A 67,765-nucleotide genomic window follows, 5' to 3' on the forward strand; every position below is an offset into this window, starting at 1 on the left:
TTCTTTGCATTGTCATCCGATTTATGTGTTTAACTGCGTCTGTAGCGTAGCAAATCGGATTACATTTTGATTTGGTGGATACTGATTATTTTAGCAACTGGGGGACGAGACAATCTACTACAAGTGATACAAACGCAAACTGTAAAGCACACAGAGACGGTGAGATTGAAACTCTAACTCATTGGGTGGGACTTTGTAGGACATTCTTCTGCAACTGCCTAACCCAACAACACCATATTGTTACCCTTGGAAACAGCCATCCTAACAAAGTCTAACCCCATGTCATTATTTCATGGAATGATTCAAGAGGGAAAAATCTCAAACAAGAAAAAAAAAATGAACAAGAAAATCTTTGAAAATTGAAAACTCTCAAGAATACAATAAAATCTATAATAAGATGAAACTATAAATTGAATAAATCTATCCGGAAAAAGCTACACTCACACAAGGAGATATAGCAACGCTCCTGTCAAACTTCAGTTGGGTACTGAAGACAAATTGAAAATTGAAATAGTGAAAAAAGAATTGATCGGGTCAAACGATCATGCATAACTTTTGTCTGCTCTTGCTTGTACTACAGGTAAATAAGTTGGTAAAATGTGCAATTTGATCAGCACATTTTGAGAACATGGACAAGAAAATCTACCATGTACATTGTTGGATAGTTGGCACATGGTTTAACTGTAAATTGGGAGAATAATAATGATAGGTCTAGATCAGCAACAAGACTAGAAGATTTGCCAGTGCAGTTCTGGCCACACTATAGTTATCAAAAAACACACGTAACAAATTCCACTGACCACTGTTATTTTCGATAGTCTCCAACACTTAAAATGGGTAAAAGGGATTGCATATATAATTGGGCCTCAGTTTGGAAGTCTATGTAAAAGAATATTTGCTGTTTGTCCATAAAATAGAACAATTATACGTCTTAAACAGTTTCCAACAAGACTGCCAAAACGTTCGCTCCTTCAAAAAAGAGCAATAAATGACCCAAACATATATTCAATGGATTCTCTTAAAGGTATAAAAACTTTTATAAACTTGGAATTAGAATCAATCATCACATTTGTGCACTGCTCCTTTTAGACAGATTGTTCCCTTCTCAGTTCATAAATATTACAGCATGAAGGCTGCTCAATATATACACAAGTATCTATCCTGCATCTCCACCATATGTCGCGTTGTGGGACCTGTCTTCTACTACAATTATATTTTGGTTGGTTGGTTTGTTGTTTAACACCGCACTCAGCAATATTCCAGCTATATGGCGGCGGTCTGTAAATAATAGAGTCTGGACCAGACAATCCAGTGATTGACATAATGAGCATCGATCCACGCAATTGGGATTGATGACATGCATCAACCAAGTCAGCGAGCCTGACCACCCGATCCCGTTAGTCGCCTAATCTTCATGGGTCTACTACAAGTTTATACTTCTTTGGGGTGTTAAATACACTACATAATAAGACTGTTATACTCAACATTTTATATCCTCGTAAGTATGAATTCAAGCCTCTGTGTATCGAGTCGAGACTCTCACAGAATAAAAGATCTATTAAACAAATTTTACTCTATACTACCCATAGACTTGGGGTAAGTGCGTAGGTTTCCTAATCCCAAATAGAGATCAACTCAGTCAGAGGTTTAAATAAACGTGACTTCGGCCTTGCGGTTAAAGAGTCATGTCCAGTCTTCGTGGGGGTCTGAATCAATAATTACGGAATGCACTGCATAACAATACGAATGTCATGCTCAACACTTCATATGCCGTGACAATGGATTCAAACCACTGTGTATCGAGCCGAGTCTCTCACAGGGCCAGTAGGCGGTTATTGAGTAATGGCACCTTTCTTCCATGGAGATCTCCAATTGTAAAACCATCAAGCAGATTTCACTTACTTACTTACTTACTTACTTACTTACTTTGGAGATTTAACGTGCGCTTTCCGACTGATGCGTATTTCGCACATGGGGATAATACATGCTTATATATCATATAATGCCTACCTTGAGTATGCACAACAATATAATGCAGTTTGCTTAACTGTTATGTCGGCACTCCTAGATAAATAAATTGGATAAAGCCGACCTTATTGATCTCAATTTCATCGCACCGCCTTCAGTTATTTCATTTTAACATAAACAATTTTTACTAAATCTTGATTGTTAACACAGAGGTGGAACAAACAATAAGGCATATGCACATTAGGCTGATTGATTTGTTGATTGAAATGCATGTCAAACGACGCGAGTGAGTTAGGATAAATCTGCTTTGTACACAAGTTCACCATTGCAGAGCTGCGAAATCTTAGCCATGTACTGATACTATTAACTATTTGGCATGCACTAGTGTGCATTAGCGGCCACAGGCGACCCGTTCAAGTGATCTTAGCGCTACAATTGCCATATGTCTATCATGCATATGCTAAAGTAACGGAATCACGATCGTCTTAGCACTAAGATGGCTTTGTGGGACGGGCCCTTGTGGACGTCAGATAGTAAAAGCCCGAAGTGATGCAGGTCTCGGACGTTTACCACTTTGGTGAAACCCACGAGCACCAATATGGTGCTGACAAACCTATAAACATAATCGGGGTGAACCTGGATTCGAACCCACAATCATAGGTTTCTGGCCTGCCCAAGGGACGCAACTCTGCACAGCAAATCGCAGCGCCTTAGACGACTAGGTCACCTGTGACCCCTGAGACTTAAAGGATTGCATGTCATTGTACTCACATGGTGTCATTGTATTCAGACTGGATTATTTACAGGCCACTGTGACATTGCTGGGATATTGCTGAATTCATGTTAACATCACTTACTCAAAATGTCAAAACTTGTAAACCTTGAGTTTTATAACAAAGTAACAATTGTGAAATGATGAAAAAGAGATGAAGGCAGGTTTTCCTAGACCAAAATTAAGTCACCACCACCATAGTATGACCAAAGATGTTTTTAGACCTGTAAATGTCTTTGGTATGACAATTGTTGACATGAAGACTAATTTAGGTTTTTGCCACACTTTTTGTAACATTAACTAATTACATGTATTCTAAATTGCAATTTTGAAAATAATTGACCATTACTGTATTATCGTGTCTTAGATTTAATAAGTACTTATATCTATATAGCACTCTTATTTCACTTTCCATATATTGATGCAGTAAACAGTCCATGGGCGGATACAGAGGGGGGGTGCGGGGGTACGGGTACGGGTAACCCCCCCCCCCACCTTTATTTCGAAAATAATCTTTATTTCTGCACAAATTACCACCAAAGACAATAAATAGATTTTAATTGTGCACCCCCCTTTTCAAAAAAGCTGTATCCGCCCATGAACACTATTTCATAATTACTATACATTGGGCTTTTAAATGAACGAAAAGTATCAACAAATTGCAAAGTAATTGCAAATATTTAAATACTTGAATCTGATACAAAGAATCATGACATTCAAAGTTATCTCCCTTTCCATACAAAAAGTTATCATCTACTGCTGCCAGAATTGCACATTAGTTATAGGTTTTGGAGAAAAAGTGAATTCAGCTTAATACTGTTATGAAGAGTATTACAGTTATACAGTAAACTACGGTTATAACAAACCCAAAGGGGCCACTAATTTCAGTTCGTTATAGCCGTAGTTCATTATAACCATGTTTACAGCATATATACAGCAGTGGCCAGGACAAAAAAAATAAGTTCATCATATCTGTCAGTTCGTTATAAGCGTGTTCGTTATAAACATAGTTTACTGTATCATGTCACATCAGCTTAGTGCGTGATATCTAAGATTGACGTTCACAAGGGAATCCTGGCCACGCAAATGGACACAAATAGTATGAACATAGAGAACAACAGAAAGGGGGGCCAAATTGATATTTTAGGCAATTCACAGTGAGTTGCAGTGCCTAAAATATCAATTTGGCATCCGTTTCTGTTGTTCACAAAATACAGATAAACAAAACACAGAACAATTTGTGATAACATTATTTATTTAGATGCTGTTTGTATAATGTAAATGTTGTTTAGCATTGTAAACTACTAAAATTTGTCAGAGTAAGATATATAAAGGGGATGGTCTCCTGATGATTTAATAAACAAGAGACAGGTTTTAGACAACAAATGTAAAGTTAAGTCAGCAAAACATTAAGCAGCAAACAGGTTTTCCTTCTAAACACGAACACATCAGAGTTTACAGACTATCAGTTTAATAGACAAAAGAAATCATAAACAACCATCAGTATTTTCAGAATTGTTTTCTACCCATTTACATTACCCATTAAACATTTACTAATTTTTGTTTAGATTTTCATTAACCGACTTATTTCTCAAATATTCAGTGGAAATAACTGAGAATCATGCAAATTCCCTCCACCCATAATTCTCCCTCTAATGTCAATGTACAAATACCATACATGTGTACAAGTATATTGTATTTGACATATCTTTGTATACAATCTACAATTATAGGATCATTATGCAGTAATTGGCTCTCCATACATATACATTGATCATCAATCACATTTGTCAATGTGTCACTACTGTATGGACCAAAAAAAACTAATTGCTACAACAATACCACAGTAGCAACAAAACATATGTTTCAAAAACATGCAAACAGTAACATGATAATAGACCAAAAGAAATGTCATAAATATTGATAATGGCAAGTGTATACATGGTATACGCATGATATATATATATAAAGTAGTTGACAGTATAACACTATACATAGAACTGGTCAACATGGCAAAGACTGGGACTGGTCATTTCAGTAATAAGAATGATTGGCTGGAACGTTTGAGACTGGTTACAGAGTTTACCGATACCATTTATTAACTGTGATAAAAGAGAAACAATTACATCATGTACCTGTACCAATCCATTTAGACCTGATAAACACTACACAGGAACAATCTCATTAAAATCAGATCTTAGTTCTCGCTGCCGCGAAACAAAGATCTGAGGACATACCATTACAGGTCACGTCAGACCGACCATGCGCGAACTTTGTCCAACCAATGAAATGACTGACAAGATGTCGACATTAGCCAATCAGAAGGCAGCTTTCTCGTGCTTTACGGCACTAATTCCAAATTGGCTACTATGCTTCGAAACATATTTTGACAAATTCTCAATAACAAATTTGAAACCTGAACAAAAGAACATTCTGGAATGGGTAATGGAGGGTCTAGATTGTATGGAGTGAGTGAGTTAATATTTAACATCACCTAGATTGTATGGATTCAGTCATTAAGCCGGTAACTATCGTCGGAATACCCCGTGTTAAAGTTTTCGAGGTTGCATGATTAGAAATCACATTCAGACTGTCACTTTCATGATCTGGTAAGCGACGCTCTGATTGGTCTGATGAAAGGTCGTTCTGACATGACCCCTAATGGTATGTCTTCAGATCTTTGTTTAGCGGTAGCGAGAACTAAGATCTGATTTTAATGAGATTGTACACAGGAACTTTGACCACACAATCTAAATGAGAGATGTGTAGACTCTAGAGCGAATCAGGTGCCACAAATATTCCCTGCATTGTATACCCTCTATGTCCACAACAATATATTAGCATGGCCTTTATTCTTTTAAATTCTGAACTGCCCATTTACATTTGTTATCAGGAAATCAGACTTGCTTCTCTGAATGCTTTTTTCGCTCGTACCATGATTTTAGAAACCTTAGAGTTTCTCTGACATGAATCTCAATGGAGGGATTGTCAGATTGTCATGCAGAGAGGTGACATATCTGCGTGACAGATCAGATTTTAATAATACTGAACATGCCCACAAATTCAACAGGTAAGCTTCAGTTTAAATAATCCAGAAGTTTGTTTGTTTTCTATTTAACGTCGCACTCAGCAATATTCCAGCTATATGACAGCGGTTTGTAAATAAATAATCGAGTCTGGACAAGACAATCCAGTGATTGACTCCATGAGCATCTTTCCACGCAATTTGGATACAATGACATGCATCAACCAAGTCAGGGAGCATGACCACCCGATCACGTTAGTCGCCTCTTACGACAAGCATAGTCGCCTTTTACGGAAAGCATGGGTTGCTGAAGACCTATTCTACCCCGGATCTTCATGGGTCTAATCCAGAAGTAATGTAGTAAGGACGCAAGCAAATTGGAAACACAATTATTTCACCTAATCTACATTCATCACAGACAATGTGTAGCAGTTGATTGGAAAATAGATCATTGTATACTTGTGTAACAAGACACAATGTGTATGATACCATTTTATAACATGATAATTCTGCCACAATGACCACTGCATGCCATGATTATTCTGCCACAATGACCACTGCATGCCATGATTATTCTGTGACATTGTGCACTGCATATAGTTATTCTGCCACAATGACCACTGCATGCCATGGTTATTCTGCCACAGTGACCACTGCAAGCCATAAATATTCTGTGACAATATGCACTGCATATGGCTATTCTGCCACAATGACCTCTGCAAGCCATAATTATTCTGTGACAATGTGCACTGCATATAGTTATTCTGCCACATGACCTCTGCAAGCCATGGTTATTCTGCCACAATGACCTCTGCAAGCCATAATTATTCTGTGACAATGTGCACTGCATATTGTTATTCTGCCACAATGACCTCTGCAAGCCATAATTATTCTGTGACAATGTGCACTGCATATAGTTATTCTGCCACAATGACCACTGCAAGCCATGATTATACTGCCACAATGACCACTGCAAACAATAATTATTCTGTGACAATGTGCACTGCATGATATGGTTATTCTGCCACAATGACCTCTGCAAGCCATGATTATACTGCCACAATGACCACTGCATGATATGAATATTCTGTGACATCGTGGAGTGACATGACAAAAAACTAAGCTACTATAAGCTGTACTGATATCAAGATATCATGGCGCATCCAAGTCATGAAGAACTGTGAACATCTTCCGGTGTGACTTCAGATCCTCAAATCAGGCTGCAACTCTCCTCACTCATCTGTATGAACACCCATTTGCCCAATGTCCAGATCTCCCTACAAATATACATTGTAGATATGATCATTTGTAAGATACAATTAGAAAACTCCTGATATCCATGTTTGCGATAGCCATTGGCAAAGTAAAAGTGATTCACATCAATAAATAAGAATCAAATTGCATCATTTTTGGCTCTTGGAAGAAATATGCACCTAGCTTTGTGTGGGTGAAGCAAATCCTTGGAATAGTGATGAGCATGATTAGAGCTAGGGGAAACAAAGACATGATGGAGTCCCCCAAAAATAAATTTGATAATATGATGGTAACTACATTCCAGTACTTCCAAAGTGTTGTATCTGAAAGGAGACTTGTATTATTGGTGTAAATGTATTGACGGCTCCCATCATGCTATCATTTGACCATCTTCCCGAGGCAAGGTTGTTAACTGTCTGCCAAAGTATATTTTCCACCGTTGCTGAACTATGCTGGAATATCGTGGCTAGAAAGTGGTGCCACCAGTGTCTATTACAAATTATGTCCCTTCTATATCCCTCCTATTGACAAATCAGATTCCATCTCCCACATCACTTGCATTTGCTTCATAAAATTTGGGGCAGCACCCAGTCAAAAAGATCTGATTAATAATCAAGATCTATATTGTAAAAAAACGGATCTTGCCCATCGATGAGCATAAAATCATTGGAGCAACTTTATTAAAAACATGAAAAGATTTGGAAAATATCTGCGCAGGCTCAGTTGACAGTACACATGCTTTGCAAATCCTGCAGTCGAACAAAATCCGCACATTGAAATCCATGTTGTTTGCGAACAGGATATCTAGTTCATAGACTCGGAATTCCAGCCAAGTTTCGGGAAGGTTAGAAATTGGACTATTACATGTAACGTCCTTGCCTCGGAAAATGACATTAGACTGGCTCGTTATATTACAATGCAGATCATATTGGTCCTCATATTTACCTACTTTAGGATTGTGAAACATTCAGGGAATATTATCACAGATTTTAGGGATCAACATCAATTCATGAAACACTTACCGCATTTATAGCACTTTCCATACCCTCCATAAAAAGAACGTCTTGATTCTGGCCGCGGGTTAATCAGTTGAGTTCTCCTGGGCTGTCCACCTCTACCATAGCTGGTTGAAGCTCTGGTTGGCCTCACCCTGCTAGTCCCTGGAACTGACGTTGTAGATGATGTAGAGCCCTGACTAGAGGCTGTAGTGGTGGACTGATAACTGCCATCATGGTCAGTGTGTTGATGGGGTCCTCTCCCACCTCTGCCACCATTGTCCACATCCTCATCATCTGACCTTATGATTCTCCTCTGGGCATGGCCTTGTCTTCTGTTATTGCTCCTTTCTCTACTTCTGCTCCTTTCTCTGTCATGACTATTCCTTCTTCTAGTATGTCTAACTGTAGCATGTCTATCATTCTCCCAATCACTGTCGTCACTGCTACTTTCTATTCTAGCTCTTCTTCTTCGTCCTCCTCGTCTTCTGTCTCTCCCATGTAAAGATTCTTCATCATGTGAGTCACCACTGTCCTCATCACTACGCTCATCTGTCTGTTGTCTCCTCTCCTCTTCCCTCCTCCGCCTTCTCCTCCAATCCTCCCTTCTCCCAGTACTCATTGAGCTGTCACTATTGCTGTGTCTGCCTCGTCGATGCTGACGCGTCCTCCTCCTTTCTCGATGCCTCATATCCCTACGTCGTTGTCTTGAGCGAGGACTATGGTCACTGAAATCAGTGGCTGAACTGTCTGTGGAGTACCATGAATCACTGTCTCTCCTGTCTCTCTCAAAATTTCTATTATTTAACGACCAATATTCTTCAGAATAATCTGAGTCCGTAAAAGATGATATTGATGATGTATCATCATGGTGTTGCCAGGGCCGATCATATCGAGTCTGAGGTGGACTTGCAGTTCTAGTTTGTCCTCGTGAAGGCTGGTGGTGTGGAGGATTAGCATCGTCAAATTTTGCTTGTTCATCTGAAAATAACATACATCTTTACGATTAAAATCATTGAGATAATTATGACATGCTGGACAATACTTCCACATCAATGCTTCCAACTACCACACATTATGCTCTATAGCCCAAAGGCTGACACATCAATGCTTCCAACTACCACACATTATGCTCTACAGCCCAAAGGCTGACACATAAATGCTTCCATCCATCACACATTATACTTTATAGCCCAAAGGCTGACACATCAATGCTTCCAACTACCACACATTATGCTCTACAGTCCAAAGGCTGACACATCAATGCTTCCATCCATCACACATTATACCCTATAGCCCAAAGGCTGACTCATCAATGCTTCCATTCATCACACATTACACTCTATAGCCCAAAGGCTAACACATCAATGCTTCCATCAATCACACATTACACTCTATAGCCCAAAGGCTGACTCATCAATGTTTCCATCAATCACACATTACACTCTATAGCCCAAAGGCTGACACATCAATGCTTCCATCCATCACACATTATTCTCTATAGCTCAAAGGCTGACACATCAATGCTTCCATCCATCACATATTATGCTCTATAGCTCAAAGGCTGACACATCAATGCTTCCAACCAATACACATTATACTCTATAGCCCAAAGGCTGACACATCAATGCTTCCATCCATCACCCATTACACTCTATAGCCCATGGGCTGACAACCCAATAGTTACCAAACATCACACATTACACGCCATAGTCCATGGGCTGACAACCCAAAAGTTACCAAACATCACACATTACACTCTATAGTCCATGGGCTGACAACCCAATAGTTACCAAACATCACACATTACACTATAGTCCATGGGCTGACAACCCAATAGTTACCAAACATCATACATTACACTATAGTCCATGGGCTGACAACCCAATAGTTACCAAACATCACACATTACACTCTATAGCCCAAGGGCTGACAACCCAATAGTTACCAAACATCATAATTTAAACAGTGTAGCCTAAGGGCTAACAAGCCAATACTTACCAAGCATCACGCATTATGCTCTATTGTCCAGGGAGTTGACAAGCCAATACTTAACAAACAGCATATATTAAGGATTTCCGATGGAGTATGTAACTGTTTCTAAGAAAGGTCCTTCAAGAATCTATCAGATTTCCAATTGGAGAAAGAAGGCGGTTAGTGCGCATTCAACTGTGCTAGAAGCGCTTATACAAGCCATTTCTACCAAACATCACGTGGTATGCCTTATAGTCCATGGAATGACAAGCCAATACTTACCAAACATCACATATTATGCTCTATAGTCCATGGAGTGACAAGCCATTTCTTACCAAACACCACATATTAAGCTCTTTAGCGCCAGGGCTGACAAGCCAATACTGGCCAAGTATCAATTATTATAATTCTCCTTACTTTTGCGCTCTACTAAAAGAGCTTTCCTGTCTTCCCTCATCTCCTCCCCCAGCTGCTCACACATCTTATCAATGAAGCTATCCAGAACTAAGCTTCTGTTCTTGGATGTGATGTTGGTCCTACACATTGGGCAATTTTTGCTTGTCTTCATCCACTGACTGATACACAGGGCACAGAAGGCATGGGCACAGTTTAAAGATGTTGCCTACACAGAGAAACAATGACTTTGGTTTCAAAACTCCTTGTAGCATTCTGTCTGTACAAAAAACATGTGGGTGGAAAAGGAGAAGTCCAAATGGAAAACATGCCTTGTAGACTTACCATAATTGCTGTAGTAAGTGCCCAATGCATAAAAAATTGACAAAGGAGGTATATTAAAACCGTACTTGAAAAGTTAATTTTGTTGTCAGAGATCAAGTGGTAGAAAACAAATTTAGTTTAAATGAATGCGATGACACTAAAACTGTGGCAATAATGTATTCTTATACACAGCCTATCACTAACAACTGGACATCAGATCAGCAATATAATGTCAGAAGCAAAAAAGCAAGAACAAATCGGGATTCATTGTAATCTTTACATTTGCAATGCTATACAGTCCTAGTTACCTGTACAAACAGCTCATTACAGATACTGCACTGCAGTTCACTGTCCAAAGTATTCTTCACCCTCTCCAGAGACTGCTTTTGCTTCTGCAGCTCCTCCTCCATATCCTTGCCGGAGTTCCTGTTCCCAGATGTCCCGGACCGAGGCCCTAAACCTTCTGCAACACCCACGGAACATTCTGCACCACCCCCTGACTCTGAACACGAGTCTGGTTCTTTGGTAAAACCTGCAGCTACATCATGTACACCACATTTCTGGTCAAAAATGTTTTTCTCAAAATGCTGTTGACTTCTTTTGGGAAATGTCTCTGATACTGATGTCTTTTGAGTTTTATGCATCTTTTTCTGTTGTTGGCCCTTACTGTCTGATGTAGTACTATGGGATGAACTAGGTTTAGTTTGCATTTTACTTGAATTGCTCGCACTTTTTTTCATCCCTGATGTTGATGGTGTAGATGGTTGTTTTGAATTTGGTGTACTAGTTTTATACATTGAAGTAATAGTGCTCGAAGGTAGATGATGGGATGATCTTTGTTGACTGTTTGTTAAATGCAAAGCTCCTTTCTCATACTCTGGATTGAGATAATAAGTGTCCTTTGAGAAATGACTCTCTGACCTTGCTGATATTGCTGAGTTCGTTTGTGGCACCTGGAACAAATCCATGATCTCAATCAGACATGTAACTCTTTTTAATGCCAAATTGAACAAATGTATCCTGATTCACATCTTGGCCATTCAGTACCTGGGAGCATATGGATCTAGGAAGGCCAAAGCATGGTTACTGATGCTAGGCTGACATCACAGGGCATTGTTTCACTGGTGTATCTGACATTAAAATTCAGAAATTACATTATAGAGTATTGTGACGTGTTTGAAAAATTTGTGGTACTGCATTCTGAACGTTGGACAGTACCTGGATTACCAGGACTACAACTGCATGACTCTTTCACTATGATAGTCAAATTTTTTTCACAACATATAACCTATGTCATTGATGAGGTTTCCGCACACTGTTATTTTAGAGTAATATTTCAATGTTGATGTCAAATTTTCGATGTTTATGAATTGCATTAATTGATATTAAGTTTTAAGCAATGACAAAAATGAGGTGCATCATGTTGATTGATTTCTATTTTCCCGTGAATTAGTCACATGACACAGCCCACGTGTCTTTCCTAAAGTTGTATTTGAGCAAGGTGATCATATGGTGTGTTGTTTTAGTATTTCCTCAGAAGAGTCCGTTTTGTTCATCAGTTTCGAATATATATTTCTCTTTTCTGGTGAAAATGAGCAACAGTAAAATGAGATGCAATCATGTGCTCGCTTATAACGGTGAGTTGGGGATAATTGGTCCTTGGTGATAACCGGTCCCAAGCCAGTATGCGTAATTTTGTTTGTTGTTGGGTTTGTTATCATTTTGGTGTGTATTTGTTCACAGCTTCATCTTGTAAGCATAAAGTTGTGAGTCCATATAAAATCAAGTTTATTTGACTATGCCGACCTTACAAAAGGTCCGTTCTGACTACAAATAGATCATGATGTTTCATTTATAGATACAACAACATGGGACTAGTGTGATGAAAGTTGTTTAATACTGCGTATGATATTGGTGCATAGCCGAAAATATCAAGCGTAGGTGAATTCTTGATGCTCCCTACTCTCAAACAGCACAAATGTCATACCCTGTTGCTACGCTGGTGATCTGTCTGGGAGCTGTGCGAATGTGACGTATCGAGCTGAAGCTGTTCCTCCACCTCAGCGAGACTTTGTGACAAGAGCCAGTCATCGTCGTCATCTTCAGCAAAGAAAACTTCCTCCACTTTATCTACTGCTTGTGCCAGTATGCCATCGTCGTCATCATCGCCCCACGGGTCATCCATAGTCTTGAATATAACTTTACTTATGAGTATTCAGAATGAACATCTGTGTCAAATGACGAAACGAACGCAGGACGTAAACAAATGGATTACCTCCCATGAAGTAAAAACAGAGTTACCTTTTCTTAGATCACTCGGGTTCATCGGCTAAGTCCGCTTTCTACACTGAATTGAGACATTCCGATTGTAAACGAAGCGTACTTTGCATTAGAGTTTTCAGAGAGAGCTGTCTTTTATTATAGTGGGAAGTGATAACGAATCAAATACACTGACCTTTGTAAAGTGTCTCAATGATATATGGAAACGAATTCATGCTAAATATTATTAAAATGTACCATGGTAGTATGTCAAGATTGACTTCAATAGGTTTTGTTTTTTATGCATTGCAGATTTACGCAAAGCTGAACACACCGGTTTTCTACAAGTGTTTTAACATTTGTAACTCCATAAATGGAAAAATAACTTCACAGACTGCTTATTTAATCATAAAACACACACAATTGTCGATCATTTTGTATTGTTGTTTACACCGTTGTTTTTTATGGATTAAGAGGTGCTTTATTTTCTCATCATCTATTAAAGTCAAAATAGATTTTCTCATTTGCAGGCATGTGATTGAAGAATGACAAAAAATACTGAAAGAACTTGTCTAATTTGCTGATATTGCAGAATAACTGCACACAGAGCTCAAGATAACTTTTTGAGCTATTGAGTTTCTATTTTAGGGTTTTAGGGTTTCTCAGCAAAACGATTTCTCTGGTGAAAAAGGCACCGCATTTGGCGAAAACGGCTACTATGTGACGGGCGAAAACGGCACCTGTTTTTAATAACGATAAGAACGATTTATGTCGTAGTATATCTGATTTATGTTATTTGTTACATATTATTTCATGTATTTACATGTTATTTCCTGTTTTCCAGTTGTTCACAGATAACTACATACATTCACATATATACAGTTCTTCACAGTTTTCATCTTCATCTCACGTTTACAATATCGGCCCATGTACCACCGAGCATTGTGATAGTAGCTGACTCAGGGGGCTAATTTCTAATGTAAACTTGTTTGAACTTTTCACAATTATTGGTGTTTGCAAACGACCATGTAAGTTTAATTTCATTTATTTTACCAAGGGAAAAAATAGGGTGCCGTTTTCGCCAGGCAATAGTAGCCGTTTTCGCTTGGGGTTATTACATTTTTCATTGGGTAACTGGTATTTTTTCACTCATCTATTCATCACTCTATTGGGTTTTTCCCCAAATTAGCGAACATTTTAAGATTTAAAAAAAAATGAAATAACGTTTTAGATGTATACAGAGACCATATACCGATTGGTATATGGTCTCTGGATGTATATAACTGTTCTAAATATATACGTTTGACTCGGAAAGTAAATTAGTAATTGTGTTTCGGAAATTAGCTCCTTTGTACGCATGCTGAAAAAGCTTCATTGGGTATTTACACGGTTTTTATATATATATATATATTTGAGTTTTTCATTTAATGCATCCGTTTATGTACACATGTAAATTGAAAGTAATGGAGTTTTGAATATTTTTGGGGGGTATTTTACGCAAATACGCTGTAGCTCTGCTAGGGCTGGGATGGGTAACTCGGGTACCCACAGGACTACCCGGACCCGTGGTTAATCACATGATATATTGTTTATTGACAAAAATGATCTAGAACTCTATGGTTACACTACAAGTCACTAATGTTTGCATTTCTTTCTGACTATGCACCCATTCCTTCTGATTTTTCATATGGTTGAATAAAGATATAACTTAATTCAACTTCAGTGTATGAATGACCAGGTTGTTTAATACATGTATCTAAATACGTTTTGCCAGGGCTATTCTTAAAATGTTCCCAATCGGACATTTTTAGACATCTCCTGATACCTACTGTGGGTACCCAGGTAGGGTCGGGTAATAGGGGGGTGGGTACCCGGGTAGTAAATTTGGACTCGTCCCAGCCCTATGCGCTGTGTGCTCTGTGCAACCAGAACCAGGCAAACAAATGACTGAAAGCATGAGGAAAAATCCCGGAGTATGACATGCAATCAGCCAAGTCACTGAGTGATCCATGTCTGTTGACTTGGTTACAAGGCACCGATTCTGCCCAACAACTGTCAAGGGGACATTGTTTTTGCTGACCAGAGGTGAGGTGAAATTGGATTTAACCTTGCATTGAAGATTGTCGCACTTATATAGGAAAGTACATGCACATGTGTGTGCATGTGTGTGTGTGACTGCTTGTAGTAGTGCGACCTAATTCCGGTTTTATAGTGCTAGCTCACCGAGATACCATGCCTCAGTTTAACATGGATACCCCACACAGACACAGCATACTGACTCCAAGCCTACCAGTCCGTTTTATTCCCTAAATGCCAAGTGTCTGGCAGGGTATCAACAAGTACCATCTATTTTGTAAGAGGCGACTAACAGGATCACTGACTTGGTTAATGCATGTCATCGATCACAATTGCGTGGATCGATGCTCATGATGTTAATCACTGGATTGTCTGGTCCAGACTCGATTATTTACAGACCCCCGTCATATAGCTGGAATATTGCTGAGTGTTGCGTTAAACAACAAACCATCTATGACCTGGCTGACGATCGAAACCCCAACCTTTCGCTCTCCAGGCAGATCCTTTATGCTACTAGACTACTGAGGTGTTTTTTCTGACCAAAACTTTACTTTCATACAACAAAAAGTCTCTAAGTTTTTTATGTTATTTTAATCAATGAAACTTTGTGGGAATCAGAAACAAACACATCTGTACATCTCTACATATGTACTCAAGTATGAGGGGATAGTCATAACAATAATGTATTCACAAATGGCAACTGATCTAATCCTTAATGAAGAAAATACAAACAATAAATTACTTTAAGAAAAAACCAAATTTGTGCGCTACAATTGCCTGGCTTATATGGGATTCACAAAATGGTACTTTTCTTGCTAAATATTCTTTTTTTCTCAATCATAAAACTTCGGGGGTGAGGTGAAATGGGGTTTAATGTTGCATTCAAGATTATTGCACTTATATAACAACATGCATGTATATGTGCATGTGTGTGGCTACTTGTACTGGTCCAGACTAATGCCAGTTATGAAAGTGCAAGCCCACTGGGATACCCCAGTCACACATGGTATACTGTCCTTAAGCCGACCAGTCCTTGTTTTATTCCCCAAATACCGAACGCCTGGCAGGGTAACAAAAAGCAGTCTGCGACCTTACCAACTAGTCCGAAGCCCTAGTCTAGCAAAATTCTGTTTCGGTCTAGTAATATCAGCTAATAACACGATAACACTAAAATCTACTGAAAATGATGTCAAGAGATGTCTGTGGGCAAGTCAACTAAAAAGCACAGACTTAAGAAGTACTATCATTTTACATCTTTTGGTACGACATGGACGGGGATCGAACCAGTAAACTTCCGCTCTCCAGGCAGATGCTCTATCCACTAAACAGCGGAGACTGGTTGACCAAACTTGGGATTTCAGTACATCATATATTAAAAATAATACTCTGAAAAGCCTCCACTACACATACTATTACACAGACATTTACAGAGAACCTTCTCTTTAGTTGATTCTCATCTGCATTCTATTAACCAGGCAGTGGATGATGTTGCTGAATCCTTAAGTGACACCATTTCTGTCTCACAATTCTCAATACAGGATTACAACAGAAACTAATGCCAACAATTACAACTTTACAAAAATTATAATAAGCATTGTGTTCTCAGATTCTCAGAAATCCAACTCTACATAACACCTACAAATCTGAAAACAAAAACTGTTTCTTCTCTATACTGTAAACTGATGTGAGTAGGAGTCTCATTTTTAAATGTGTATAACAGTATTTTGTCTTAAGAGAGAAGAAACGAAATACTGTCTTGCCTGACAGCAACTGTTTTCTACTTTTACAATTATAAAGCACAAATATGATTATCATAAAAAACTACAAAATGGGTGTTCACTAATCAAGTCTAATCTTTTCCAACCATTTTCAGATCAACATAGATCTAACCATCATAATAAAAAAATAAACATCAGTAAAAGAACTGAAGCCAAGTATCTGTTAATAATTTCCCTGAAAATAATTGTTACCTAACAAAGACAATCAATGAATGGTACAACCTATTATATGTAGATAATAATATGTAGATATAAATATTCTTATTATGCCATCAAACGGTAGTAAAACTTCCCCATCATTGCTGTGTCATACACCTCCTAGCTCATTCTAAACTTCTCTCAAAATCACAGTGTTTGGAATCGAGACAATAATGGCTTTGCACTGACTTCAGACCAAATCTTGGATTATACCCCAGATCCTGACATGACTTAGGGACACCACTCTGCACATCAAATTGCAGCACAATCAGTGAACAAGACATAAGAGTCTTACAAGTAACAACTTGTAATGTGTGTGAAAAGTCGTACGAAAATATGCTATTTGAAGGGGGCGTGGCCTAAATCCAAATGTCTGATTGGTATTTTAAATTTTCCGGACCCCTGCATAAGACACCACACTCTTGACATGAATCAGTCCACAAACACAATAAACAAGGAAAGACCCTCTAAATATGTCTTTAACCTTCATTTTTTTACAATGATACTATTGCTAATGAGAACAGTAATGCCTTTCAATTCAAGAAATTGATTCAAGCTTGTGAACCTTATCATATCAGAGATACCTGCTAAAGCTACAATGAACCTGAACGCAAACAATGAATGCAACAGGAATCTATTGTAGTCCTGACTGAACATGTTTCACATGAAGGATGTATGTCTCGCGGCATCATATTCCAACTTCCCTGTATCTTTTGGACATACCTATGACACTGACCTCATGCTGATAGATGCTTAGGATACCAGGAACACCTGACACATGATAAAGAGTTGGTATACAAACTGTATGTTTGTCCAGATAATCACAAGGACAGGGTCATAAATAGGATGCAAAGTAGTAGAGCATTCAATTGACTGAATGTAAATTATATATATTTGTTTTGCAGCTAATAACAGTTATCTTATCCATCCATACACTCTTATTCTTATCATTTATAATTATCACAATCCTGTTTTCCAGTACCCCCTTTTTCCACTTTTAGTAGTTACAGCTTATTTACCTACCTACACAGTATTACGCATGCGCATGCTCATCGGTCTGATTTGCTATTTAAAGAATTGATCACATGACCTCTGCCTTGTTCAACTTTGTCCTGTCGCCATTGTTTTTAACTCCCGCCCACCCTCCCATATGAGGAGGCAGATTTGGCAGCATTTATACATCACCTCAGCATTTATACACCACCTCAGCATTTATACACCACCTCAGCATTTATACTTCACCCCATGGCAACACTCACATGGAGTGAACTAAGTATCCCCCAAGTAGTACATGGCACATAGCTTGGATGGTCCGGGTCCACGACCCCAGGGCACACATTCCAGGGATAGTCCGGGTCCACGACCCCAGGGCACACATTCCAGGGATAGTCCGGGTCCACGACCCCAGGGCATCATATCCCACGAGATAGTCCGGGTCTTCGACCCCATGACAACGCATCTCGGGCTATGGTCCTATACTACCCTACCTTTAAATGCAACCGAGTCTGCCTCCAAATTTTTGCCAAATATCATATTAATGAATAAATTTATTCCCTTTACTCCTTCTTGTGTTGTTACTGCACAAAGTAGTCAAACAACTACTGCCATGAGATACAAACTGTCTAACAATGTAATCCATTTCAATTTTGTCAGAAAATAAATACAGCATACAATTTGTATTAAATGGCTGTTTTATATGGAAATATAGTTAGCAGTGCTTGATTATTTTCCAGGTGTATACATCTCACAAACCAGTAACCTTCACTGTTCTAGATTTCATAAACTTGGGGATGAAGCAATTCAGAATGTATTGACACCTATTCAATAAAGCAGTTTTGTAATTTGTGTACAATTCATCCTGTAATCATAGTACAGAGCTTTTATACATGAGGGCAGGGAGGGCTGAACCTTAATATTTGCCTCCATAAGTAGTAGCTGTGCCTTGGGACACTTACCTGGAAGTGTTTAGAAGTTCTTTGATGTTATCAATTATTGGTAACATTCGCCAGAAATCCTCTTTCTTGAAGCATCAATATTTATACACATGCAAATGTTACAGGTAATCGGATATGATAAAAGTCAATTTATAACACCACGACTAACTCTTTTATGCTGAATTATACTACTCCACTTTTAACAGGGATATATCTATCGTTCAACGATAGACAAAACCAATTTTCATAATATGTCAAGTATTGAATGACAAATCTGATTATCCCTATCAAGGCTGAGGAGTATATTTACAGCACCATAACACAATTACTGAACAAGATTTTTGAAATCACAAAATGCAAACCTTTTTCTCTGAAACGTTATCTGTGTGATCAGATAGAACAGTGTCCCAATACCTATACCATCTGCTGTTTGTACATGCCTTGTACATGTAGATTCTTTTAATGCTTGAACGCAAAGCTTTGCAGATGTATATGCAAAATAATAGGTGAACACAGCAACAATCTCACAAAGAGCACTGTCAAAGTAAATCCATTAACTGTCTATGTGCAAAGACAATCAAACTGTAACCTGAATGCCAGGCCATTTCAGCGATGGATGGACAATCCTGTTAATGCCACAAGTTACACTGGATTTGTACTCCTGTCATCTCAACTGAACGCCTGTCTTGAAGTGAATATCAGTGAGATCAGCTAGGTTAATAGATATTCATCCCAAAGATACTGTCATCTCAACTGGATCAACTAAGAAGACAGTATTTTTATCATCACGACCATACATGTCCATCTTGAAGCAACCATTTGTCATTATCATAGGTCAATGTCTTCAAGGTTTGAACTGTTGAAGCCATGACAAATCAACAAGAATGTTCTGGTGTAGGCAGTAGTCCACTCATCTCGGAGTTGTCATGTTCCTGGCTTTGGGGTACCAGTACCTGGAGTACTCAAGCAGATCTTTAGTTTGGACATCCATTGGCCCAGTGACCTCGTCTTCCTGTGAATGAAGCACAAGTCTGTGAACTCCGCAATTGGGCAATAAAGAACCCTTGATAGATACTCACTGCCAAAGGAAACAGAACCATAAAAACATATAGAGAAGTATGTATATAAGAACAGGTGTGTGCCACTTAATGACAAAACTAACAATCAGTCATGTGTTACCACAGAATGTCTTTATTCTTAACACAATATGCTGCACATGATTTCCAAACTTTACATGCTAATCCTACATGAGACAAATGAAATGGTGCATCTCGAGTCATGAATCTATGACGTGAGATGTTATGCTTTCATGAGCGCCAGTTCGTGCAACATCACAGAATGTTCGTTTGTGTATTGAACCCATCAAATATCTTTTGAATATGTGTAATTCTTCATTTATTTACCAAAATGTGTGGTGTTTATGTTTCTTTTGGTGGTTCGTATACTAACAACATAAGATTTCTGTGACTATACCCAATTTTTGTATTTATCATTCAGGTATTTATGTCAAGCACATGACTCTCATCGTCTAATTTCTGCTTCAAAGACTTCAACAGTTTGGTATCAAGTTTGAATGAAATGACCTTATACGTAACCCAAAGTCTGATTCATTATTGTCTAAACTCATGTTTCCACACTCGAAGTTCCTTCCCAGCGAGTGACACTTTGTTTACCTTCCCAGTATCATCGCTGCAACCACTCAAAGTTCCTTCCAGCGAGTGACACTTTGGTTACCTTCCCAGTATCATCGCTACAACCACTCGAAGTTCCTTCCCAGAGAGTGACACTTTGGTTACCTTCCCAGTATCATCGCTGCAACCACTCGAAGTTCCTTCCCAGAGAGTGACACTTTGGTTACCTTCCCAGTATCATCGCTGCAACCACTCGAAGTTCCTTCCCAGCGAGTGACACTTTGGTTACCTTCCCAGTATCATCGCTGCCACCAGTGGGCAAGCGACCAGTAGCAGAATCTTGAAAAATGTCCCTCAAACCCCAAATGCAGTGACATTTATATTTTTGTGTATGTTCTATGGGGATGCTATATAGTGAACTGGGAAAGATTTACGACTGATTTACAGTTTCCCAGATTAATTTACATTTACTTTGTCAAAATAGATTTTTCAGATTTGGACATTAATGGAAAAGCACCCAACTTCCCCCTTACATTCTCACACTACCAATTACCTCGCAGTTGAAATGAAATAGAAATTCAAATTGACAAAGACAGAAAAACGTTGAGAGAAATGAGTAATATGCAGCAGGACAGTCATGACTTCTTTCTTACGGTCAGTCGGTAGCAACTCATGCATGGTTGTAGGCTGCCAAGCAAAATGGAGAGCTCTGCAACCTGACTGTCACAGTGAGGAGCTTGCCAGTGCTCAGAGTCTGACTTACCACAGGAGTAACATCTTCCGTATCCCCCATAGTAGGCGCTGCCGGCACCTTCCTCTGAGTCACTTGTCTCAAGAGATGGAGAACTGTCACTGTCACTGTCACTGTAGCTGTCACTCTCTATAACTATTGGTCTTGCTTTCTTCCGACCTCGTGAAGGTCCTGCTGCGTCTGTCTGGTGGTCAGCATCCCATTTCGCTTGTTCAGCTGAAACAGGTAGAAAGGATTCTGATCCCTCATCTAATGAAAGTGCAGAAACACTTTACAAAACTCCCATTGTCTTAGACATAGGGGAGCCTGATTGTGCGGCCTTTAGCGTAGTCCTCTTTCTCTTAAAAACAGACCCATGTTCCTTTAAGATGATTAGGAACACCTGTCATTTTCATGTCTTTCACACTTGCATCTGAAGGTAGTAATTATAGCTTCTGATAGTTTTTTTGATTAACTTCATTTGTCCAACTCCGTACAATGTCCTCGACAATCGCAACAACTAGAGTGTTGGTCCTGTGCACTTGCACTTATCACACACTTTCTCTTTCTTAGTATCCATGCTGAACCAAAAAATACAAGATATTATTCTCCTAAAAAAAACCCCGTCTCCATACAAGATTGACAAGAGAGAGCATGAGTGAGCTGGGTACATCACGTGACTACGGCTGGGATGTGTTTGGGTAAGGCAGTTTTTTTAAGCTAGAAACTTGTTTTAGGATTGTTTCCACACAAGGATTGGAGAAGAAGAAAAAAGTGTGTGAAAGAAAGATAGTACGAGATGGCATAAAAATAACCAATACTGAATCTGAGATTCTCACAGGTGATTTGAATCAATGTTTTGTTTCAAGTATAGATTTGTGAGTTAGAAACACTTGAAACAGTAGTTGGAAAAAAAGTGCATCTCTGGTTTGGCAACACCTTGTCTGAACCCCAGAAATAAACAAGATATAACAGTATGAGTACCCTAAGAACTGGACTATGTGATACAAGCAGATGGACCTGATGTGCAGTCACTGATGACAGAGTTGACGTAGGGATTTCTTTATTCTTTCAATGCAATATTGTTACAGAAGCTAGTACCCCAACCAACAAGTCCATAGCACTGCATTTAATAAATAAAGAAGTTGAAATATGCAAGTCAACTCTTCTATCTTCATTGACGCATCTAATACGCCACTTAAAGATGTTATCTGTAGCCATTGCTCACCCACCTTTCCGCGTCTCCACAAGCTCCTTCCTCCTCTCCTTCAGCTCGTCCGTGAGATGTTCCACCATCTTATCAATGTAGCTGTCCAGGACGATGGATCGATGGTGGGCTGTGACAGGGGCTCGACACACAGGACAGTCCTTCTTCCTCTCCATCCACTGGTTGATGCACAGCGCACAGAATCCATGGGCACAGTTCAGTGAGGTCGCCTAGAGGCATAATTCAGATGTACAACAGAATCTGTTGATAAGATATTTATTTCAATTTTATGAATTTACTAGAAATGGTATTACAGATTGGTACTTACACCAAATAAAATCTTGTGTGAGTGAGTGAGTGAGTGAGTGAGTGAGTGAGTGAGTGAGTGAGTGAGTGAGTGAGTGAGGTTGAAAGCCGCTTGTAGCAATATTCCAGCAATAACACGGCGGGCACCAGAAATGGGCTATACACATTGTAACCATGTCGGGAATTAAACCCAGGTCTTCGGCGTGATGAGCGAATGCTTCAACCACTAGGCTACCTGACCCCCCCACCACAGGGATAGGCAGAAACTACCACATTCAGATGATAACCTTAATGATTTTGAAGACAACAATTCTATAAATGACAACATTCTTCATCAGACTAGTCTTGTGTAAGACATGATCCGTGCATATCCAGGGATTACCTGCACAAAGAGCTCGTTACAGATGCTGCACTGCAGCTCGGACTCCATGACGTCAGTGAGGTTGGCTAGAATATCCTCCCTGGTTTGGTACGTCGACTCTTTCTGCTTTTCATTCTCTGCCACTGTATCCTTCAGCTGACTCTCCAGCATCTTCTGCTTCAACTCCTTTTCTGTGATGACTTTCTCCAGCTGCTCCTGGGGACATGCAACACTACACATCAAACAGGAGCCATGGCTGCATTCAGTCGCCATCTAGTCACTGCATTCAGTCATCATCTAGTCACTGCATTCAGTCACCATCTAGTCACTGCATTCAGTCACCATCTAGTCACTGCATTCAGTCACCATCAAGTCACTGCATTTAGTTACCATCTAGTCACTGCATTCAGTCACCATCTAGTCACTGCATTTAGTTACTATCTAGTCACTGCATTCAGTCACAATCTAGTCACTGCATTCAGTTACCATCTAGTCACTGCATTCAGTCATAATCTAGTCACTGCATTCAGTCACCATCTAGTCACTGCATTCAGTCATCATCTAGTCACTGCATTCAGTCACCATCTAGTCACTGCATTCAGTCACCCTCTTTCGTTCAGTTACGCCAGACGCAGGATGCTGAACAAAGGCCATGACTTAACCTCACTTGACTGTCAGTCAGATCAGCGAAAACATTATGGACCGTATATAAGTATCCAGCTCATCATCATTAAAGGGGACACAAGTATACAAGCACCTAGCTCATCATTTGTCTAGGGGACAGGTACACAAGTATCCAGCTCATCATCATTAAAGGGGACACAAGTATACAAGCACCTAGCTCATCATTTGTCTAGGGGACAGGTACACAAGTATCCAGCTCATCATCATTAAAGGGGACACAAGTATACAAGCACCTAGCTCATCATTTGTCTAGGGGACAGGTACACAAGTATCCAGCTCATCATCATTAAAGGGGACACAAGTATACAAGCACCTAGCTCATCATTTGTCAAGGGACACACGTACCCAAGTATCTGATGCATCAAGAGTCAAGGGGACACATGTACACAACTATCAAACTCATCACCGGTCTAATGGACACATGCACATGAGTATGCAGCTCCTCACAAATCTAGCTGACATACAGACACGAGTATCCAGCTCATTATGAGGGCCAATCTTCCTACCTTCTGTTTAATGAGTTCCTCCTCGAGCAGTTTGTCCTTCTCCTCCAGGGCCTTATCCATCTCCTGCTGCAGTCTTTCCTGAACCCGCCCCTTCTCCTCCAGGAGGTAGTTGCGCTGGTTCGTCAGGTACTCCGTCAAGCGAGCCTCTCGCTCCTTCAACTGGGTCTCCAGCTCAGCTTTCATCTTACCCTCCATGACCTGCTTCTCCTTCTCCAGTGCTTCCTAAACCAACAACCACTATTCTCATTGAGGGTAATTCATATCATGTGCTGGACCAATTTACCCAACATGCTTTTTAGATCCCCTGTCTCCTGGTCCACTCCAACACATGGGTTCCCTGTTTACTGAGTAGTTCACAGTCCACTCCAACACAAGGTGTTCCTTGTTTACTGAGTAGTTCCCTACTACACTCCAAAACAATGTGTTTCCTGTTTACTGAGTTCATATTCCACTCCAACACAATGTGTTCCCCTGTTTACGGTTGGTTGGTTGGTTTGTTGTTTAACGCCGCACTCAGCAATATTCCAGCTATATGACGGTGGTCTGTAAATAATTGAGTCTGGACCAGACAATCCAGTGATTAATACCATGAGCATAGATCCACGCAATAGGGATCGATGACATGTATCAACAAAGTCAGTGAGCCTGACCACCTGATCCCATTAGTCGCCTTTAAAGACAAGCATAGTCGCCTTTTACGGCAAGTACAGGTTGCTGAAGACCTATTCTCCCCCGGAATCTTCACGGGTCCCTGTTTGCGGAGTATACACTGATACAATGTGTTCCCCTACCTGTTTACTGAGTAGTTCTTCCTTCATCTTTGACTCCTTCTGCTTGAGCTGGTCCAGGGCCGCGGCCTGACAGACACGTTCCTGCTTCTCCTGCTCCAGCTGTTCTCGCATGTGTTCCTGTTCTTGTTCCTTGGCCTTCAGCTTCTGCTGCATCTCCTCCAGCTGAGCCTTAAACATGTCCACAGTAGCATCCTTCTCTTTCTGGTGGGCCTCGAGCTTCAGCTTGTAGGACTTATAGGGAGAATCTGACAACCAAAGAACATCTAAAAGTAGGATTCAAGAACACTAGATGATAAATCCACTAACTCTGGAACTATACAAGTCATGATTTGTTTGTTTGTTGTTTAACGCCGAACTCAGCAATATAATGGTGGTCTGTAAAATAATCAAGTCTGGACCAGACAATCCAGTGATTGACATCATGAGCATTGATCCATGCAATTGGGACATGATGAAATGCATCAACCAAGTCCGCGAGACTGACCACCTGATCCCCTTTTAAGGCAAGCATGGGTTGCTGAAGACCTATTCTACCCCGGATCTTCACAGGTCATTTGTCGCCATTTGGCTGAAACATTGCTGATGTGACTATATATATTAACTCACTTTTATGAGTCTTCAATAAGTACAAATAAGTGCAAATGAGTATATCCTGGGTTTGAATAAAGCATAGAAAAATAACAATATTCATGAAATCAAAACATAAGGCTCGCTACATCTTCCAAAGAGCTCAAACAAACTGAAAAAATCTGTATCTATACTCTTATCACTACAGGGTTTAAAATTAGCATAAGTCCGCTTGTCCGAAACTAATGATATTCAGGAAGGACTTGCGACATTTCCTCATGGACTGCCCATCTTACCACTAGGTTGTTGTTGGTTTCTTGTTTAACGCCGCACTCAGCAATATTCCAGCTATATCACGTCGGTCTATAAATAATCGAATCTGGACCAGACAATCCAGTGATTGACATCATGAGCAACAACCATAGCAATTGGGATCGATGACATGCATCAATCAAGTCAGCATGCCTGACCGCCCAATCCCGTTAGTCACCTCTTACGACAAGCTTAGTCGCCTTTTATGGCAAGCATAGTAGATGGAACAAGAAGCATATAGATTCCAATTTCTAACCCTGCATTACTATAATTTTACTTTCACTTTTAATCCAAAATACTCAAAAAAGCAAGATTTTGCCTTCAGGTCATTAATGTAGAGATCTCTACTATCTGTCACAAACCTGGCATACATCCTTGTGGGTTGGAGATTCTTTCGGCTCTACTGACTTGTGGACAGTTTTCATCTTTGTTGGTTAGATTTGTAGATGTTTGGTGCACCTTAAGTCTCTTCTTGGCTGGATTGTTTTCTTCTGTAGAATCTTTCCTGTTTCTCTTGACTTTTAAGGAAGCATGAAACTGGAAGATGAACTCTGCTGGCTGTCCTGACTTCACTGGAATACCCAGCTGCACCCTGTCCCCATCCTTCAATATGTACGAGACTTGGGCGGTCAACTTCTTATCATTTACATACACACCATTCAGGCTCTGAAGATCATAATCATAAGGAGGTGAGGTGAAACTGGGTTTAATGTCGCATCCAAGAATATTGCACTTATATAGCAACGTGCATGTACGTGTGTGTGTGTGTTGTGTGTGTTGCTGCTTGTACTAGTCCGGACTGATGCCGATTTATAGTGCTAGCTCACTGAGATACCATGCCGCACTTTAACATGAATACCCCACTCAGACACAGTATACTGACTCCGAGCCAACCAGTCCTTGTTTTAACCCCTTAATGCCGAGCGCCAGACAGGGTAACAACAAGTACAATCTTTTAACGTCCTTTTGCATGACGGGGCCGGGGGTGGAAGCCCGGACCTTCCGCCCTCCGGGCGGGCGCTCTACCACTAGACCACAGAGGCGGTCATAATCTTAAGGACCATGCAGTGCTTGAAGTTAAGGATCTAAGTCAAGGGGCCTTGTAGTAACCCTAAAGTTGAAAGTTTAGTAAAATCTAAATATTTTTTACATTTCTATACTTATCCTACATTACTCCTTAATGCATTAACAGCTGTTCTGACAGGAAGATGAACTGTGTGAGATCCAGCTGCCAAAGAAAAAATTTGTTCCAACCAGAAGAGGCAGCACCCTTGCACAGTCGGCACGTGACCCAGAAGCCATGACATTACATTAAGGAGTTATGCAGGATACGTTAAAAAATATCAGAAATCTGAGTATTTCGTTTATTTATCTAATACCTGATTTTAACTTACAATAACACTGTTCCTATCACTTTGTACTTTAATAATAATACTTGTACCATGTTGTATAACAATACTTGTATCATGTTGTATAACAATACTTGTACCATGTTGTATAACAATACTTGTACCATGTTGTATAACAATACTTGTACCATGTTGTATAACAATACTTGTACCATGTTGTATAACAATACTTGTATCATGTTGTATAACAATACTTGTACCATGTTGTATAACAATACTTGTATGACATTGAACAGTATTATACTAATATAATCATGCTGTACCTTGTTGTCTGTGATGCTCCATGTACTGTCGGCCTGTTTCTTTAACACAGCGTGACATCTTGACACCATTACCGACAGGAGACAATGTGTGACCTCAGGAGACCGACCAATAGTAACCTAGCAACATAAACTTTTTGTTTTGTTTTGTTTGTGGTTTAAGGCCGCACTCAGCAATATTCCAGACATAAACAATGATAGTAGCAACTATATGATAAACTACATGTAAGACATTTAGATCCATAGAGTGTCTTTGAAAATGTTGTTAAAAAACATCAGAAAACAAGTTAAATTACAGTGAAAGCATGGAATTCATTTTTGTTTAAGAAGATTTTGTGTTACCGTCCCAGGTGCATCTTATTTGAAAATAAGATCCAATATCAACACACTGAATGAAAATATTTCAGTATACATGTATTAAACTTTGAGCAAGTCTGGTTTAACAGTGCTTAAAAACTAGAAACATTATCAGGGGGAATCTAGGGTTCAAACCCACGATCACTGGTATATGGCATATCCAGGGATGAGAACGAATATTTTCCTTTTCAGCTGAAACTTCTTTGCAATGGAACATGGTCCATAATTTAGGGGTGCTTCTTGGGGTAGCTATCAGATTTTAACAAGTTTGTGGTCACTAAAATTTGTGGATCCGCGTAAGATTCTCACCCCTGCATATCTAAAGGACTCATTTCTGCACAGCAAACCACAGCTCCTTAAACAACGGGGCCACTCATGCCCCTACAGTTTAACTTTCTGTAAACATGTTTTCACTGTACATGCTGTAGTTTCTAAACTATAACTAATGTACACAAACATAACTGCAATGAAAACTGCTTTCTACATAACACTTACAGATGTGCTTCAGAAAAATTCATTTTCCTCTGTCTGCCCACCTTTTAATTTAATTACTACTAAGTATTCAGTTTTATCATAACTTCTCATAGATTTTAAAGCAATCGTTTGCAATATTTCAACTGAATCAAGACACAATTTGTCTCTTCTTTTACCAACAAGCGTTTAACGTTTTAATGTGTGTCTGAATGTGGGCAGGTCACTTGAAGATGGGCAGGCAATATTAATGTTGGGTTTTATAATTATTTTAAACACTGACTGCAAAGACCCTAAACTTTCATGCATTAATGACAATACCCATGAAAATCCAGGTAAAAATTAGTAAAAGGCGACTATGCTTGTTGTAAGAGGCAACTAATGGGATCGGGTGGTCAGGTTGGCTGACTTAGTTGATGTTTGTCATCGTATCCCAATTGCGTAGATAGATGCTCATGGTGTCAATCACTGGATTGTCTAGTCCAGACTTGATTATTTACAGACCACCATCAAATAGCTGGAATATTGCTGAGTGCGGCGTGAAACAACAAACAAACAAACTAATATTACAAACTTAAATCATCACTAAATGTTGTATGTAAAGTATGAAATGTGGAAAAAAAATATAGTTGTCAAAGGGCCAGTATGTGTGGTCACTGGAGCAAGAAACTTCACTCGCAGAAAAGGGCGAGCAGGACTGAGTAATCTTGGGAGCTATCGGCTACAGTTTGAAAACAATGTTTCTAAACAGTCGACATACTGGTCCTCAAAAGTGTCTAAATTCCATCAATTTTTGGTTCTGGTCAGATAAGCAAGGAAATGTTGTTTTAATCCACTTTAAAACACATCGGGGGACCTAAAATTAATAATTATATGTTGAGTAAGCAAGACAGGTCTGTAACCGAAAGGGTATTGATTCTTGTACTTGACTAGATCTATGAATATTGAACACTGTGATCGAAGTAAAATCGAGTACAAGAATCAATGTCCTTTTGTTGTGACTACAAGTTCCTTACTGTTCTGGCGAATTTACATGTAAACTCACAAATCATTTCACATATCTAATGTCAATGACAATCGTTTAAAAAGATCACTCATGTAATATGTAATATATTGAACTTATGTCCTTTGGAAAGATGCTTATGTTTATGGAGATGATAAACATCCGAATACTTGCCGAATCTAAGCGTTTGAAAATTACCTGATCTTTCTCTAACAGCAAATATTTATATTTCTTAATGTTATCTCCTTGTCTCACTAAACACGGTAGATGCTGTGCCATTGTTAATTGATTTTAATCATCCACGAGGCTTGTAAATATGGGCCCCTAAGTCTGTTGTAAAAACAATAAGCAGAGACAAGCTTAGACAGCCTGCTCTCAAGTAATCGGAACATTCATTTCCTACCATACTACGTCATCAAATCATGTGCACTTTAATCCCAGACTACAACTGTTTTGCCAACTTCCGGTCTTTTCAGCCATCTTGTCATTTCACAAGCACGTGTAAGTATAGTAAGCGTTATAAATTGACTATTATATTCATAATATGGGAAATTGACGATCAGTAGTATGTCAGAACTGTTGTGATACGACAACTGTTTCGGCAACTTCCGGTCTTTTCAGCCATCTTGGCATTACACAAGCACGTGTAAGTATAGTAAGCGTTATAAATTGACTACATCTTCATAATTTGGGAAATTGACGATCAGTAGTATGTCAGAACTGTTGTGATACGCACGAAGCGCAAACTGGTAGCCACCAATACAGACAGGTAACGCAGAATGTTCTTAATTTGTGTTTTTGAAGTGAGAGATGCTGCGTTATGAACGGGGAATATCGAAGGCGCCACAAGACATTTCCACATATCACACTATCCGTGTGATGTTATAGGCTAGTAGTCAGATCTGTTTTTCGTCAGTGCAAGGTTTTCGTTGAGTACATATGAACGATCTAAAACCGTTGATATTACGCATAGGGCATGATAACTGGTACGTTGTATATCCACCCATGACAACTGTAACTGGTAAGAATTACATGTTGACATTTCAGAATGTTATGAATCCAGATCGTTCTCAGAAAAAGTGGTTATTTGGTAAAACATTATATAGTGTACCTATTATGGACTTATTTGCACATAATTGTACTGTCGAAATGACAGCTCAACTTGAATCGCATCAGTGTTAGGGAATAGACTCAGTGTTAGAAATTGGCACTAGTCCTGTAGTCCTTACGAAACTGCCTAATAGTTAAGGTATCATAAGGACTATTAGAAATTTGCCATTTTTAAGAGCGCTGCTATATGTTATCATTATAAGGCCTAGTGGACTGAATCTATTAGTTTCTACCGCTGTAGACTACTAGACTCAGTCAATTTGTCTGATCTCAAAGGTATCCAAAGGGCTATTTAGTCAGTGTCCTTGTATATTTTCACTATTCCAGTTAGAATGGTTGGTAAATGGTTCAACCGTTTCAACTAATACTATACAACAGATACAAAAACTATATGCCATATTTTGGACAAAATGCCCATGGTGGTTTGTTTTTTTACTTCTTGTAACCCAAAATGTTTTTACTACAGCATAAGCATTGTGTGGTCCAATCTAAAATAACACCACCACGTCTTCAATTTCAGAATTTCCTGAAGATGCAAATCTTTGTGCGCTGCTCATTGACCCACACCCTTGAGGTGTCTGGAACCGAGACTGTTCAGGATGTCAAGGTAATTTAATAACCATGTAGCTTATGTCCACATTTCAGTTATAATTACCTCCATTGCAACTTAAACTGCAAACTTAACCTTGTGGTCTAAGGTACTACTATTTAACAGTGCATGGTTCCATCCCTAAGAAGTGTCAGGATCTGGTGGTTTTGGGTTTGAATCCCAGATTTGTCCCCATGTGATCCCTGTCCTCACATCACTGTTGTCAAGGTCTATTGAGAACCAGTCACATTAATGCTTACACATTGTGATATTACTGAAATGCAGTTCAAAGCGTTAAACTCTACTCACTCACTCCTGTATTGAGGAAGCCATATTGATATTGTGGAAGAATAATGTTTTTACCCCCAGACCCTAATCAACGAGAAGGAGGGTTTCTCTGCCACTGACCTCGTGGTGCTCTCTGCTGGTCGTCCCCTTGAAGATGCCGAGCTGTTGTCTGGCTTGAACAACCTGACCACTCTTGATGTAGAGGTCCGCATGCTTGGAGGTAGGGATTTATTCGAATACATATAGTGGTATTGGTGTCTCAATAACTTTTTATATCAATGTTGTATCAATACAAAATTGTGAATATTGACACTGAATTTATAATTCACTGCCTGATAAACATTTTATGAATCAGTCTATTTAAGTTATGAGTAATTTTTTCTATACACATACATATGAATCTTGTTATTTATTGAAATATCATGATACTTCTTAGTCAATATATCAATTCTAAAATTCCAGTAAATGACATGCTCAAGTAGGTGATATGATAACCTCTTTTTGAGGACCCAATTTTATTGGATGAAAGGTTCCAACAAGTCTACGGTGTTATTGAGCTAACAGTTACTGGTATTTATTTTGATATCATGCAAGGTATTGTTTTCTGATAGGAACAATAATGATGCATGCTCAGCGTGTGGTGATCTTTATATTCAGCCAAGACGATAGGTGTCTATCCCAAACATTTGTCTTGTACCTACTGGTCTAACAATGATTGTCTTTCTCCAGGTAAGGTTCACGGTTCCCTGGCTCGTGCTGGCAAAGTCCGTGGACAGACCCCCAAGGTGAGTTATCAATGATAACATCCAGTAAGCTGAACATGCTGAACATGCATGCATGTCCTTATCATGACTGCTTGCTATTCGTAAAACTTGCATGCTTGAAATGCTTTCATCTGGATGTTGTATCTGGTCTAAGATGTTTGCAAAACGGTGATAGTGCCATGCCTGCTTAAACATATTAAGTAATCAATGTTTGGACTGATCTGAAGACGCCATGAAAAAGCTGTAGAATACTGGCTCTGAAATCTGATTGACACTGCAACGAGACTCCACTCATGCCCATGTTTTTTTGCAGGTTGAGAAGCAGGAAAAGAAGAAGTCCAAGACAGGCCGTGCAAAGAGGAGAATGCAGTACAACCGACGCTTTGTCAATGTTGTTGCCACCTTCGGCAGGAGGAAGGGACCCAACGCTCGCTCTTAGATTATGTACATTTCCTATGTATAAAAAGTCTCTATTCCTACACAGAGGAAAATAAATGTGACAAGGGCACTCATGTTGTTTTATTATGCATTATTTCCATGGATATAGTTGGCTGGTGGTCTAAGGGGCTTTTTCTCTCATCTCAGATGATCTGTGTTATCTCCAAAATTCGCAAACCACAAATTTGGTTGGTGGATATAGGTGTGGGCGCCGTCTGTCTAACTTCTGTGATGACAAGGCTTCACAGAAACTGCTACGAATGCAAGGATGACATTTGCATACATCATTAATAGATAAATATGTTGATAAGAGTTTGAAAACCATCGTTGAAGTTACATGTTTTACAGAGTTATTGGCCTTGTTTTGTCTTTTGCACAGGACACACGCACCCTTCCTCCTAAAGAAGGGGAGTGGAGAGTTTCTCAGAAACCTGTGGATACAAGGGTGATATTTGCAATTGAGAAGGATATATATACTCACCTGCAAAAGAAACGCGAAACACCATACAAGTTAAGAATTACTCATATCCAAGAGATATTAGGCTGGTTCGATGCACAAACGAACATTATGTTATGTTGCGTAAACCGACGCCCATGAACACATCACTTGACATCATAGATCTATGACTCGAAATGGCACCATTTGTCTGGTGCAGGATTAAAGTGTACAGTTGGGAAATCACAGCATATCCTGATAAGAATAAAGACACTGTTGTAACACTAGACTGATAGTTTTGTCATTAAGTTGTATTGATGTTTTCAATTTTTTAAAGCTTTTATCTTTTGTTTTCTAAGGCAAAAAATTATTTCTCATTGAAACTTTGCAAATTTATCAGGCTCATAAGGACTGGTGCCTATACTTTTCAAAGAAATCAAACACAAAATGAATGTCTTCTTATTTATTACCATTACCAGTCCTCACATTTCTGGTGTACCCATCCGTGATATTGCTGGAATATTGCTAAAACGAGTTTAAAACAATACTTGCTCACATTTGACAGATTATGAAACAATACAGGGCCCATACACATTGCTAAAAGATGAGCCCAGAGCTCCAGATAAGCTTTTGGTGTTGTGGGTATTTTACCCATGCATTTTAAAATCATTGGGTATCAGTAATTCTATCTGCGTACTCAAATTTCTGTTACCCACTAGTTTTACACATGTGGGTATTTAAGTTAAATATTTAAAAACACTATTCATCTAGTCCCTGCAAACTGGTGTCGTGTGGGTTTGAGAGCTTTATAGGACTCAAAAATACCACGATACTTCCACACGAAAGTGTGATGGCAAATGATCATGATGTGACTGTCATCGTGGAGTTTGGCATGGTTGACGGAATGCCCGTTTATAATTTCAAAATAGGTTGCTGATTTGCTAGTCGAATATGCAGGGTTACTTCACAATATTTTGATGATGCGCACAAATTTTATTTTTGTAGCGTATCTGTAATGTTTGTTGCGTATTTGATACGCTTGGATTATATTTTACTGCGTATTTCTGCATTTCTGATGCGTATTTCACGCAGATATGCAGCTTATCTGGAGCTCTGTGAGTAATACCATACTGACTGCAATATGTATAACATCAATCTTTTACTCCCATACGATACCTCTTCAGTGTGAAGATGTGGCAAACCCTCTATTGGAGACTGCATCAGGTGGACAGTGAGCAAACATAGACTGCCCAGTCTAAACGGCAGATGTGTTCCTTGAGCCACTCAGATGTACGCTTTCTGAAACAGTTTCATCGCTCTATTTGAAAATTTCACTTTCAACAAAGGGTTATCAAAACCAAACAAAGTATTGCTGAAATCGTTACTGTAGGCCTCCAAGGGGCACATTGAAGTGTACCACTTCCTGATTTAGAACATGTTCGCTCTTATAGAAATTAATCCAAAAGGTCCCATCGCTCAAGCACAACCAGCATATCTGATAATTCCGTTTTTAATAAATCAAATCAAGTTTTGGAAAAAAAACCATGCCTACCATAGAAGACATTGATTGGTTATTATGGCACTGTTACTTGGCAACACAAATTATGTGTTTACATTTATAGACTTTCAAAAAAGATACTACCAAGGCTTTGCTTAACTATCGCCAATGGAAAGGCAGTGAACGTCGGGGTTTTCTCACATATTTTAATTTGAGTACTTTTATGTGACATCTGCGTGATAATTCTAGTAAAAAATAATTTCAGACAAAATAGATAGAAAATTAGGCAACACAACCCTTTACATAATTATTAGAAATCTATTTACAATTCTAACGATCTCATTTGCATCTGTTTATCCTGCCCCACCGGTGGCATCCCTCACAAACAGATCCGTGAAGATCTGGGGTAGAATAGGTCTTCAGCAACCCATGCTTGCCATAAAAGGCGACTATGCTTGTCGTAAAAGCCGACCAACGGGATCGGGTGGTCAGGCTCGCTGACTTGGTTGATGCATGTCATCGTATCCCAATTGCGTGGATCGATGCTCATGATGTGAATCGCCGGATTGTCTGGTCCAGACACGATTATTTACAGACCGCCGTCATATAGGTAGAATACTGCTGCGTGCGGCGTTAAACAACCAACCAACCTCACAAACATGCAGTTAACTGAAGTCACAGAACAGTTTTACAGTCTTTGGATGACCTGCCGAGGAGCAATAAGGTTAATTGTGTGGTGTTAAATGAATTTATGGCCCAAAGTCTCAGGACCATTAGATCTTGTCTACATATACTGGAACCAATGAAGATCTGGGTTAGAATTGGTATTCAGTAACCAATGCTTGTAAGAGGGGACTAAAGGGATCGGTGGTCAGACTCGCTGACTTGGTTCACGCATGTCATCGCATCCCAGCTGTGTAGATAGATGCTCATGATGTCCATCTGAGGCTTGTCTGGTCAGACTCGATTATTTGCAGACTTCCAACTTTCATATAGCTGGAATATTGCTGCGTGTATATTTCAGCTGTAAAACCCGTTTCTGGCCTTTAACAGCCTTTAGTAGAAACAAAACCATCGAGCTCACGGGGTCATGGTACTTTAATAGACTGGCAGAAGGAAGGGTTCTCTCTTTCACTGGCTGTTGTTCCATTGCCTCAATGGTGGACACAATTGGTGTTTTAGTTTTGTCTTGACCAGAGTTATAAAATGTTTGGATGCGTTCCACTGGAAAGTTGCAGAGATGATTTTGGATGATTTAAGATTTAAGACATGAACCCTTAAAATGTCCAAAATGAACTTGGAAAACCTTAAATCCAATATGGCTGCCAAAGTACATACTAAAGTCCAAGAACAAAAAGTGACTGGCACTAGCAGCTGCTAATACTTGCCAACAAATGGCAACAGGGTAATTTGGACATTTGTCAGATTTTCCTGAGTGTCCTGACTGTGGAGGTCCGTAGTCAAATTTGGGTGGGGCCCTTAGTCAGTAGTCCTTGCTTCTTTTTTTTTTACTTAGTAAGAAATGCCCGAATAGCGGACAAGCTGTCAAATCGAATCTTAAAAGCGAAACCATCTCTATGCTAATGTGGTCTTCTGTCAGAAGGGAAACATTGGGCAACTGGTTCTGCTTTCGTTTCATAAGTGCAATTCGTGTTTTGTAAATGCCAAACACTTCATGATTTCGTTAGGTCGTTAAATCTAAAAAAAAAAAAAAGTACTCACGGAAATGAAAAAAAACTGTTTTTTCGACCTCAGATCTTAAATAAATGCAGTTAATATTCAAAATATGTTTATATTCAAACAACTAAATTAGTACTAATTGGGCCGTGGCACAAATACAGCGTATCAAATGTTTTTATGCCTTTTTACACGTAAAAGTGTGTAAAAATGTGAATAAAACAGACTATTGTGAAACAGGGCATAACCAGGTGTAAGTAGATCAAGGTGACCTATGACACCTTGAAGACAGATGAGAACAGGTGCAAAATGCCTATAGTCTGTTTCTGCTATGTCAATTTGGACTTAGTTTTATTTTTGAATGTTGAAAGTGCCGACAAATTACCTCCTGTAAAGAACATTTTGTATTGTTCACTGAGATCAAACTAGCAAATCCAGACTAGTACTTTTCGAGTTGTGTTGTTATTTCGTATTTACAGCTACGTAACACTTTGTGTCGATTTTTAAATTAAGAAAAACAGTTTTCTTTCATTTCCGTGAGTACTTTAGTTATATATACGACTTTTATGATATTTTAGCAAGATTACGATGCACAAAGGACCCCAGTTTCTGTCCATCATACACGCGGTACAAACATAAAACAACTACTGGAAACAATAACGTGACTTCTAAAATGCTGACCATTGTACCTTTTTATGCCCCCGGTTTGAAAATGAAATGGATAATAATGAATAGACTTCCAAATTATTGATGTAAAGTGTTCTCTGAATTATCGCATAATATTCTGTCACAAGTCTTAAAGTTTTATTTAATATATCACCTGTTGTGTCAGCAATGAGTATGCGATTTTGCAAGTTTTACTTTCGTCATTCAATATACCACCTGTTTTTCCTTTCATGACAATAGATTCCCAATATATACATTTATCTGTGATCCTCTATTTCAATTTTTTTTTCCTTTCGTAGAATGGGATGAAATGGGAAACTTTACTTGAAATACATTATCACGTATGTTTTTTTTAATGTACATATTTACCAAGGTGTGAATAGAATCTTAAAGTTGCTTTGATTTATAAATAAATATGAAAGAAAAATTGTATTTCACGGATTACCCATACAAGTATATTTTGAGCAAAGGTCCAAGTAAGGCAGTCAAATGCGAAATATAAGGTGAGACAAGGATGTATGTTTTCTTGTGGTCAATGTGAAACAAATTTGTTCGATTATTGAGCACACGAATAGTATATAAATTGAACATTTATGTCTTATTCATATTTAAGTTAATTTTCTCTTTCACTTAATTTAGATATTAGTTATAGTTGTACTGTAAAAACTAAAATATTATATTCTTTCACCTACGTAAGTTATCATTTTCATCATATTAAAAATAGCATACTCTACACTTCTTGTGCTTTCAAATTAAAATGTTAAAATTGTCCAATTAATTCACGTTCAAGGAGTTTTATAAATTAGAATTAAGTCATTAACAACACACAACACCCATAGTATAAATAAACGGTCTGCCTGATTTCACAACGAAGCTATATGCTTGTATCACTTGGCGCCCGAGTTACTAGTGATTAAAACAGGTTTGTTGACTGAATTTGCCAGTGATGGAAACGTTTTAACGATTTCGACTGAAACTACGTGTACTTATTCTTCGGTGTTAGTTAGTGGGTATCATCTCATTATTTATTAAGAAATACTAACGATGTGCGAAATTGAGACGGATTGTCTGGACCATGTCAATTACCACGAAGTTGTTTTATCACTAATGAAAGAGCACTGCCATTGAAACCGACATGGACGTAACTGGAATTTCATAAAGATATATAATTTAAACCGTCAACCTTATTGTAACATGATCTTTGAGACAGTCTGCGTATGAACCAATCACGACCACTTCCGTTTTGACGTGAAACACCTGACAATTTCATAGGGATATTTCCTTGATAAATTAAACTTACGGACAAATCCCAATGAATGTATACTTCGACATTAATGACACATGTGTGGCAGATTTGGTATATTTCTTGAATTTTTACATGTTACGTATAATTCATGTACACAATTAAATGCTTTTTCATTCAGAGTTATAGTCATCGTATTTTATTGTATTAAACATTACACTACATGTATCAGTCATAGCCCTTTTACTGAGCATGCTGTAGCCTAAGCCCTTTCCCCACTCAAGTCCTGCTGTCTATATGCCCAGCTTGGGTACTCAGTTCAGTTGTATACTGGACACCCCAGAAGGTCAGTGGTCACTCCACATAAGTTCTTCAAAGGATAAACATGTACTGTAAATCTTAAATGAATGCGTCTCCAAATGAATACGACTTCTGGCCCCCCTAGCCAAAAATAAGACTTATGAATGCGACCTCAACCCCCAAACTCCCCCCTAATTTATTATTGGATTGAGGATTTTATTCATTAATTGTATCAACAATATTGTAGATATAGTTTGTTTTGGGATATATAGTGAGCATTGATAGTAATACACTTAATTTAATTACAGATCAACACGGAGTACATCAACGGGTCAATCTTCCTGGTTCCCTACTCATCATCCTTGCTACTTCATCCTACTTCACCGCTTGTCTTTGTGCACCACCTGGTATATGGGTGGGGCATTTTCTAATCATTTATTTTGATGAAAATATTCATCTCTTTATGACAATTCTTTTAAAATAGGCTTTTCTAAGGAAATTACGATGGGTGGATGAAAAGTTTCTGAGCTTAACTACTAAGCATGTATTGTAAGTGCAGCCTTAACATTTCTGAAATACACAGACTTGGTGTCAACTTTATTGATGATGCTCCTTCCTTTGCCACTGTTAGGAACTTGGCAGCAGAGTTCAAGAAGTGAGTGAGTATGGTTTTATGCTGCCTTTAGCAATATTCCAGCAATATCAAGGCAGAGGACACCAGAAATGGGCTTCACACATTGTACCCATGTCGGGAATCAAACCCAGGTCTTCAGTGTGACAAGCGAACGCTTTAACCACTAGGCTACCCGACCGCCCCAAGAAAACTGTCACAACTAAGAAAATGTTTGATACAATACATCATATGATTCTCCAACTCCTGATAAAAAATGTTCCATGTTGATCATCTCTTGTGAGAATTTACATTGTTTTGAAGCAGACCCCGCTGATTTTGTGGAGTAATTTGTAACCATGAATGAATCTTTGGTTCAATCAGCTGGCAATGTTATAGCTTTGGTTTTATGGGATTCATAAGGAAACATACTGGTAGACTATATCCCAAATGTTCACACATGTTTGCCAATACTATGCTACTCTGCTCCAGCAACTGTCTAGAATATCAAGGCTATACATGCTGGAAACGCACTGAAAGGTATGTTGCTCCACAAGGACAAAGAACAATTCTGTTGTCGCCATGGCTGCAATGTGAGACTGTGAATTTGAACTCATTGAACATCCTCCTTTCCACCTCTTCCCAAAATGAAGAAAGAACTGTCTGGCAAGCAGCACCATGCAGGTGATGATGTCATTTCTTCTGTTGAGGACTTTTTCCACCACAAGGCGAACTGCTTCTACACCAGTAATATGCAACCATCTTTACCAATCCAGTCCATCATAGTCAGCATCAGAACTTTTCAGCCATCAATCGTATGGGTTGCATTTACATAAATACCCACTATTAACAGTACCTGTAGTTGTTTACCATTGTTTCAAAAACCACACAACACAGTTCCTAAAACAAAGTTTATTTTGATTGTATCTGTGTGACTGAAATGTGTTTTCAATAAAGTACACACCCACCAATGAAACATGGATAAAACATCTTTGGCAGCACCATATGAAGCAATGAGACAACATAGCATGACTTCTTGTGGGAATAACATATTGTCAATACACTGGACATATAACTAGAGATTCATCATCATTACATAAAACAGCCATAAAGTGAAACCTTGTTAATCCAAATTGTACCATTCCAACTGGAGTTGGAACAATGTTCCTTTGGGTATATTGAACTTCCTATCAAGATATTCATGAGTGTGAGTGGATTTTCAGGACTAACAGTGTCTGGGCAAAACTGGTTTCACTGCATGCTTCATTTTGAAATTCAAAACATTAATGTTAAGGAATGCACTCAAGTTGAAGTTTACCTTTGTGAAATATCATGCTGTGCATCTGCGTTGACACAGTTGCAGCGAGTGAGTTGATAAGTCAATGTTTTCACCAGGAAATGTTATATTGAACAGAAATTGTAAAAAGAACATAAGGATGTACAGTTTCAATCTGGTTTCCGTGTAGATGACAATGTCTGGCCTCTAGCAAGACACGTACTTGTCACACATTTTGTTGGTGTCTGGGGCCAAATACTGAATAGTTTTAATTGTAATTAAGTTGTTATTAAGATAAAATATTTACGACAGTTCACATACAACTGCAAATTTTCTTTGCATAGTTAAAGATCTACTAAACAGCCATCCTGATGAGGATAAATGTCAACACTGCCATTTTCCAGGCAGGCACAATGTACATTCCTTCCAATCATGAAACTAAAGCTGCTATGTAACATTTAATTTTCTCTGTGGAATATGAAATTCATTAAACATGTGGAATGTGTAGTATGTATACATGAGTACAATCCCAAGGGAACAAAACATTTATATGAAAAAAATAATGAAAAGATTGTGTGAATGACATTTATGAATAAATATTAATTAAATCAGCAGACAAAAATGACTTAATGTTCCTCTATGCAAAAGATTGAATTTGATATAAATGTAAATAACTTTAACAATTCATAAATAAATATAATATAAACAATCTAAATGTGAACAAAGTAGGGAGATTCAGTGTCCATCCATTGGTCAAGTTTCAATAATTTGTTAAAGTGAGGTTACATTGATTGGTCTTAATTTTTAACACTGACTGCCAAGTGACAAAAAATATATCAAACTATTTTATTTTTTGCATTCATCTTCCACACATTCATGATTCTGAGGGTTATGACTCTGAATTGTATTAAAGACTGAATCAAGTACTCAGAGTAACAATAGACATGGATCCTCCCAAATATCTCTGCTTTAATTTAGAGTTAAAAAGAAGTTTCTCCCTTTCTGATTGCTGAACAAGATATTGGCAGGTTGGAAGCCTGGGTCTGAACATAATGTACAGTAAAAGAATCATCACTACTAGCATATACGATATGTATTCAATATACACATGAGTCAGGGTTGTGGTCGCTCCTGTACAAATTCCATATTTTGGCCATTGTACCATTTAGTGGATCAAATAACTCATTTATTTCTAAGAATGTCAAGGATGTTAACTGCTTGTATAAATACTATTGGAATCACATCAAAAACCATAATCAATATTCATTAAGACGTCGACAACTGATGATTGATTATTGATCAATCATTTTGTACCAATAATCATATACAAGGTTCATATAGATATGGAACACTTTTCATTTACAAGGTTTTCTTAGTTGGGTTATTAGTCTTGTCAATATTTTATTACATCCAGCATGCCATACTATTATATCATACTTTCAAAAACAGTATGAACATCAGATATTTTCGAACAAGATATATTTTCAACCCCCCAAAAAATTTTATTGTCACAAATTCTTTTTTGTTTTTGACACACACTTCTATCACTGAGATAAATCTCACTTAAAACATTATGGGTTCATATTTATGTGTGCTTTGATACTTTTATCAACAAGTTTATGTCATTTTGCACAAATTCAAGGTTTCCAAGCCATGTTGGTGATTCTCAAGTCTTCTCAATGTTGACACTAAAAATCAAGCCTATTCAAGCGGGACCTTAAAGTCAAGACCTATTTCAAGCCTGTACAACACCCCTGATATGATTGCAAATGTAAAGAACCTGTCTCGTGTAATGTGTAGGACCAATGTAGATTTAACTTTGGATATCCTGCTATTACTTGGTAAATTAACTCTCTCTCACTCGCTCTGTTATTTGATGTTTGGAAATTTTGTTTCATACAATGGCATCAGCCTGTGGTTTCAAATTGTAAAATACCCAGGCATCACATACTCAAAAACAAACAAACACAAACATGTAATAATTATTGACATTTTAAAATAGAAAAGTTGTCAATCTCTCTCTCCCTCTCTAACTGAATTTTTTTTTCTTAAACTGGAAAACATATTCAGTTTTATTCAAATACAGTGGGCATAAAGAAGACATAAAATAATATTCAAATGTAAAAATAGTTAATATATATTTATACATAAATCCATTTATTAAATGAGTTTGATTTAGGTGGAAATGAATCCTCAAACGGTGGGTGTCAGGTATTGGACCATATGCTGGGTGTAAGGTTGTGGTGTCTTAAGGTGGAGAGACAGGTATTGGAGAGATAAAGTGAGTGTCAGGTATAGGAGTCTGAACTATGAACTACTCAATGCAAAGCTAACAGGCCTGATATCAATCAGCCAGGCCACAAAACAGACCTACAGATCTATGAACTTTAGACTCAATTCAGAGCACCAATGGTTTGGGTTGGAACAATTTCAAAGTTTGTTGTACACAGCAACCAAATGATGAGATATTTGGATCAGGCAGCAGCAGATGCTCACTGGAATCACTAGACCTAACAATAATGTAGACTAGGCCTTTGGAAGCCCTAAATGTAGCTTTGGTTAAAGCCTTGTATGAGATTCCAAGACGACCTATGGTCATATCAGGAAGAAAATTTATGGATGTCAAATTCTTTATTATGAGGAACACAATGTTTCAAAGTATATGCTTACTCCTTTCATTGGTACATTCACCTGATGAAGGAGTAAGCATATACTCCGAAACGTGGTGTTCCTCATAATAAAGAAGTTAACATCTATAAATGCTCTTCCTTAAGTATATCACTTCTAAATGCATTTCAAAGCATTTCATATCCACTCTCAATACTCAAAGCATGGTGGACATAACACCAATATAGTACAGATGAGTTCTAGCTAATCATAGTATCAGACAATTATTTCACCAAGAGTTTCTAGTGTCATTCATCTGAACACAGAAGATACATAGTTATATTTCTCTGTACCTCCAGTTCACCTTTAAGTGAACAAGGAAATGACTTAAAGGTAAAATTACCGGTACATGTTTATACAAATTGGTCAATAAAGATATTTCATAGGTACAGTAAGTAAGGCAAGCATTTCAAGGCAAACATTGAGAATTGCATAGCAAGTATGGATTAAAGTATCCATGCAAAAATAAATATCTACTATAGTGAACATCAGATGCACTCCTGTACAAACATATATATACAACTTAGCTCATCAACTCTCAGACAACGGGTTTCAGGTTTACTACAGTATATGTAGTGTTAGAAATTAAGCATGGAAAGTCAACGGGTCCTTGTTATAATGTAAAAAAAATGGGTTTCTTTAGATTCAAATACGAAGTTCCCAAGCATCACAGGAACCCCATTATAGTGTTGTATTTATATGTTGAATAGTGCTATATGTATACAGCAGGATTTTACATTACACATTTTCTGTATCCAGCATTGATGCAGAGGGATGCACTATAATATTCATTGTATCTAATTCTTGACAAGAAATATAAAGTAATTATCAATCTAAAAGTACAGTACAGTACACTACTCAATTTCATTACTTTAGAGGACCCTCATATTTTCGGCAAGGATCCTTGAAACTATTTATTGGGGGTCTCCTAGTTTTGTTGGTGAAGTTAAACCCTGAATACAGCATATCAACATGATTACTTATAATTGTCAACATTTAAACAAACACTAGCCTAAAGGCTATGTAGCTCACCTTTGTAAGAGCTGACCTAGTTCTATATTTTTGTATTCATATTGAGGTGTGTTTAACACCATTTTGAATAGTAGTCAGACAACATGAGCGTGAAGTAAAACAAAATGATGCAGGTCCTTGGTGTTCTCTACTGTGGTGAAACTTACAATCATGGGTATGGTGCTGACAAACTAAGAATATTAATCTAGATTAATCTGGGATTTGAACTCGCAATGAAAGGGTTCTGGTAGGACTGTAGAATGCAGAATGAGTTGCACTGCCTTAGACTGTGATATTCCTTGGAATAGTTTCAAGTTTCAAAGTCTTTGTGGTTTTAGGTATATTAGACTTTGTTGTCGCAACTGTAAAAGATTTAGACAGTTGGATGCAGAGAATGCACTACACAAAGAGCTCACTTGATCTGGAAAGTTTATGTATAGTGGTGATAGACAACAGACAACTTCCACATCTCATGCTCACCTTTCCATGGACAACCAGGTGAGTTCAGTCAGTATAATCTGTCAACACGTTGTTACTTGATATGTCATCCATATGATAATATTCAAGTCTGGAATATGAATTTCACTTATTTCTATCACATTTGAAAACCTGAATAAGTCATTTCTGTGCCCATCTAACCAGAGCGAAAAATTGAAAGCTAATTCTTACAACACACAACAGATATTTTGAAATGTGATACATGCAAATGATGCGATCCAATTTACATAACCAGTACATTATGAATCATATAAATAAGACATCAGTCATGACAAATTCTTGTTGATATCAGCTCACACAAAAACTATGGGTACATAAAGAAATTCTAATTCACAATCAAAGCCAACATAACCATAAATCTGTTTGTTAAATAATCAAGAAAAGTCAACTGCAATGTTTAGTGTTTTCCCTCCGCAAATAATCCAAAGTACAAACATTAATTTCAGTATTGTAAAGCACAAGGTTAACATCTAATTTGTACTTCAATAAATTTCCCTCTGATTTATTTCAAACAAACTTGAATGTATTTATTCATTTAAAACTTAATCATTTAACACACCTATTGGGAACATAAATCGGGGATAGACGTCATGTGTTAACACAACCTGTCTGTCGTATTTCTGGACTTGATAAACTACAGATCCTTACAAATGTCTGACCAGTTTCAGACAAGTGAATCCTGAAATGTGAACACTTTGGGAAAGTTCCAAGTGGAAAGATGGACACAACACCCTTTAGTTGAACTTACACTCCGGTAATAGTAAGATCATTTTATCACCGGTTTACATAATCATCTATATATGCAATAATAATCATTTGTTTTCTGGCAAGTACTTGCTCTTTTCTTCCCAGTTGGAGAGAAGCCTGGTTTGGAGCATACTGAACAACACACATCAGGCTACATCAGCACTGACGGCACGAAGAAGTAAGGAGAGTAGCTCGAAGAAAACTACAGTTTGTATAGCCTCACTAGCCTCAAGCACAATGTCACACCCTTAACCAGTACAGAATCAGACAGAATTTCAGTCACAGTTCAAAGCTCTCCCTCTTGAGCCTATTTTCTTTTAACTATAACAACATGCTTGATGACTGTTATATTTTCATTGTGTTATCCAAGCATACCTGGGCAGCTAATTGCAGATCAACACAGTTATCCCTATGCTCTATACATGGAAGTGATGCCTACTTGCTAAAAACATTGCATAATGTTCCCTAAATGAACAGATAGTGGTTTCACCGATATGTGAAACCCGAAAAGGCTGTCATTTCTTTTTAAGTGATTTCTTTTTTCAGGATCAGATTACTGTAATTAACCCCTTAAAGGTGGCCATCAAGTAGTCATTTCATAAATGATATGGGTGTAGGCTTCATGTGACAAAAACAAATGTTTACTCAAATATATTGTTTGTTTTACTAGGTATGTTTAAACAAGACTGCCCATGTGTGCTGAAAAGGACGATAATATAGATAGTGGTTTCCCCCATGTGTGAGTGCTTATGTAAACAAACATGGCTGTAAATCTTTTGGCACTAAATGAGGCAGTTCACTCAGGCTTTTTAATGCTACGTGGTTTCTAAAGTTACTAAAGTGAATAGCAATGTCATTTTGAAACCCGAAAAGGCTGTGTAGGCTAGGAGAAAAATTTGCATCAACATGTATGAAAGACATAAAACATCTACAGTAAAAAAAAAATAGGTATGTTTAAACAAGGCTGTCCATGTGTGCTCAAAGGGATTTTCATCATGGCATACTTAAGCCATGTGTCCCTTTAGGTCTTCCAGCATCATAGTAGGACTCATGACTTGCTCTAACTACATTCCATATCTAATAGATGTGGGCTGATATATATCTCTGCTAAGGCTCGGCGATGGAAGAAAATATCTGAAATCTAAAATCACTAACATCGAATCACGCCATTTGATATTCTGACAGAAACAAAAAGATAACCAATGCTAAGAAAAAATAACAAAATCTTTTCATCACTCAAGCAAAATATTGTCTGCCTGATGGGGGCAGGGAGTCTGATGGACAAATAACTGATATGTCGTGGAATTAATGCTCATAATAGTTGTATATTTACACCAAGTATACTGTACATGCATCTGTGCAAACAGATTTGAATAAAATCATTCCTTAGTTATTCTGTTATACTCACAGTAGCATAAAAGATTTCTTCAAAGCTTTCTTAAGACCATAGCAAAATGTAGTGCAATTCTGACTAGGCGTGTCAAAATATGAGTCGTGATACAATATGCATCGCTATACTTAATTTGCACCATGTTTTGTGTAAAATTCTCAATATTCCATGTGGCTCCGCTAACAAGAGGTTGTTGCCATCAACCAGTTTGTGTTGGTAAATTAAGGCTTTTTGTAACAGTATTATGCAATAAGATTTAGCGATTTGTTTCATGATGGATGGGTGGTAAAGTAACAGTTCCCCAAGTAGTTATCAGGCCAGGTTATTGCAACACTTCGTAAGTATTACCTTTTTGATACAGAATAAAAACATCGATCCATGGGCAGGCATATAGTGTTTCATATTGTCAGGTGTATACTCACGATGCATGGATATGTGGGTAAACCATGACACCGTGTTGCATACACCATCTGAGATCGGAATGTGCTCCGATAACCATTATTGGATTATCCAGTGCATCAAATCTCCATTCTATTCTGATACCCTGGACCTATAGTGTCAGTCATTTGAACCAGATTCAACTGACATGTATGATGGTGTAAGGATCCAAGGTATATACATGTATCATAATAAAATGGATAAAATATTTGTGGGATAATTGAGGATGGATGGAATGCTACTGTGAAATAAATGCACAGCAAAGACAAAAAACCTCATTAAGTTCTTAAAACATTTAAAGTTGCTAAATTTTTGGCAAACATAGCTGGTCATAAGGGTGGCCCCAGTTTCTGTAAATATCGGAGATAAAAATTTCAAGTTCTAACCAAAGCTGGCATGATTTTCAATGTCTTCAGTTATTCTTATCTTCCAGCCTTATTCCTTCATGCCATTTACTGGTCAACTAAATAATTGTAAATACATTGGCCCTTATGTAACCTTTCCTTTCGGCCTAAGATTCCAGTTTAACATAATAACCATTCTTAATAATTGCTCATTCTTGCTCACTCGGCTGTAGATTGTTTACAATATGCTACAACACGCCCACTTGCTGTAGACTGGTCGTACGCCCTTGTCTTCATCCTCATCATCGTCCTCTTCTGATGTGATCAGTTGCGATGTGTCGGAGTTATTCCGGCCAGTCATGGACTTGTCTATCACAATTGCTGAGTTGTCATTTTCAGAGAGGGAATAGCTGGAGTTCTTCTGATCTTGTGTGTTTAATATCTGCCTGCACATGTCATAAAAGGGCTGAAACAGACAACATACATATGAAAGAGTGAGTGAGTATGGTTTTACACCTTTTAGCAATATTCCAGCACTATCACCGAGGGGGACGCAAGAAATGGGCTTCACACATTGTACCCATGTCGGAAATCAAACCTGGGTCTTCAGCGTGACGAGCTAATGCTTTAACCACTATGCTACCAGACTGCCCCATACTAATGAAAGAGATAACTGCTCTACATTTCACTGACATGCAGAGTAAAACTGAAATCAAGTGTATTTGTTTGACACCACAGTGGGTATTTATGGGCAAACTGGGTCTCAAGTACCTCATGCTTGGCATCTTGGTATAGTCTTTTGATCGTTCCTCTTGCTATCAACCACCTTACCCTGTAAAGACTAGATTATTTACCAATCTTAAGGGCCACAGTGAATACAGTTTGCTAAAGTGTAAAACAACATTCACCCACTCACATCTTTGTTGAAAATGTTTTTCAATATTCCAGTTATCAGTTATATTCTTTGGAAAATATCTTTCATACAAGAGGTAATAGAAAAGTCACAAGAGACATGTAAGACTGTCTTTCTACAATTCTCTAGGGCAAGTCTGGAACTATTTTGGTGGTAAAATATAAGAGAGCACATAACAATAATGCAAAAAAATGTCCACAAAATAAATAACGAGTGAGTGAGTGAGTGAGTGAGTGAGTGAGTGAGTGAGTGAGTGAGTGAGTGAGTGAGTGAGTGAGTGAGTGAGTGAGTTGGGTTTAACGCCGCTTTTAACAGTATTACAGTTATATCGTGGCGTGTCAGCTTAATGTGGTAGGAAAGCCAGAAGTGATGCAGGTTTTAGACGGTTACCACTTTGGTGAAACCCACGAGCACGGGTATGGTGCTGACAAACCTAGAAACATAATCGGGGCGAACCAGGATTCGAACCAACAATCATAGTTTTCTGGTGTGCCCAATGGACGCAACTCTGCACAGCAAATCGCAGGGCCTTAGACAGGGTCACCCTTGGCCCCCAATTGGCTAAGGTAATTACAAGCATATGGATAACATATTTATATACACTGCTGCAATATTTATGCATCTTGTGTTAACAATGAAGTTGTCATCCATACAATTGTTATTCAGATCAAAATAAGTCCCTGAGTGAAATGTTGGTATGCGGTGTGTTCACTAGATTGCCAAATAGTCTCCCTTTTACACATGTTCCCTTATATTTTGCATTCAGTATGTATACCTCAACAGTAAGTATCACCTGATGAGAAAAGCAATGTTGACTTTTATACAGCTGATCATTCTTTACAAAGATGAACACTTACAACTTCCAAATTTTCTCTCTGTTTGGCGCTAACTTCAAAGAACTGACAGTCATTATCCTCGGCAAACTGGAACAAAATACAAAAAATAATCACCTTTATGGGAGAAAATATACATTTATATAGGATGTCATATGCCACATAGTGTTAATGTCACAACAAACTGCAAATATTTCTTTGTATGTTTTTCTAAATATGACATTAAATGTGTCCGAGCATCTGCTCTTGGGAGTTTTTATCTCATAACCTGGTGAGTTAAGGAGCTGCATTAAAACTGGTTGTGAAAATCCAAAATTAAAAGTTAAAAGAAGCTTGTAAAAATTAGAATTTGTAGCTCTGTTCTCCGCAATGTTCCAACTTTATGTATATGATGGAGCAGACAATCCATGCAATAGAAATTGGCACTAGTCTTATAGTCCTTGCTAAACTGCCCAATAGTTAAGGTATCACAAGGACGAGTAGAAATATGCCATTTTTATGGGGTTTTGCCATATGTTATCATTATAATGACCAGTAGACTAAAAATATTAGTTTATATTGCTGCAATCCAGTGATTGATAGTATGAACAACAATCCACATCCACATCAATCAAGTCACTCAGCCTGACCACCAAATCCATTTGTCACCTCTTACGACCAGCACAGGTTGCAGGGGACCTATTCTAACCTGATTTCCCCACAGGAACAGTGAAATTGGAACTTTCTATAAGAATGATAAGAAAGCATCTTTTAGAAGCAGGATATCAAAAACACTGAATACAGCATGTCTGATTTTCACAAACCCTTTCAGCCTCTTCAGAATCAACTTTTCTGGAGTGGTCTTCATCCTTTTTATTGCCCATCACCATTATCACTGTGTCTTCCTTCGCAAACTGGAAAATAGTTTCAAGCAAACATCTTTTGTCACACAGGTCAATATTTCCATTCGATTGTCAATAAATAAATTGCAAGTGATTCTATGGATTTTGATTGGCTAACCAAGCAATTTGTGTGTATATTTGTTTCCATAAACCTAAACGAATTTGATCGATGTCCACCACCGCTACTTTTTCCTGATTGGCTGATAATTGAGTGGGCAGAGCTTGTGTTGCATTTTAGCACTGGATTCTTGTTTCAATGATTAAATGGGCAGTTTTTGAAGTTACTATTGTTAATAAGAACTGACCTCAATGTATTTTTTTGTGTGGTATAAACGTAACAGCAAGTGTGCACATTATGTGTGAATCTGAATAAACACAAAAAATATTGAAGTCAGTTCTACATTTCCTTCTTCATGTCCCACCGTCATGAATAGTAAGCCATAGAGTTAAACTGCACGACTAATCTGTGTGTTCATCAGCTCCGTGAAGTAATAGGGCACCACTGTGTGCCATTATTAAGATATCATTGATCTTTAGAATATCTTTTCATCTGCACAATGTATTTCCTCATAAATGGGGATTAGAATATCCTTCCTCATAGCAAGTTTAGCACTACCAAATAAATATTCATATCATGGAGAAGCCTTTGGGGTCAAACAATTTCTGTTTGTGGTCTACAGATATTTGTCAAAAAAATTCAGGTTGGTAGGTCAAAAAAAATATACAAATCATAAATTACAATTTTAAATATAGTTTAATATCATCTCTCACAATTTCTGGTCGGCAGAATAAAACACACAGGTTTTCATTATTTATTTTCAATTTCAATTTTTGGGAGTCTTCAGATTTGTAACCACCAAATAATTATATCGCAGCATATAAATTTTCTGCATACCAGTGGATACACTGTACTTTTTCTGCATCCATTTTCATTTGTAATGTATGTAGAACGCAGGATTGCATGTGCGGTTAATCCCAAGGGATCTGAATCTCAGATTCACCCTGATTACATTTCTTGGTTTGTCCGCACCACACCAGTGCTCACGGGTCACCAAGGTGGTAAATACCTCAGACCTGCGCCGCTTTGAGCTTTTCTCCCACATTAAGCTGACATACCATGAATTAACTCAAGCATTCTTCAAGGTGGCATAAACACAACTCACTATGATAAGGTAGCCTTGTATACTGACCTGCCTGACATAGGAAATCCACTTTGGTAATGACTCGAAGGAACTCTGGCTGCATATATCATACACCACCATCACCCCCTGGAGAGACAAGAAAAGTAGTATAAAACAAATCAGTATACTTATCAACTATTCTACTAGAAGACTGGTCAACGTTATAGATTGTCAATCCTATTCATGACCGCTCTGTGACAATTAATTAATGCTATGGAAACATATTGAATAGTAAGATAAATCAGATAAATACCAAACACAATGTTAACCTCAACAATAAATGAAGATTTCTACTGTACCTGGGCCCTCCTGTAAAACTGTTTGGTGATGGCTTCAAATCTTTCCTGGCCAGCCGTATCCCTGAAAGAAGGAAACTTGTTTGTAAGGCTCACGATGAAGACTATCATAACTTTATCTAACTGTATTACATTGTATTGTACATGGGTAACATAAATTATACTTATTATACTTATACCTATGGTAGTATAACAAGCATCGTCCCAAGGCAAGGGAGTTAACCGACTTTAAAAGTCCAGTTTCCAACCTTGCTGAACTAGGCTGGAATTTTGGGGCTAGGTTGTAGAGCCACCAGTGGCTATTACGATTTATGCCCCTTCTATGTCACCCTACTCACCAATCAGATTCCACCTCTCATATCTTGCACTTGTTTCTATGGTGGTGTCCAGTCAAGACAATTTCATGAATGATAAAGATCTTTACAGTGATAAAACAGGTTTTACCTCGCGAAGTGCATCAAATAACTTGAGCACCTTGATTAAAATATTGAAAAGATTTGGAAAATTGCAGTTGCTGTGTTGTTTATGAACCGGATGTCGATTTCATTTATTTTGTTTTTTGTTTGTTTTGTTAAATGCCGCACTCAGCAATATTCCAGCTATATGACGGCGGTCTGTCTGTAAATAATCGAGTTTGGACCAGACAATCCAGTGATTAATATCATGAACATCGATCCACGCAATTGGCATATGATGACATGCATCAACAAAGTCAGCGAGCCTGACGACCCGATCCCATAAGTCTTCTCTAACGACAAGCATAGTCGCCTTTTACGGCAAGCATGGGTTGCTGAAGACCTATTCTACCCTGGATCTTCATGGGTCTAAATTTTGTCACAGGATTTTGATTGGACTATGCATAGACACTTTAGTCCAGGCGAAACATAACTCTATAATTCCAGCCTAATTCGGCAAGGGTGGAAACTGGACTTTTAAAGTCAGTTAACTCCCTTTCCTTGGGAAGATGTATTACAAATATAACATTCATATGATTATGGTATTTTTCACTGTTTGCATTCTTAAAATAATTCTAGATATTCAGTTCAGAAATAATCATAACTTAACCATGACAACAGAAAACATACCATATCTGCATCTTCACCATCTGCCCGTTTACTTCTATGGTTTTGACTTTAAAATCAACTCCTGAAAAAAACAGAATTGTCATAAAAAGGGGTTGGGAAATCCAAAATTTAATGCATAAATACAGATATGTATGGGCGGCCATTCGGTAAAAAAATACAAAGTTTAAATAAAGGACAAAAATATACAATTAAGGTCAAATATTACGAATAAAGAACTAAATGTTACTTCTAAAGGACAAAATACAATATTAATAGTCAAATGTTTCCGAAAAGACGTCATAAGAAAAGAGAGAACAATGTGTACAAAAGGACGTTTTCAATAAAGAACGTCAGTGAGCACGAAAGGACCTTTTCAATAAAGAACGTCAGTGAACACAAAAGGACGTTGGCAATAAAGAACGCCAGATGGCGCTGCAATTTGTAAAACATTCCGAGTTTAATCGGCTTGTTCCGCCGTGTATATGATAACTGCATGCCGAGGTGCACAATGTATTACGTCATTCCTCGTGCACTCACCGTCTGACATCACACATATATATATATACAAGTATTTTATAATGTATAATGAACACATTGTGTATAAACATGTTGCGTTTAATAGATATGCCTGACATTTATTACAATGAACATGATGAATAAAATATTGATTAAATCACTCCCAAACATAGAATAGCTTATGTTGTTACAATGGTCTATGAAGTGTAATGCCACCCATAACGTCTATGATCATTATTCAAAATATTATGTAAAACATATTTCACTAAAACATGTAAAATGCACACAATTATGACAAATAGCAGGGATTAAGATAATCATCTTCCATCCTATATAACTTTAAAAAAAAAGTGGGCAGGGACAGAAATGTTTTTTTCCAGTATGCCACAGGGCACTCACAAAGATATTTAGGTGATATACTTTGCCACTGGCACTGTAATACAAGGAATTTCAAACCCCAGTACACTACTAACCTGACAAATTTCCATGATTTTTCAAGGATAAAAAGCCAGTTTTCAATGGTATTTCTATCAATAAAAATAACCACAAAATTTTACCCTTGAAGATCAGGGTAAAGAATAGATCTTCAGCAACCCATGCTTGTCGTAAGGGGCAACTACCGGCATGCTTGTCATAAGAGTTGACTAACGGGATATTGCTAAGTGCGCTATTTATCAACAAAAATACAAACACAACGAAATAACAAACTTTGGGAGGTGTGAACTCAGCTGTAACATTGAAAATGATAATGGTTGTGTTTTATTGATTTTCCTGTCACTGATACTGTTGTGATAGATCACCAGAACTATTTCCATGACTTTATAAAACAATTCTTTTCTCCAAAACTATTCCAGGCCTGGGACTCCATAACTCACAGATCTCCTGCTGGTGCGCAATTATTTTGAGGTCATATATTGTTATATACATATATGTTATATTGTCTTTTGTTTTCATACAGCTGTAAATCATAATTATTTAAAAAGATCAATGACCAAATATCATGTATAAGCACCAAAGCTTCTGCTCTGTCATGTAAATAAATCTACCACAATCCGTCACTCCCCTGCAGCTGAGAGCATCAGTTTAGCCTCCTGGGAATTTGTGGGCTCGACCATGGGCAGGACATATTTACCCGAACCTACACACCTGACCCAGTAGCCTTGGCAAGCCAGGTCAGGCCATCCCTGTGTGTCACAGAGCATACCTCAGTATAACTGCCTGTCAGCGCTATCAAAGACAAGAATCTGGTCTACAAGGTCCATGTGTAAACATCACCTTAACCTGTACCCTCGGTGACAAATGTGTACAAGCAGGACTGTTTGGCTACAGTTAATACACTTAATATAATGGCTACAAATAAGACACTGGTCTGTTAGCAGCAGTGATTTTGATGAGGAAATACCCACGTCTAGTCTGAGTCCAGTGTTCTTATCCCTATACTGTGTTAAAGTGGGCATTATCACTGAATAATCATTTTCAGTTGTTTGTAAAAACATGTTAGCTAATTATACAATCTTGCCATCACATTAATTATAGTACAGCCCAACAAATGGGTGAGTGAGCTAAATTTGTCAATGGCTGTTACTGCCAATGTTTTTCATTTCTGAAATTTGACAAAAAAAAGGACTTATTCAAAATTGGTTTTAAATTTTATCTTGGCATTAACACAAAATGGGGCAGTGCTTTTGGCCAATTGCCACATATAGGTTTAATGAAACCTCTTGTTTTTGCCTAATATACACATTCCATAGAAGTATCTTCATCATATACAACCAACTGCTGCCCAGGCAAGCCATTCTGGTCTTGTCGTTAATTTATATTCAGTTTAATATTATGTGCAAACACAATTGTCAAGACTCAAATTTTCACAGATTTTCATGCCAATCAATAATCTGCCACTACTTGTTCTCCGACACAGAGCCACTCTACAAGGGGAATGGGTAGTGCAATATATTATAGTCAAATAAGCTTCCAAAGATATCCCAGTTGTTTATCTCTACATCAACCAAGAGTCCCAATGCCATGTATATGCAGACATTAATCCTTTTTCATTCAACCATCCTAATCTCTCCTGAGGTTCCTTCATTTCTTGATAATGGACATCAATTAAATATATGTCCATACAAAGTCAAAATATATTAATATGCCCAAAACCATGATATTACACGAATGGATGATTTATTGTCAATTCATACTGCAAATGTTACGATTGAGACATTCTTTAGAACGAGGTTCACTATACTGCCAATATGTGGATCAGTCACAATGTTGATGCAGCATTAAAACACCATTATCATGTTGCACATTCAGTATTATTGGATTGGTAATGGTTTTCTTCAGTGATGCATGTAACGATGACTATCGGCCCAATTACATCTGGAATTTACAGAATTATTTATAATATTAAGGGAATGTAAACATAGTAGACTGTATTACTTGAGTCTCATCAAGGGGGTAATAAGACTTTGAAATGAATAATTTTTTTAATTATTTTTTATTCTTGGTTCCACAGGAATTTAATTTTCAATGAATCAGTTTGCGTAATGATTTGTTCTTTACTATTTACAAATTTTGTGGTTCTGTAGACAAACAAATTTTCATTTTCTTTGTCATGTTAACACAAAGGGTAATTTTGGGAGTAGGTTTCATGTGAAAACAAAACTGCCCTATCTACTTATTAAAAGGAGACCGCCTCCGTGGTCTAGTGGTAGAGAGTCTGCCCGGAGAGCGGAAGGTCCGGGGTTCTATCCCCAGCCGCGTCATACCAAAAGACATTAAAAGATGGTAAACGTTGTTACCCTGTCTGGCGCTCGGCATTAAGGGGCTAAAACAAGGACTGGTCGGCTCGGAGTCAGTATACTGTGTCTGAGTGGGGTATTCATGTTAAACTGTGGCATGGTATCTCAGTGGGCTAGCACTATAAATCGGCATCAGTCCGGACTTGTACAAGCAGCCACACAAACACACACACGTACATGCATGTCGCTATATAAGTGCAATAATCTTGGACACTACGTTAAACCCCATTTCACCTCACCTATTTAAAGGAAACTTGTCACCTATAATGGAAACTTCAGTTAGTATGGTTAGTGAGAAGAACAATACTGAACAAAAGACATAAAAAAAAATAAATTAAAAATTAAAATAGACAACTGCACACGCTGAACGTTTGACCAGACATTAATCCCTGAAATATTTTATCCTTTCATGAATATTTTAATAATTGACATAGCAATGAACAAAAACTTCCAAGCAAAGTATTTATCATGTAAATTGACAGAGGGTAAATATTATCATTAATTAAATCCTTCCTACGTTTAATTACATCTAAAACAGGAATGTTTACAATGGATGCCACAGATCAAAGAACAAATTGAAGCACACAATTCAATATTTAACCCTGCAAGAGACCTCTAGTTAACAGTTTACTGCTGACAACAGTGAGATAGAAGGACATACCTGCCAGCTGCAGGTCATAACAAAATACAGGGGATCTCTCATCATGAAGCAAGCAGGGAATACCAAGTCTTCTTCATTCTAACATGTCTAACATTCTATTTGCTTGGCAATGTTTTGGTTTAAATTCACAACTAATTAATTGAGATTGTGTGTTTTCCTACTCACTGGTGAGAACATGGTATGAACATGATGAAAGTGTGTTATTGAGTCATTTTACAACTATCAAAACTATCATTTATCATTGTTTATAACCACTGATAAATAATAAAGATAACATCATAAAAATGCTAAAACCAAATGCTACTAAACACGCTGATATATCTCCTACTTCCGACATAATAAATCATTCTTATTCTTCCCTGCAAGTGTGACAGAAACAAATAAAAGTTTTTATCAAACATTGATTTATGTACCGTTTACTCTTGAGGCATGTACAATGTAATATACTTACTGAAGGTCTTTGCGTGAATAAGTTGGTAGCCATTATTAGTAACACATAGATGATATATTCACAATCCAATAAAGTTCCTTTAAAGTACATTTTACTCAGAATCTCATTATCACAAAAGACTCATCTAATTTTAAAATATATACACTGTATCTGGAGCATGTATTTGGATTGTTTTTCTTAGATAACTAAGAAAGAGTGAGTAATAAACGAATATGCTAAATGCCACATCAAGAGAGTGATTTAGGATGTAAGTAATCAATATGTCTGAGATACTCAATAAACATCTTTGTATTATTATATCCCTTTTCTAATAACAAGGCTCCAGATATTTTTGTTAAACTGAGTATTTTCTCACGTTATCCTTCACTTTGGGATTGATATTTTATTCTTTGGGTATTCATTGCAATTCAATATATTTTCATTCCCTTGAGTTCAGTCTATTGAGTATTTTTAAACAAATGAGTGAACCTTTTTTAAACATAATTCTGCACAAAAAACTGTTTCAGGTGACTTCTAATTTCTATCTGTCCATGTCAAGCTCCAACGTATGTTTTTTAAACATATTGCATAAGCTCACAACAGCTATACATGTCTACCTTACAATAGGCAAAACATAGCACATTCTGCATTATTCACTGAAGTTCAGTTCATAGATACTTGATGCCTGCATTCTTAAGTAAACAACAGTCTGTACATGAACACATGAACGGGAAAGGCTACATGGGGTAATTACCCAGTGTCGTTATACTATTGGGTTGTAATCATTTCATGTGTATTTGTACTCAAGTAACTCAAAATTAATTGTGTTATGGTGATTAATTGTGTTTGTTTCAGCAAATATTCAGCTTATCTGGGCCCTGGAGGAGCTTACCATTGCATAAAGGGTCCTATAGAGCATAATTAATTCATACCTTCAAAGTGTAAGCATTATAATAAATATACCCCACTTAACAGCATTTACCTTGTTACTTTTCATTGGAGAAAAACATTGTATAATATATAGATAAGAGCATGGTCCCTTATTAGGTGAGGTGAGGTGAAATGGGGTTTAACGTCACGTCCAAGATTATTGCACTTATATAGCGACGTGCATGTACGTGTGTGTGTTTGTGTGGCTGGTTGGGGTTAACTGCAGTATTTGGGTCCCCACTTTGTGTGTTTTTGTAAGAAAACTGCTCGCACGCACAAGTGCGCCGAAATCCCTTAGTCCGGACTGATGCAGATTTATAGTGCTAGCTCACCGAGATACCATGCCGCAGTTTAACATGAATACCCCACTCAGACACAGTATACTGACTCAGAGCCGACCAGTCCTTGTTTTAGCCCCTTAATGCCGAGTGCCAGACAGGGTAACAACATGGTCCCTTATTAACTTCAGTTTACATTTTTTAAGACCCACAGGGCCTACTAGTCCAAAAGAACCATACCCCCACGACTATCATCAGTTTGTGTTAGAGTATTTGAGTTATGATTGTCTGAGATTGCTTGTTCAGTTGGAATCATGATCCTGGCGGTCAATATTAGAGGACATCCTTATTGGAGCCCCAGCTCTTTCTACTTTCATACAGTGTAGGAACATTACTAAATATGTTCAAACTGCCTTTGTATTCAAATGTAATGGGGAGAAATCATTAGCTGTAAATGACCTAGGCCCTGCTTAGAGACTTGGCTCTTATTTGAAAGCCTTGACCCTGGATCCTGTCCTTGAGACTGGTCCTTGATAGAAGAAATATGGTATCTTTTACTCTGTAACTTATGCAAGGGCATCATCAAGTTATGTACACACATTCATAATATATGATACAATTTCTTACCCATCCTATACCTCTGTTTTTTCCCATTTGACAAGCATCCCAACAATTCAATTTGATGAGGCCCTGAGGCTAAATATGTCAAATATAATAGTGTCAAGTCAACATGTAAGAAGAATCTGCTGAAAATTGAAACTCTTACAAATACAAGTGAAAACAATAGTAGAATCTTACCAATAGTTGATATATGAGTGTTGCAGTACTCATGTTTAGTGTACTGGCATATGATGCAAGTCTTCCCAACTCCAGTGTCTCCCACTAGGAGAAGACGTAATAAATGATCATATCTTTTTGACATCTTTCTTGTAAGCAGTGCTTGAAAAAAACTATCCTGGCTGGGTAATCCAATGTTTACATTACAAAACACTGTACTATGTGTGTATTATGCAACACAGCCAAAATCTAGAAACAACACTAGATCACACACAGGGGATTCAGGCCCAGTACAGGATCACGACATTGACATTGTGTCAATATACCGACAACCATTGCAAAGCCTGTTTAAAATATCTTGAGACACTGTCACAGCTCCATCTTGTCTGCGCTATTCCCGGGGAAGGTTGCGTTACCGAGACCTGCCATATCACCAGGCTATTGAGGAGTCATTTCCGATATGAACACAACTCAACGCTCCGGAATGTCGTGTCCCCGGTTGTGGTCAAAGATGACCGATCGCTGTGGTCATCATAACCACTATCACAAAGTTTCAGATCCAAACCACAAATATGTGTGACAACCGTAATCATTCATATATCTGTCATTAGGAAGGGCCTCGGTTACTTGATAAGATCCGATTATCCTCGGACCTTTACGTAATCTGTCGTAATCTCCGACCTGTCAAACGACAAGTCACGTCTCGATGAGCGACCGGCAAGTGCGCCTAAAGAAACATCGGCACGTTCTAAAATCCCCGTGTGATGGTAACTGACTAGATTAGAAACTTTCTGTGAAGCAGGCGTCAATAGAACGGACTCTCCTTTGGGTTGGGAATGTTATTCTTTCACGTTCCTCAAACTTTGCTGACTTGGGACCCATTCAAAACAAAGAAATTCAAACACGTCACGTCGTCTGCATCGCATTTAGAATCAGGAAGTAGACAGTGACATCTAGTGGTTGCCCTGGTTATCTCCCTTTGACCTTCAGTGAACAACTCTGACTTGGATTTATAGAAAACCATGCAGATTTAATGTAATTGATTTGTTTTTGGTTTAACGCCGCACTCAGCAATATTCCAACTATATGACGGCGGTCTGTAAATAATCGAGGCTAATCCAGGCAATCCAGTGATTGACATCATGAGCATCGATCCACGCAATCGGGATCGATGACGTGCATCAACCAAATCAGCGTGCCTGACCACCCGATTCCGTTAGTCGCCTCTCACGACAAGCATAGGGTTCTGCTGAAACTCCACAGGGGTGTGTGTGTGGTGTGTGTGTTTGTGTGTGTGTGTGTGTGGGGGGGGGGGGGGGGGGGGGGGGGTTCTACAGAAAACATTATTCCTTGTAAAAGTTAACTTGAATTTAAAATGAATAATCTTATTTGCTTGCCAGTTATTTGATAATCGATTTCGATTTCTGTAAGTAGAACACGGATATAACGAACACAGATAAAGCGAACACACGGATACAACGAACTGTTAAAAAAATGCCCGATGTATCTCCTATACAAGTCATTGCTGGAATTACGTGTATTGTGTTTTGTTTTATCCAAGATGGCGGACGTGTCCGAGCGAAAACGTATATAACGAACAACGGATATAACGGACTGATTTCTCTGGTCCCCTGTAGTTATATCCATGTTCTACTGTATTTCAACAGGAGTATGTCACACTGTTTATATAGGACTTTTTGGACAACTTCCTACTGCCAACCAAACTTCTGCAACCGGCATCTTGAATGTATATTAATTTATTTTATTTTGTCCTCGGTAATATTAAAAAAAACAACTTCCCATTCCAGTGACGTTGCATTGAGATCAGCAAAATGCTAATGGCGTCTTTAAAAGAAATCTGCGTCGAATCATCTCGACGGTTTCTTTTTGGTATTTACAAATTTTCAGGAATGTGAAGAACAAACCACTTACCCTTCAGATCAGGTACTCTAATTCACGCCATGAGTGTTTCAAGATAATGAGTCTCCAATCGCGACCATGGGATTTGAAAACCCAGTCGAGACACCATACGTGATTATGTACGTGACTCATTAGCTGCAGAAACTGGCTACTTGCACAGGTCTTCACTGGTGTCCTGACGCGTGTCAGATACAGTTTTACAAGAAAATACCGACGTGCTGCGTCAGAACTGAACTTAGACACATACAAGAAATGTTTTTGAAAAAAGGAAGCCGGGAAATCAATATCTTAAAAAAAGTCCTTTAATATTTCTCACCAAGTCACATTGACATTTAGAACGATAAGTCAGAGGACAAACTGACTCTTAAATATAAACAGAGATGAAATGTTCTCAGACAACCATTGATGTCTAGTGCATTGGATCTTTGATTCATCCAAGAGACACGCAAGGTTGAGGATTTAGGAAACCTGTATTGCCTCTATATAAAAGATGCGCCTATGCACATGGTTTGCATAATTTGCTAATTGAGTGTGATTGGCTTAAGTTATTTTTTGGTAAGGTTCCTCATTGTAAAGACCACACACTCATTTTAGTCGGTGATTTCAGCAAGTATGCATGGGGAAGTGGGTATTATGCATTCTGCCATAGAGTTCTAACGAGGTATGGATGAGTAAGAGTGAGTGAGTTGGGTTTAGCGCCGCTTTAAACAGTATTCCAGTTATATCACGGCGTGTCAACTTAATGTGGGAGGAAAGCCCGAAGTGATGCAGGTCTCAGACGTTTACCACTTCGGTGAAACCCACGAGCACGGGTATGGTGCAGACAAACCTAGAAACATAATCGGGGCGAACCGGGATTCGAACCCACAATCATAGGTTTCTGCACAGCGAATCGCGGCGCCTTAGACGACTGGGCTACCCGTGCCCCCAGGTATGGATGAGTAAATGCTTCTTATGAATGTCTACTATATAAGCTCGTCTCACTTTGATTAGGATGCGGTGGGGAAGCCTTTAGTGATTAAAGCGTTCAATCCTCACGTCAAAGGTCCGGGTTCGATTCCCAAAGTGCAAACTCGGTTACAATGTGTGAAACCCATTTCTGTTGTCCTCCGTGATATTGCTGGAATAAAATGCTGGGTATTGCTAAAACGGCGTTAAGCCATACTCACTCAATCCTTAAATACCGTACTGACTTGATCGCCATCCTCGACGGGACAAAAAGCTGTCTTCACTCTCTGGTGTAAACAGAAAACAGTTAATCTGCCGCCAAATCTGTGCCAGACAACAATCCGGAGTACAGTTCAAGTGGAGCTTCCTGTCAAATATCTGTCATATTTCTAATTTTCTGGACTTGTTTTAATCAGGGTTCAGCGTGGCCATGTCTTCTTATACAGACATTGATGTGCATTCTGTCCGACGTCTATGCCATAGCCTGTATCATATAAAAAATCCTTTCATACCGTTCTACCGTCGAAGGATAAACCTAATTTAGACTGCATGTCCATGACATAAACTGCCAGACAAAAGGAGTGAGTGAGTTGGGCTTATCGCCGCTTTTAACAGTATTCCAGTTATATCACGGCGTTTACCACTTCGGTGAAACCCACGGGCACGGTGCTGGTGCTGACAAACCTTGAAACATAATCGGGGCGAACCAGGATTCGAACCCACAATCACAGGTTTCTGGCGTGCCCAAGGGACGCAACTCTGCACAGCGAATCGCGGTGCCTTAGACGACTGGGCCACCCATGCCCCCCGGACAAAAGGAAGTCTACACCTTGTTTGATTGTGTCTGAAAATGAAATAGACAAAAAATGGTTATTCGATAGTGATGTATTTGATACGGATATCAAAGTTTTGTTTCGGCAACTGTTTTCAGCCTATAGTAACGATTTAATAACGTTTGTAATGTTTTGGTCAAATCCAATTTTCAAGCATATGCTTTCTCTTGCCCGTCAATAAATGAAGAGCTTAGAGCTGAAAGGGGCCAAAATGCACTTTGGCCATTTTTGCATATTATTGCATAAATAACATCTATGAGTTCTTGTCTACCTGTAGTAAAAATATTGTATGTTTCAATGATTGGGCCAAAGTCACGTTTCAAAAGGGCCAAAGTTACTTTGCTAGATTGCGGCCCTTTTAGCTCTCATTTCAGAGTGTTGAGACTGGTTGTCTGAGAGAGATTTGTCACCTTATTATCATATTTCAACTATTTCAACCAAGTTGACATTAGTTTAAATCATTTAAGAGTATTCAACAGTATGTGTTTATACTTTCAGTAGTGGTTTATCAATCTCACATGTTAAATCCCATGCAAATGCCTGAGGGTAAAAAAGGGCCAAAATACAGACACAAATTGAAAACGTACGTTTATTTCCTTTTTTGAATGTTTTCAATTTGTGTAAGGGTATATATATACCCTTTAACATTACATTAACGCATTCTGACAGCAGATATATATAATTTCCTAGACATTAACGCATTCTGACAGCAAATATATATATAGAGAGAGAGAGAGAGATTACTATATATATTACTCTCTCTCTCTATATATATATATATATATAGAGAGAGAGATTACTATATATATAGAGAGAGAGAGAGAGAGAGAGAGTAATATATATAGTAATCTATAGTAATATATATATATATATATATATATATATATATATATATATATATATATATATATGCTGTCAGAATGCGTTAATGTCTAGGAAATTATCGGTAAAAAAAAGTTCACTAACATAATATTATGTGTTTTCATCACTTTTCTCAAAACAGGCTCCACATGACATTCGCCCTTATGGCTCTAAGCTCTTCAAATGTAGCATTGGTGTATTTTCGCCGTAGCTCTAGCAGAAGTCTATCTGGATACAAAACACAGACTAACCTGTCGATGTCATTGTATTTCATAAATTAATCCTCTTGTTAGTTTGTTCATGTTCATGCACGTGCGTTTCAATATATTTCGTAAAGAACGTGCAGGACATTTGCCTACGCTTAAAGTAATATGGATTGATGAGATATGGTAATTGAATCACGGACAGTAGAATCATTTCTGTTAGAACGTATTCAGCTCACATAACAGAATGCTGCACGTGCATTTCACGTAAAACATGCACGTCACGTATCTGCGTTTTAAATGATATGGAGGCAATGTGAAAGTAAATTATTGGGTTTTCAAAGTTTTCGCATTGTTTTCAACACCGATGGGAATCAGGGTCCCTTCCACAGGGTCTTAATTGTTTTGTTAGTATTTCATATGAGCTATGATGCCCCTAAATGATCACACTTCAGGGGGCAGTGGCCCAGTGGTCTAAAACGCCGCAATTCGCTGTGCAGAGTTGCGTCCCTTGGGCACGCCAGAAACCTATGATTGTGGGTTCGAATCCCGGTTCGCCCCGATTATGTTTCTAGGTTTGTCAGCACCATACCCGTGCCCGTGGGTTTCTCTGAAGTGGTAAACGTCTAAGACCAGCATCACTTGGGGCTTTCCTCCCACATTAAGCTAGCTGCCACGCCGTGATATAACTGGAATACTGTTAAAAGCGGCGTTAAACACAACTCACTCTCCTGGTCACACTTCATACTCAGCTTAGGAGAAAAAAGGCCGATGTTATTTTAGTAATTTACTATGCATTTAAATGTACAAAATAGCTCTTTTAATGGACAACAAAAATATAATTCTCTTTCCATGATGCTAATATACATGCAGGAACTTCAAACTTCTGAAATGTTTGAAGCACGTGCTATGTTTTTATATGATTCGTTGTTTGTTTTTTTAATTCCACACGCAGCGATATTCCAACTACAAAATGTCAGCCTGTACATAATCGAGACTGGGTCAGATAAACCAGTCGTTTATATCACAGCAACGTCCCACGCAACTGAGTCACCAAGCCTGACCAGGGACCGATCCATTGAACATATAGGTTACTAGGGTTACTGTATGTTTGCTTTGGGCAATATATAGTTTAATTTCACAAAAATACTAGAGAACCAATTGTCAGACTTTTGGAAGCCTCGGTGACTGGGTAAGTTAGGTAGCTGACTTTGCTCGCGATTATGTGCCTTACTATGTGAGTGTGGGTTCGAATCCCGGGGGGGGGGGGGGGGGGGGGATTATACTAAAAGAAGTACTAGAATTTGTACTTTACTCAAGGAAAGCGTAATCCCAAATATAACAAATGTTACATTTGACCTCTTTCTGAAAGACATTGTCCATTCACAGTCGTACGTTGTATTTGTACCTACCAATTACCCACTTGGGTTGTTTTGTTTGTTTGTTTGTTTGTTTGTTGTTTAATGCCTCACTAAGCAATATTCCAGCTATATGACGTCGGTCTGAAAATAATCGAGTCTGGACCAGACAATCCAGTGATTGACATCATGAGCATCGATCTACGCAATTGGTATACGATGACATGCATCAACCAAGTCAGCGAGCCTGACCTCCCAAAACAGCAGCGTATATAATATAATTATATATCGTACTTAATATAAGAAGAAGAATAAGAATGCCATTCATATTGCGCTACATTTCCATACCACACAGGAGCAGCGAGCCTGACCACCCGACCCCGTTAGTCGACTCCTACGACAAGCATGGACGCCAAAACCCACTTGGGTTGAGTTTGTACTTGTGTCCGAGGTGTTGTAAAGATGCTAATGACGTGTTATAATATGTTAAAAGCCTTGGAAGAAAAGGGTAAATATTGTATATGGGTGTCTGATATCAGGAATATTCTTTGTATGTCTGTTTTTTCTCTTGCATGGATATCTCAAGATGTTGGAAATGATAAATTATTTATCTTCATGCTTAAGGAAAGATTACTTGATATATTTTCACAAGATTGGCACTGTCAAATATCATCCTCAAGGTTTTTATGCCATTAAACGAATAAAAAATCATTACTTGTTCCTGAAAAATATGTATCTGTACTTCAGGATAGAACTTTGAGAAGATCTTTGTGTAAATTACGTATATCATTACATACTTTTAATGTTAATAATCTCAGAAAGAAAAATGTACAAGATAAAGAAAGTAGTTTATGCCGTTATTGTAATGAAGGCTATGTTGAGGATGAGTTTCATGTACTTCTCATTTGTAAATATTATCAGTTTCTTAGAAATAGATACCTCCCTATGATTTCAACTATGTACAAAGATGAACAGCTGATGAAATATTTGTTGAACTCCCGAAATGCTAATACAATATCATCTCTGTCAATATTCCTGAAGAAGATTTTTGAAATTAGACGTTAATATTTTATGTAAACTTATTATTACCTACATGTACACGTGACTGTACAATGTTGATACCAAAAAAACACTTCTGTACTATAGGTCATATGGCTTAAAATACTGAATAAACTTCTGTCTGTCAAAGATGTTAATTTTACGGTTATTAGAAAGTAGACTGTACACCGGCTTGTTCACAGACAGCACATGTCTTGGCGTACCTTCACCTGAACTACGGTAACCCCCGTTCCTGGTCCTGACAACTTGAACGAGAGGTACAATGTCAGTACCGACGGCCCTTGGATCTTTACCGTAGTTCCTCCAGCAATAGCAAAGGATGTTCTTCTTTTAACAGCTTTTATTCACACTTGTGTTTCTGGTCAATCCACTCTTTTTGTCATTTAATTAACAGACTTCGGCCGCAAAGCTTCAGTCTCAGTCGAAATGCTGGGGCCTGAGGTTAATTTCTGGTTCGAAAGATGGTGACAACAAGACGCGAGCGGGCGGGCACCAGACTCAAGACTTGGGATCTGTTTCTACCTAATCCCGGGTTCCTGCGTCACAACAATCATCATCACCGTTTTCTATTGGTCGGTAACCTTCCCCCCTTGCAATAGATTATTCCACCTCTCTAGTGTTCTTACGCCGATGGGGGCGGTCGGGTAGCCTAGTGGTTAAAGCGTTCGCTCGTCACGCCGAAGACCCGGGTTCAATTTCCGACATGGGTACGATGTGTGAAGCCCATTTCTGGTGTCCCCCGGAGTCATATTGCTGGAATATTGCTAAAAGCGGCGTAAAACCATACTCACTCACTCACTCTTACGCCGATGCCTTATGTAGTCTTCTGTTAGATGGATTTCACGATTTCCAGGATTTTGGACCTCACCTCCCAAGACTATTTATGTTTTATTGGTAGACTCCCCTATTTCCGACAGATTGGATGCTAATTCTAAGCCTTGCTACTCTCATCATGATATGTGATATTCCCGTTGGCCCAGTGTCCCACCTTATGCCCCCAGAGCACTGTATACCAACTCAACAATATCACCAATACTTATTGTAATTCGTAATATATTCCCAATTGATGAAACAATGAACAATTAAATGTTTATCGGGAACAATGTTCTCTAAAGTAACGAGGGCGGTATATATGACTATTTCTATCATTTTTTTTATTGAAAACGCTGCAAGAGGAACTCTACAGAATATATTGAATTCGGCTCTTCAATACAATGCCAGTTGTCAAGCATTTCATTTTATCGATAACAGAGTATGCTTCATAAGACGGGGGAAATTTGAAAAATCTATTTTTTATTGGCAATAAAATTTACTGACGCGCAGAATTTAAAGTAGAATGGCAATGCCCGAGAATCATTTCCACTTATTAAACCACGAGTCGGAGTGATATAATACCTAAGCAGGACGCATACAACCACATGTACCCTGAGTGATACTGCCACAATGAATGTATCTTACCGAAATGTTTTAATTTGACATTGTAAAAGAAT

General features: G+C 38.2%; 3 protein-coding genes across 4 annotated transcripts; 1 reads left to right on the forward strand and 2 right to left on the reverse strand.

Annotated features, from left to right (window-relative positions):
• Window positions 1-6,305: 6,305 nt before the first annotated feature.
• Window positions 6,306-29,911, reverse strand: LOC139443782 (trichohyalin-like). Its single transcript, XM_071224699.1, has 15 exons — window positions 29,744-29,911; window positions 27,718-27,834; window positions 26,408-26,711; window positions 25,167-25,411; window positions 24,376-24,597; window positions 23,207-23,401; window positions 22,544-22,748; window positions 21,345-21,548; window positions 19,936-19,962; window positions 17,753-17,787; window positions 12,693-12,920; window positions 11,014-11,658; window positions 10,406-10,610; window positions 8,042-8,995; window positions 6,306-7,042 (listed from the first exon to the last, which is right to left on the reverse strand). The coding sequence occupies exons 1-15, from the start codon at window positions 29,822-29,824 to the stop codon at window positions 7,002-7,004; spliced, it is 3,708 nt and encodes a 1,235-aa protein (XP_071080800.1). The 5' UTR covers window positions 29,825-29,911; the 3' UTR covers window positions 6,306-7,001.
• Window positions 29,912-29,999: 88 nt separating this feature from the next.
• On the forward strand, window positions 30,000-32,804 carry LOC139442613 (ubiquitin-like FUBI-ribosomal protein eS30 fusion protein). Of its 2 annotated transcripts, none has more exons than XM_071223468.1 (5): window positions 30,000-30,046; window positions 31,176-31,262; window positions 31,614-31,752; window positions 32,262-32,317; window positions 32,610-32,804. In XM_071223468.1, the coding sequence occupies exons 2-5, from the start codon at window positions 31,188-31,190 to the stop codon at window positions 32,733-32,735; spliced, it is 396 nt and encodes a 131-aa protein (XP_071079569.1). In that variant the 5' UTR covers window positions 30,000-30,046; window positions 31,176-31,187; the 3' UTR covers window positions 32,736-32,804. The 2 variants fall into 2 exon arrangements, with proteins under 2 accessions (XP_071079569.1, XP_071079570.1); XM_071223469.1 differs by lacking the exon at window positions 30,000-30,046 and adding an exon at window positions 30,100-30,191.
• Window positions 32,805-44,385: 11,581 nt separating this feature from the next.
• On the reverse strand, window positions 44,386-60,003 carry LOC139443949 (ras-related protein Rab-13-like). Its single transcript, XM_071224836.1, has 7 exons — window positions 59,115-60,003; window positions 52,725-52,785; window positions 51,643-51,703; window positions 51,353-51,430; window positions 50,085-50,174; window positions 49,306-49,371; window positions 44,386-48,001 (listed from the first exon to the last, which is right to left on the reverse strand). Exons 1-7 carry the CDS (start codon window positions 59,236-59,238, stop codon window positions 47,774-47,776), a joined length of 708 nt encoding a protein of 235 aa, XP_071080937.1. The 5' UTR covers window positions 59,239-60,003; the 3' UTR covers window positions 44,386-47,773.
• Window positions 60,004-67,765: the final 7,762 nt, after the last annotated feature.

The sequence above is a fragment of the Haliotis cracherodii genome, unplaced genomic scaffold (genome assembly GCF_022045235.1).
Source record: "Haliotis cracherodii isolate W230 unplaced genomic scaffold, xgHalCrac1.p SCAF_5, whole genome shotgun sequence".
Taxonomy (NCBI): domain Eukaryota; kingdom Metazoa; phylum Mollusca; class Gastropoda; order Lepetellida; family Haliotidae; genus Haliotis; species Haliotis cracherodii.

Coding starts and splice junctions, on each gene's coding strand:
- LOC139442613 (XM_071223468.1), top strand. CDS start 31,188: ATGCAAATCTTTGTGCGCTGCTCATTGACCCACACCCTTGAGGTGTCT. Junction 31,753..32,261: donor AGAGGTCCGCATGCTTGGAG/GTAGGGATTTAT, acceptor GTCTTTCTCCAG/GTAAGGTTCACGGTTCCCTG. Junction 32,318..32,609: donor TCCGTGGACAGACCCCCAAG/GTGAGTTATCAA, acceptor GTTTTTTTGCAG/GTTGAGAAGCAGGAAAAGAA.
- LOC139443949 (XM_071224836.1), bottom strand. CDS start 59,238: ATGTCAAAAAGATATGATCATTTATTACGTCTTCTCCTAGTGGGAGAC. Junction 52,786..59,114: donor CACTCATATATCAACTATTG/GTAAGATTCTAC, acceptor TGTTTTTTTCAG/GAGTTGATTTTAAAGTCAAA. Junction 49,372..50,084: donor ATTCTGAAGAGGCTGAAAGG/GTTTGTGAAAAT, acceptor ATTTTGTTCCAG/TTTGCCGAGGATAATGACTG.
- LOC139443782 (XM_071224699.1), bottom strand. CDS start 29,824: ATGGCACAGCATCTACCGTGTTTAGTGAGACAAGGAGATAACATTAAG. Junction 11,659..12,692: donor ATCACCAGCGTAGCAACAGG/GTATGACATTTG, acceptor GATTTGTTCCAG/GTGCCACAAACGAACTCAGC. Junction 7,043..8,041: donor TGGAAAGTGCTATAAATGCG/GTAAGTGTTTCA, acceptor GTATATTTGTAG/GGAGATCTGGACATTGGGCA.